Genomic DNA, 72089 nt, shown 5'->3' with positions numbered 1-72089 from the left:
CTTTACAAAGCTTTTTAGCTTCCCCAGTGGTGTCTTAAGGTTAATACGAATTGAATTAAAATGTTGCATGCAATGGAAAAAGGTTTCTTACTGAGTTTCTTTCTACCATCTCTCTTACCCTGCTGTGTTTTGCTCGCTCTTTTGCACTACATGAGTGCAATGCAGTCTTTAGGTTGCTTTGCATTCTGATACTAAAAACATATAGGCTGCTGCCAATACTGAAAGAAGATTCTGGAGAGAATGGATTCCATGTCTTTATTCTCACACAGGTGTAGGACTTGCAAAGCACCATGCATGCAAAACATGGACTTCATAGACTGCAGAACGGCCACCACTTCCATTAGGGAATTGCATGCATATGCAGGACTCATCTAGCTAGAATGAGCATGTTCAAAAGAGTCTGCACACTGATGTGCAACCACAGCTCCTTGAAAGCTACCACATCATGGACATTTTTAGGGTGTAGGACAAGAAACATCTCATAGATCTTTACAGTATTAAATATTGATGACAGATTTCAACTTGTACAGCTAAAAAGAATTCACTTATAAAAGAACTTCAAATGCTGATATTTCACAAAGGAGTGGAGGGAATAGTCCAACATCAAAAATTTTTGCAAAAGAACAACAAAGGTTTGATCCTCTAATAGAATTAAAACATTAGTCAGTTAGGAGGGTTTGTCCAAGTTTTAAAATGCATATATAGTCAACAGTTAGGTGAAGAATATTCTACAAGTAGGCTTTTAAACTGCATTTCATTCTCTATTTCCCACGAGATCACAGCTCTTCCAAGTGATAGGAGTGATAAGACTTACCTGAGTATGCTAATTCCTTGAGTTAGGTATTGTCTGGCTTTGAAGAAGTTGTGGGGGAAGGGAGATTTAGTTTATGTTTCCAATATTAGAGACACAAGAATTTGAGACACATTTCTTTCTAGCACGAACAAGTCTGAATACACATGGCTCTGAAGGAAAACTGTTTTGTTCTACAAGTTGTAACCCAACTCTACTTGCCATCTCTCTGCAGTACAATAGGTTAGAACATTGCACCTTTGTAGATGCCTGTAGGTACATATGCACATCATTAAACCTGGAGGAAAACGTTATTTTCAGCTGAGAATTTTATCTCATCTGTGGGACAGAGGAACAAAGAGAGGCAGGCACAGAGGCGCTCTTAACTCACCTCTTCACAATTACCTTCCCAGTTCTTCTGTTCTCACAACATTTACATAGCTATCACTTTTTCAGAAAGGCTTGTACATTTTCAGAAACGGCATGGAGATGACACCCTGAAAATGGAAGCATCATCATCACTGTTTGCATGGGATATTAAAGGTGCCAATGGATGAAGAAAACGGAAATATCTCATGAAAGCTTTTGAACCATTGAAAAAAACAGGTTAACACAAGGTACGTGCAATAACCAGTGTGCCCATTGCTCAAGGAGCTAATGTGGGAAGGAGACCCTCACAGGGAGAGTATGGATAATCATGATTCTATTGTTTTCAGCATTGACAACAAACGAGGAAAAGTTAATGGTAACACAGTCAGTTTTATTCAGTGCTCTTCTTAAATGCTACTATTTCAGTGTCTGTTATCCAAATAAAAATTCTGCATGAATTCAGCCCTGGTTCAGCATCTGCAGCTGCAAAACTCAAATAAATTACTGGGAAGGGGCAGATACTGACAGGATTTCAGTCTAGACTCCTCACTCTATATCCATTTGCTGCTATTAGCCATGACTGGGTGTAATAGCTCTGTGTACATTAGCACTGGGATAATTTTCCCTATTTTGCTAAATATCGGATGAGTGTATTCATACATACTGTATAAAGAAAACACCATAAATAACAAAACAAAGAGGCTAACAAGTCTCTTTGCAGCATACTCAATTTTTTCAAAAAGTGGCTCAGAAAAAAAAGTCAAAGTAGATAGGATTTCTTAAAATACATATTCCTTTAAAAACAAACAGGTTTGAAACACAGAGTACTATTAGAAAAAAGTTGTTTTACAAACGTATGTACATTTCCACTGCACGCACACAGCAACAGAAACCTAACTCAGTCAGCAGATAATCTTGTTTAAGTGAATACATGTGCTGTGTGACAATCCATATTTTATTAAGTTGCCCAACACTCCTGAACCTCGATAAGGAAATGGACTTGCTCTGAGGGCAACACAGATATCTGCTGCAGAGATTATTCTTACTGTATACGTCGACGCTTGTTAAGAAGCAATGAGGAAAGGCAATACGTAAACAAAGGGAAACAGAAGCAACACTGAAAGTGATATTGAACTAGAGAGTACTCTTTTGTGAAAAGAAATAAAGAATTAGATTATCTGGAGAGCGAGAAACCACCACCAAAACGTGGGGAGAGACGAAAGGTGCGAGAGTGATGGGCAGGGAACAGCCAGGGTGTGCGGCGGCAGGGAGAGTCAGGTTGCACTCAGAGGAGGCAAAGAGATCTGAGGGTAAAAAGCCAATTAATGGATTAAAGGGTAAGTATCCAAGTTCTGAAACAGAGGGGTGATAATATAGGCAGCTAGGGAGAGGATTAGAATAAAGAAGTGATAACAGTATTCAGCTGAGAGGGAAGGCAGTCAAGAACTGAATGGGAAAAGAAGGTAAGACAATGAAAACAAAAACCTGTCATTTAATCAAGGGCTGTGATGATGAGAGCCCAGACACGCACACACACACACAGAAAAAGAAACAACACACACACAGTTTGGTTTCAGCTCCAAGTGTCCTGAAATCATTATTGGAGGGCAGAGACAGATGGAATATTTGGCCATGATTACATGAAATCAAGTGGATAACAATGAGTTTGGAGCAATTACCACACGCAACTCCTCAGTGCTGTCTCTGAACTGCTTGCCACTTGGAGTTTGCTTGTCCCAAGTGTATAAAGCTGAGCATTTGCAACAAAAGATACAATGCCTGCTTATGAAATGGCATGAGGAGCTATGAGCTATGCATTTCTTTTCTAGGGTTTCACAGTACCAAAGTATAAAATAGTACTTCTAAAAGCAAGCACAGTTTCTCAGATATTTATTACCCTACTGTGCTTTGACAATGTCTCTAACACTGTCCCAAGCATACTTTGAACTGAGTCCTTTCTGATGAAAATAGAAGAGATGGGTGGAGGATAATTATTTTTTCTCTTCTCTTTCACTCCCTTTTTGCTTCTCACAGTTTACACCTTCCTGACCCGACAATATCTTGTTTTCTCCTTCTAATTTACTACTGTTTTCCTGTATGCTAGATGTATACCACACAGATAATAGTTTCTTCATATTTTTTCCAATTGAAAACTTAAAAGGACTTTGGGATAGTAAAAAGGTAGCAATCCTTTTAAATGACAGTAGAATTATTTTAATACAATCTGAATGAGATAAAAATTAAGGTCTTTTTACCATAAGCAAACTTAAGCAATCATGACAGAGTGTAATTAAAAAATTAAAACTGTATTCATTTCTAAAGGGAAGAACATTTAATAAAAAATGTGCTCCCCTTGACTTTAAAATTTTACATCCTTATAAGCTTAAGCCATTCTTAAAATCCATATTCCTCAATGAACGGGGGGAAACAGTTTTTCTAGATATGATTCATGCAACTGACTCCAGAATGATAAAAAATGGCAAACTGCCATCAAGGTTTTGTTATTTTTTTTCTTAAGATACTGACATCTACCTTCCAATGAAGATAAAAGAGGTGACCCAAGGTCAAAAGTTGGCCACAACTGTCAGACAAAAAAAATCTAGATACAAAAGCTTAGGTCTGGATGCTGGAAATAGACATGGATTAATATCACCTGAATATCAGCAGGTGCCACAGTCTCAGGCTATTAAGTGACCTTTACACATTTTTTGGAGAAGGCAGAATTCCATCACCCAGAACAGCTAGGCTGAGAGCAGATCAGGAATTTACATGGAAGTGAAACAACAGCATAACGAATTGTCAAAACTGGGATGCTCATTTCCCAAGCAAATCACCTGAAAATTGTGCTATATATCAGCTGATGTTTCACCAAGTCTGTTGGACTGTTCCAATTTTACAAGTACAGTTGTAGCTACACTGTCATCTTGAGAAGTGTTTTAATGTAAGCCAACAGATTTTACACCAAAGCATATAGGAACCACAGAACAAGCCATTAACACAACACTGTATTGAGGAGAGGAAAGACACAGAGGCAAGGGGGTGAAAAATAAAAGGAGGAGTAAAGAAACAAGGATGAACTGTTGGTAGGGTAGCTTCTTAAACTGCTGCATAGAGATATGGCACAAAGGTCTGAGTGCATCCTGCTATTTTTTAAGCCAGAGAAAGATTGACACAAAACTCAATATTATTTTTGTCAAATAAATGAATTGAATGTGTGCTTGGATTCACAAAATGAAAAGACCACAACTGCATTTCAGTGCCTAACAAGTTCATTCACTGTCAATTAGAATTTACAAAGGACAAAATTATTTATCTTTCCTTCTAAAATGTCTTTAATTTCATATCAGTTCTGTATGATTGGTCCTCATTGTCTCTGGAAGTAAAAACTGGCACACATCATCACAGATAATTTTCTGTTCTTGATCTCTTATAGACAGAGATACTTCTCTTTTACTATGCATTACTGATCTTCAAATTATTTTCCATGTGGCCACAACTTTCAATTGACACTTTCAGTCTCCCCCCTCGATTTCATCAGGACACATCAAGAATCAAGAATCTTCTTCAGGATTCTTCCCTCACTACACCCCAGTTCCTTTCCCACTTATTTATCATACCACATAGATTCTTCCATAACATACAGCTCTTTAGTAAGGAGCAAATATCCTTCATTATCCATTTTTTTTTTTTTTTTTTTTTTTAAGTTTCACCCTGGAAAAAGGAATGAGATTCTGAAAAAGGTTCTGCACAGTCTACTTCCTCAGGCAAGCTAGAATCTTTCTAATGATTCTCTTTGATTGTAATATTATGAAAAGCTTGAAAAGTTCTGAGTTTAGTATTAGACAACATCTGGGCATGAAAAAATCTCACTAAATTAAAATGTCTAGATACTTAATTTTACCTAAATCCCAGGATATATGTTAAAATTCTTCTTTTCCTGGATTGGGAGAATACTTGCTTCCCAATTTGGAATTTGCCTTGTGGTTGTAGTACACTGTAATACACTGGAAAGCTAAAGAGACCCTAAAAAAGATTAATGGAAATTTTTGCTATAGTAAAATGTGTTAATGTTAATAAAAATGGGTTACTTCATGTCTCATGTTCAGAATAGTTTGTAGTAAGATCCATCTAAACGCAGAAATCGATCAGAGATTTAATCAGATATATTCCCTTAAATTATGAAATAGTCACAGTTTTCTCTGTCTTCAACTGATCTGAAAGATTTAAAATGCATAGTTAGAAGAATGTTAAAATAATATTTTAAGTGCAATTGATAAGAACATTTCAGTCAATATATTGTGATTTTGCAGACAACACAAAGAAATAGGCAGTTTCACAAAAGCTAGCATTTTGATAATACATATGAAGAAAAAATAAATAAGACAGTTCTCTGGACATATTTTCAGTAATATCACTTTCAAGCATTAAAGAAGAGCAAAAAACATGCACTTAATAAGTTTATCAGTCAGAAATTGCTGTTACCAAAAAAGTCAGAAGTTTTTGGAGTTAAAATGATGTGTTTGTGACACTCTGGGTGTGACTCAACCGAAGTGAGTTCAGCTGCAGATGGAGACTTCCAGGGCCTGTTCAGCAACTGTGTGACAAGAACAACTAAACAGGAGTGGATTAGCAGAACTGAAGTTCTGAATTGAAATGCCAAGAATTATCCCAGCAAGCACACAATTAGTATTTTACGTAAGAATCTTGTTAGAATACTTGTAAGAATCTCCACTCAGTCAATAGCACTTCCCCAACATATTTTTTTTCTGTGTTTAAGCTAATAATGGGTAGAATATCCTCTCTCAACTATTAGTCTAGCCTAAATTTCAAAATGTTGAGGGTCCAAAGATACATAACATAAGTACCTTCAAATCATTTACAGGAAAGGGCCTTGAGTCATCTGATGCTATCATCAAAAATCAAAACTATCAGAATGCCTGATGATTGATCCCTGGCAGATGGCTTACAAGTGTGCTAGAAAGGACAAATGCCATAGGACTTTCCTGGAGATTACACTAAGCATTTAAATAACTACATGTGCAACTGAGTTTGTTCTGGAAAATCTCTCATGAAAAGAACACAGAAAAAAATAATCAGATAAAGTTTATACAAAAATTAATATAGCAGGCTCTTATTGTGAAGGAATTTAAATCATTATTGCTTAAGAATTAAAATCGTGCTTTGGAATCATCTATTTCTTTCCATTGCCTCAGAATCATCTTGGTAGACTAGACTTGTAACTTAGACATTTCAGTAAAGTTGATATAGTTGAGATCTTAGCTTCCAAGGAAGTCCATATACTTCCACTGTAAAATATGTGTCTACGAAGCCTGAAAATCAGCTGAGTTGTAGGTGAAAAAAGTTTTATTTTTTTCTGTCTAAGAAAATGGATACTTCTATGCACTATGCCGGCACAAAAAGAAATTTTTAAAATACAATAAAATATAGGCAGCTAGCAAGGGTTGCCAATGCAGTCTTGAATTGACGGTAATCTTTCAACATATATCTGAATTTTAGATAAAAATATTATTGCTCATTCTTGAGATCCATCTTGTTTAATCAGAAAAAAAATTATCAGAACTGCTTGATGAAATATGCAGGTGACAATGGTGGGAGATATTTTTCAATACAAAGAACAGTAATATTATGCAAGATTACCACAAACATTATCAGAAGGCTGGAGCACTTCTACAGAGAAAGGCTAAAGTAGCTGGGCTTGTTTAGCTCAGTAAAGAGAAGGCTCCAGGGAGGCTTCATTGCAGTCTTCCAGTACTTGAAGGAAATTTATAAGCAGGAGGGAGACCAAATTCTTAAATGGAGTGAGAGAACAAGGGGGAATGGCTTTAAACTAAAAGAGGGGAAATTTAGGTTAGATTTTTAGATTAGAAAAAATTCTTTACTCAGAGAGTGGTGAGGCACTGGCACAGACTGCCCAGAGAAGATGTGGATGTTTCATCCCTGGAGGGATTCAAGGCCAGATCGGATGGGGGACTGAACAGCCTGATCTAATGGCTGGCAATCCTGCCCACAGCAGGGGAATTGGAACTAGAGGATCTTTAATGTCCTTTCCAACCTAAGCCATTCTATGATTTTATGGTAATATTAAGGATGGAGAACAGCAGACTGTACTCCAAATCTTGTTACCAACCAAAGGAAAATTATCTTTCTTACTAGCTCTGATATCTTATTTGCCAATAATTAGTGAATGGTATAAAGAGCTGAAGGTATAAATTTCAAGACAAAAAAAAAGAAAACTACATAATAGGACTCCAGGAGAGAACCAAACTAGTAAGCAAAATGACGTTTTAACAGAAATAATAAAAGTGTGGGCAAATCTGCCAGAGTAACTTCCCACAGCTAACTGTGACAGAAAGGACAGATAAAATTGGTGACAATTCAGAAGAAACGACTAGGGTTCCACATCGCATAAGCAGCTCCTAACACGAAGTACCAAATATTATAGAAAAAGATCATCCAACAATGAAGTTTTATTTTATAGATTAGCAGGAACTAATTTCATGAGATAATGGTCCCATTCTTTCCATTGTTTTTTGTCTTTTCATCAGTCTGTATCACAACCAGAAGGAAATTCAAAAGTAGGTTTCATGACCTTATCTGTACTCCCCTTAAGGATGGAAGTTCAAAAAGTGAGATGAAGAACCGTATTCATGAGGTTGTACACGGAAGCTCAAACCCTTCCCCTAGTCACAGCTGTAGTATAAAGACACACTTTTTGGCCAAAAGAAAAGGCAGAGCTGAGCAAGAGTCAAATGATCAACGCTACTGAGATCTGAGGTAGACACAACAGATTTACCTGTATTGTTTCACTTGAGAGGACTTAGGTCCTTAAGCTTTTTCTAAAATTAGCTTCTTTTTGACACAGTAAAGACTTCTAGCATGACCATTTGATAAGAGCACAACTTTCTACTGTTTATGAGGAGGAATTAAATTCATCAAAGAAGCCATGAGAAGGACAGAAAAGCAAACAGTAATAATATTAATAATAATTCTTAGAAAAACAAAAAGACATTGGTAAAACATTATTATAAGCGATCCAAAACAGCTTTAAAGGATAAAGGCAAGACCAAAAAAGAGTATGATGTTGTTCGTATACAAGCTGCATTTACCATATGTTCCCCCGTTTACAATTTATTTCGTCCATTAGAAAGTCATTGATATATGTGCACCAAATGGATACTGCTAAAAGTAAAAGGCTTGTTCATATTCAATAAGTAGATATATGTAAAAAACCACTCATGGGAAAATTAACTATTTGACTGTCATTGCAATCCTATCTACAGTTATACAGAAAGACAATTTATATAGACACGTAAATATTGCTAGAAATCCTGCTCTGGCTGGTAGTGGTGCTAAGACAAAAGAGGTATAATTCCTACCAGCAATGGGAATGATATTCAGATTGATAAAGCATCTTAAACTCAGTGGGAGACAATTTCTGCTAAATCAGATATTGACTTAAAAGATCAGAAAGGCTGCATACTGTCCAAACAAATAAGGAAGTCCTTAAATTCCCTCATTTGGAAAAAGAGAACAGTCAATAAATAGAGAAACAAATTGGATGAAGTTCAAAGAGATGTCATTACAACAGGAAAAGAGCAGAGAAAGGTCTTCCTATAATTATGGGCAATATTTTGTGCTGTTAAACTAAGCTCTGTATGTGTAAAGCAAAACAAGCAAAAAAAAAAAAAAAAAAAAAAAAGCAGAAAAAGAGAGATCTGAATTTTAAAATATTTTAAAATTACTATTTCCACTACCAACGTCTCTTTACATAACAGAACAGAAACCAAATTCATCTTGGAAGTCACTCTTGGATTCATAGGTCTGAAAGGTGTCACATAAGTACTTTGCAGATACAAAAGATTTTTATTCTTTTGAATATCTGAAGGGGCAGTTCTCAGTTAGTTAGCCACAGAGTCTGTTAATCTAAAAGAAAGGTTTGGATGGAATTTCTGTATTTGCTTCTCAATAAATTCCAATTAGTTTTAAAAGCTTCAACATATGATGGGCAATGCAGCTATACGACTATCCGTTAGCTTCTGTCAAAATTATTTTCCATAATTACTACTTAGTAAGCCGGGGGTCAGATTTTCCTTTCACTTATACCAGTGAAATGAGACTTGACTACAGTTTCTTTGCAATCTCCAAAAAAAGAATTTTGCTCCCAGTCTTTTTATTAAGTGCTATATTAAAAGAAAAATAGACAGCATGTCAGATCATATCAATGTAACTACCGCTGACAGAGCAATAGTCATTTACACAAAATCAGAATTTAGCTTACTATCACAGATTAATTATGAATTTTTAGGTAATACAGTCTAGAAGGGAATAGAATCTCTTCTACTTTTACTTCTATCATCATAAACAGGATTTCTTTTCCATCTTTCTACTGTAACTTTAAATAGTCCACCTTTATAGCTAAATGTGAAATATTGGTTCTTTCAAATATCCCTGCAAATGTCATGGTATTATGCAGGTGAAAGTCCTATACTCAATACAGTTTAAATTTATTTATATAAATTAATATATATATACACACGTGTACATATTTGAGCACACATTTCCACAATAACTTTACACTTGCGTAGAATGTTTTCTTTAACTGTGTCAAAATATACTGTTTTACGTGCTCCACCATACAACTCTACACTTAACTTCTCTGTGTATTTTTGGGTGGACCTAACAGATAGACCTGATGTATTAGGGCTACAAATGTGTTGTTTCCTTCTGATCTGTTAAACTTTCATTCAATACAATAACACATCTGTATTTGATCCATAAAGTATTTTATTTCTTTTTTAAAGATTTTGAAATTGAATTCATTGTTCTGACAAAATCTGCTTATCCCATTCAGCCACAGCTCACAAACACATGCTATGTTCATGCAGATACAGAATCATCTTGGCATGGGATGGCCAAGGGAAGTCAGCAGTAGACAAACGCAGATAAGCATGCTGTCTGTACAGTTTCATGAGATTACATTAATGATAACAGACTGCACTAACAAAGCCTGGTGAGCTACACCTGGTGAGCAGTGATCAGTATCCCTTTAACAGCCCCATCTTCTCTATTTGGCTATTTCCACAACATTTGCAGGAATCTCCAATATTTAAGGCTCCTAGTCCTCCTGGGTAGGCAGATGATTCGGTAGTGGGCTAATGGAAAACATCTTTCGGAAACAAAGCTAAAAAAAACAAACAAACAATCATTTTGCAGCCTGTGCACATTGCATTTCTCTCTGTTTTTACTTTTCCATTGCCCGCTGGAGAAAATTAACAAGAAGGGTTCAGGAAAAATCAGGATAAATTAGTCCTGCATCAGCACAACAAGGAAAAACACTTAATTGTAGGTATAGATCTCAACTGATCCTTTGCAACTGCGAATCATCACATCATCATTGCCCCACATTTTTAATTTTTTCCTACCCTATTCTTGCTCTTTCTGCCAGACACTGAGAGCCATATATCTAACGCTGTCTGTCTTGTGCTCCACTGGTACAAACTATCCCACCCTACCTAATGACTCTGGAAACCACTTCATCTTTCTCAACTGCATGACAGCAGACAAAAGAGCAGCTGCCCACCCAGGACACTCACAGCTCATGCCAATATCAGTTCTAAGGAGCTCCTTAAACACAAAGCACTTAGGATGACCCACTACTGAAGACAAAAGGCAAATACACTCAGGCAGCCCTCAGATGTACAACAAACAACCGCTCAGCACTTGAAATATCAACTCCTTCAGCATCAGTACTTAAAAAGACGCAGCATGCATGATTGCAAACAAAAACATAATATCTCTTCTATGCATCATGACAGGCACTTACTCTCCTATATGTATATATGCCCACCTGTAGGAATGGGTGGAAAGAGGTGGGAAGTGTCTTTCCTTTTTTATTTTTTCCCCCACTTCTGTCACATGTAAAGGCAAAAAAAAAAAAAAAAAAAAATCTGAAAAAGCCTTAGTTCTTTCAACAAGAAATCAAGATTGAGCTCAGGTTTAGCACATCTCAGGACTCAAGCATGCTCAGCCTTGCAGTGCTTTGAAAATTAAGTTCTATCAGGTTCACACATTACCATTAGCCATAGTTTAAAGATAGGCAGGGATGAGTTTTTTTTTTTTTCCCAGAGCAAGGTGAAAAGAAAAAGCCAAACATGATGGTTGCAGAAAGACTGTATTCCACAACAAGTCCTTAAGACTCCCATGTGCTACATCAGCAGCAGTACATCCTCAATTTTTATTGTAATCTTGTGGCTTTTTATTTGTAACTTATATGAAAAGAATCACATTGATTGGGGCAGATTTAACTCAGTAAAACCTATTCTACTGAGATTGTCTGTGCTAGGTGATTTTATCAAGTTCTCTTTTGGTTTCATTTTCTTCCTCATCCCTATCCCCAGGGGAGATTGCAGCCCAGCTTGCAGAGCAAATTGCCCTAAATTGAGTTCTTTCTCTGCCATATCCAGGCCTGCCTTTGGCTCCTTAGCTTGAAAACTTTATGCATTCTTATTTTTCTCCACCTTCTTTAACACCCCCCTTCTCTTTCCAATTAAAATGGAGAAGTTTGCACCGATACCTGCTCCCAATTAAGTGCATACTGCATTACCAGCCACAGTCTCCAGATCTCCTTTACCCTTCATTAGCCCTATTCCTCTGAGGTTTCCTGGCTGTCTGCCAGGGACTTATGGCAAGAATTCAAAATCTTGTACACTTTATCCCCTCAAAATCATTCTTGAATTTAAGCAGCCTGCTCCTTGGACCCAGCAAGAGAAATGATAGTAACTGATTCAAAAGAGAAGAGAGAAAAGAAAGAAAATGATTTATTTAAAAGGTTAAAAACCTCTCATAAAAGAAGCTAAGCTAAAAGAGGTTAAACTTCCGGGCTAATTAGCTTCCATTTCCTTTAAAAAAATCTTTCTGGAAGACAACAAATGACAGGAAGGTGTTCCTGTTTTATTTAAGAGTATTCATACCTACAGAAATCACATCATTCTCTTAACACCTCAGGCATGTTCACTACCACTCACTCAAAATACACACCCAGCACAGAAAAACAAACAAACAAACAAACAAGACAACAAAAACCAGCAACAACAACAGCAAAACAGGCAGCCAGAACAGTTGGGCTGCTGGGGATTTTCTGGCCTCTTTTTTTTTTTTTTTTTAAATCACCATCTGATTTTCCAACAAATGTGAGCACTGCAGTACCGTGGCATCAGCCACTCTCATCTGACACTTAAAATAATGAACATCATGTCAAGCTGTCATCAGCAATAGCCATTTTGGCAAGTCTGAAACAGCAGAGGGAGGTACTGTATCCTTGAATTACTGCTTAAAACTATTTAAACTTTCCTCATAGATCATGCAAGTTTGCTGTATTTATCAAACAATAACACTTTCAAATAGTGCATAACCTAGTGTCTGAAGGCAGTTGTGTGGAAGCTTGCTCTGCGTTGTGACTCGATATCAAGCAGCCGTTTAGCCCTCTTACAACAAAATTCTGATCTTGTGAATGGTTTGATGCACAGTGACTGCTTGTCTCAGATGCTCACCCCAAGCCAGTCAGGTCTCCTTTCATATGGACCCTAGCAGTGGCTTTTATCTTTTAAGATCCTGTAGTATTTCTGACAACACTGTAGTAGTCTTCACAGGCGTTTCACAAGAGATTTTTTGCATCCTGAATACCTTCAGATCTGTGGCACTGAATTCCTGCCTTCTATCAGATAGCCATTTTCCACAAGCTATAACATCCCAGGTTACGCTGTATTAGTAACAGGAGGCAAGGTTTGTGCAGGAGAGAGGGGAGTTAACACCGCCTTCAAGTGACTTGCAGTCTGCAGTTTTCATTTTCTCCATCTCTTAATTTCTCAGCCAATATATCCTGATGCATGGTGACTCCTTCCTAATGAAGGTAATCTCTTTGGAAAATTATTTTAAAGTGAAAAAGGAAAACCACCTCCTATTTGTTGAAGATGCTTCTGATCTTGCATTTCCCCTGTTATTAAATCTTTCTTTGCAAATTACTGCTTCTCATTCCCTTCTACAGAAGGGAACAGAAAAGGGCATTTTAACTACAAGAGCCAATTGTAAAGCTGGCAAGCAATGCAATATCTACACCTAATAAATCTTTCTGCAAGATCTTACTGCATTTGCTCATGTCATGTCCACAAGTGAGTGACAACTGTCTCTCACCTCTTCCCTTGCAGATAGGTAACAACATCAGAAGAGACACATGTAATTATTAGAGCCAACGATAGGAAAAAGTAGCCACAATGCAAAGAAATGCAGTGCACATAAAGTGCTCTAAAATAACCAAATATGTTCCATCCAGTAAATAAAATGCTTTCAGAATTGACATCACATATTAAATAATTCATGGATAAATAGTACAGATACATTCTACTATACTACTTTCTGGGGATTTGTGTGACCTATAAGCACCAGCAAGTTATGAATGTCACATGAGGTGATTAAACACTCCTGTTTTCTTCACTGATCACACTAATTTAAAGATCAGCCTTCAAACAAATTGAGGTCAAGATTCAGATCTAGAGGTCTCTGTTTTACTCCATCAACATACCATGACTATCCAAGAAAAAAAAAGTCCTCAAAAATGATCTGACCATCTGGTATTTTTACATTTCATACTATCCATCAACAACCATGATCAGGAGAAGGAATAAATTTCAGTTGCTCATCTAGCTGCCAAGATAATTGTTAGGCCTCTCCTTTAGTGGCTGAAAATAAAAATCTCTTTTCAGGTTCCTTAAAAGGGGAAATGAGCAACTTGAGAAGGAACCACTGATGTTGGAAGTCACCTAAAATTACTATACTTGACAAGCAATTGCCTACAAGAGGCTAGTCTCCTATCTACAAGGGCTGCTCCGAAAGTAATGCCTCCTATTTTTTTATGTTGGCCCACAACATTGGAGGCAGATATTGGTATGTAGTAGTAGAGATTGAACCTTCTATCGGGATTCCAGTTACGTTTTGTTGCCATGTGACAGATGACAGCAGAGGAGCAGTATGACATGGAAGTGTGTATGAAGCAAAGGTGTGGAACTGAATTCCATTGGCATTCACTGATGTTTGCTGAATATTTCTGGAGACCAACCAGTGGATGTGAGCACAGTGAGATGGTCAGTGGCACGTTTCAGCAGTGGTGATAGCAGTGTGAAGAACAAGCCACATTCCAGACAGCCATGTGGACTTTTTATGAGTGGCACGCAGCTTCTTGTTCACTGCTGGTGAAAATGTGTTGCTATGCAAGAAATACTACTTTGCTGAGAACTTGCTCTATTAAATAGTGTTATTGTGCTCTTTGTACTGTGTACTGTACTGCACTACTCCGTGGTAGCTTCCATGCAAATAAATGGCAGGCATTACTTTCCAATTGAAATATATATATATATCCCCAAGCCTCCTATCTTAGGTACTGAAGAAGTGCCTCTGCCTATGGTGGTGTACCAGAGCCTTGAATTTTCTGGCTGTGTCCCCTCTGGTCAGATTTGTGGTGTGTCTCTTTGAAAAGAATTAATTTCAATTTCCTTTTCAAATAGTGACAATTTTAACCCTATGACTGGGGAGCATCACTTCCAAGCAGAACAGCCTTGCATCTGACAGCATCAGACAGGTTTTGAACAACATACATTTGAGCCCTCTCAGCTACAAGAGAATTGTATAAAAACAAGTTTTAAGATAAAAAAGAAAAAAATATTTAAATATAGACATTCTATGAAAGAGTTAATGATCTGACCATGATATTAAGTCAATATCCACATTTTGATATGAATCTTCCGCAGTTACCATGTATGAGGCCCACACTGACACTGCCAACTGAATTTCTTGGAATTATACATTAAAAACAATCTGTTTCTGGATGTCATCTGGCTTGCACCTGGTGTATGTTCCCACCTGTTCAGATCAAGACTGCTATGGTCCTAAAAAACCTATGTGTGCAATTCTGTGCACACAGGGAATTATACATTAGTGAGAAACCTACATCTTCCTACTTAATTGTACTGTTAGACAACAATGCTGTCAATGTTTTAGACTTGAGTATCCAAATTTCTAGTAGCTGCTTTTTTGGATCTGGCCCTGAATTTATTGCACATTTAGTTCTGTTTTGTTTTTGTTTTCTTTTGTTTTTTGTTTTTGTTTCTGTTTCTGTCTTAGATAAATTCACTCTGCAGCCCGAATTTAAATTTGACAAATGAAATCTTTATCATACAGATGTGTTCCTTGGTGTCTAACTTTTATTTTCATGAATGAATGAAAACCATCTAACTCAGGTAAAAATAGTTTTTGACACATATTTTGATATGCGAAACACAGCCTGCAGAACACTGCAGATAGATTAAAAAAATAGATAAAGGAGGGAATACCGCCCTGTGTTTCCACTGGTTATTGAGAGAAGAATTTACTTTATTTTTTTCACCTTGGGCAAAATGAGCAAACTTTTCCTTAATTTGTGAAAATCATCACAAGTCTTTCAATTCATGCCCAATACAGTTATCTTTAGGACTAGAAAAATATACCATACACAAACCAAATTCAAAGTAGGGTCATTTATCTTCCATCTCAGAGACTTCTGAAGTTCTATTTTGAGATGCTGATCTTCAAAAGCTAGATGAATATATTTACAATACTGTTTTTAAAAACAGCAAAACTAGTCTCTCTGCAAATTTCAGCCACAATGCACTTTCCAGTGTTAATTGGACCACATGCTTGGTTTGTTATTCCTCTGTCTGCAAAAGGCCCTGAATATGTTCTTAGAGACACCTCTCAAATGTTAAGCAATTAAACTGAGCTTATTATTCCCATAGTTTGTTGGCAACCTCAAAAGGGACAATGAATTACACCTACCCTACTCTTATCAGATCCCATTGACATCAGAAAGGAATAATTATTCATTGATTATGGCAGAGTAAAACTCCAGCACCATAGGAGCATTTCATCCAACTGTTTTAAAACAATCTCTCTTCCCCTGCCAAATGCTTCCTTTTTGCAGCTGCAGACAGATCAGTTAGAATATTGTCAAACTATGGAAAAAAAAACTGAAATAGTTGCAGTGCATTAGAAATGTTAAGATAAAATCACTAAGAAGAAAGTGTCGAATGCAGAACTGAAAGTAAAGTGGCAAATATTACAAATTAATTTTGTAATATCCAAAGGATATTTAAGAAAACATGTTGACTTAATCTGCATCATGAAGTTGTATTGACAATGTATTAATTATAAACCAGTGCTCCAATTACTTTTTCATGCTAGAACTCACAGCATTGTACCTCCCAACACAGCTAGTATTTAAAGAAGAATCTAGAGAAGGAAAAGCTTTCTTCTCCTTAAAATAGTCTATTATTGGGAACACCTTACAGTATCTCAGTATTTCCAGTAAAGTATTTCCTATGCTAGCTAATGGTTAATTTCTCTCTGATGACTTCAAGAAATGGAAACAGAAGTACAATTCTTTGTCCAAAGGAAATTAGTGACAATGAATGCAGTTCAATAAAGTCATTTCTGTGTATCTTGAATTCATATGAACTTCCTTGGAAGTCTGAAGGTAGAATTCATTTTCTAGTTTGACAACTAATTGTTGTTATTATTAGGACTATTCTCAACTTCCTCAGGGGAAAAAAAAAAATTGTACAACAGTATGAAGTATGATATTTTTGCTACAATTGGTATGCTGTTGTCAGAAAGAAAAGGCATGCAGAGGATAACTTGTTCAAGGTCATACACTGAGTCTGCAACACAGACAGGATTAGAATTTCAAGTTCTTGAATCTCTGTACCTCTAACCACTTTCCTCATAATTTTAATAAATCATACACTTTATGTCATAAAAGATATCAAGAATACTCTTATATGTCATGAAGTGCTAAAATCTATGACAAATAAAGCACAACAAAGTAGCACCACATGAATACATAATAAATTATGTCATTACAGTATTAAAAAACCTTTCAAATTCTACACTTAATACCCTCAGCCAGGTATAGAAACCTTGCTGCTCCTTGGCTCTTTCCCTGAAGGAACCACCAGAGCCATACTATCTCCCAGTGAGCCCTATTCCAAAGTGAAGGATGACACAAATGGTCCTTCACGCATGGGGACCAGGCAAAGAAACTGTGCTGGCCTAAGAACCTTCAGCTTTGCTCAGCTTGTAAAACTGCAGACCAGGGTAGGTGGTGTGTCCCTACTTCATCTAACACCTTGGTTGACTTCCTTCAGAGTTCTAAAAGTAGTTTTATACACAAGTCCTCTGCAATCAAGCAGAGTTAAAGGGCAGATGTCCTTTAGTGGCTTTTTTGAATAACCCCATGAAAAGGCTATAGACCTTAAGTATGCTCAGTGTTGTTAAAAACATTTTCATCTATTCTTCTGATTACTGCATGAAATTTAATGCCTCATGGCTTTTTTACTACTAAGAGTCTGCGACACTTACTCCACTTTCAATTACACCAACATAAATCAGGTGTAATTCCACTAAAATTAGTGAATTTTGCTGGTGTAAAAACAGGAGGCAGTGCATAATGACTTCAGAGTATGTTTTATGTGTGAATCTTCCTGACAATAAGTACATCTGAATTTATATTATAATAAGATCTCATCATGAAAACATAATATGTTAGGATTTGAAGACTGTCTGATGTACTCGCAGTCTTCTGTTTACTGTCTCATTCACATCTAAAATTATTTTATTCATATGAGATTTGAGTAAACAAAATAAATAAGTCCAGAATCAGTACTGGTCTGGATACCTCCTTTAAAAATCTTTAAATAATATTAAATAATTTGCAAGATTTCCCAGTAGACGGGAAGTTAAAAAATATTTAAATAAAGTGGAAGAGCTATCATAACCTCCCAAACATTAGGCAATTTTCGGATGCATCATCTAGAATCATTTTCAACCCAAGTAACCATAATGAATGAGCTGCAGTGGTCTCTGAAGTCACATGCAGCTTAGGAAGACTGGTACGTTCATATAAAATGCCAAGGAAGAGAACTCAGATATGTCAGCATAATTGTTTTTCCCTGAGAGTTTCTTCATAATGCTAGTTCAAACTGCATAAAGATTATGTGATGTGTTCATTGGGGGAGAAAAGGGCTCAGGGCTATCCATAGTTTATCAAACCATCTCTGTAAACATCTCTAAATATGAGCACTGTTTCAAATCAAAAAACATAGCACAAATATATTTGCTATGACATGACTTCAGACTATGGTAGAGCAGCAGGAGTAAAATGAAAAACTTTGCATAACTCCCTGCAGAGCTCATTCCAGAGATGCCCCATGGTGTTACAAAAGCTTATCAAAATTCAGAAGACAGGAAACTCTCCCTTGATCAGTTTTTACCATACCACCAGATCTTGCTGAAACATTGGCAAAAATAACAGGATCACAACAAGTACAATAATCTAGCTATCAATAAAAGTTCAAACATCCATTGATGCCACTGGAAAATCAACTGTCCATGAAAGAAAACAGAAAGAAAATTTACTGAACAAAGTTGGCTAAATGAGTTTTCTTACTTCACTTGTTACTTCGCAATGTATCATTTGTAGTTAAGAAGAGATGAACAGCAATAAAATATTTACAATTACACATCAATCATATAACAATAGTTATATATCACACTCTTAGAAACTGCATGTCCTAACTTTTGCTCCCCAGATAGTAATACCACTTTATTTGCTTTTATAACAGTACATACATGATGGCAAAGAGTGACGAATCACTCATATCTTCCATACTTCAGTAAAATGACCATCCCTCTCCAGGGAATTGAAATTATGGTCGCACATTTTAGTTCATGCATCAACAGCAATTACATTTTAATGTTTCTCAAGGTCTCCAACAAAAGGTTTTGCTGCTGATGTTGTTTTTGTTTGTATGTTTGTTTGACAAGACCTACTTTATATAGGTGATTCAAAACAGGTAAGCAGGTCATGAAATGGCTGATACAACATAAACCTTCAGGGGAGTTTTAAGAAACTCATGGACAGAATGAACATTTATACTAGCCTCTAGTCTTTTACTATACCTCGTCTTTTGTGTAGTATGACTCACAATAAGATGAGCAAACAGTTTATTTATTTCTATTTTACTACTGAAGAAAATGTGTTGCAAAGAATACATTTTCACATTCTAGAAAATAAAATCAATATATAATGAAACTTATGAGGAACTCAAAACAGTGTTTATCCAGCATATCAATGGCTATGAGATCTTGATATCTAACTGTGTAAAACTAAGTTCAGTCCCAAAGCAATGCCAAGAAAATAGATGAGTCTGTAGAATCACAGAATCACAGAATCACAGAATTGTAGGGGTTGGAAGGGACCTCCAGAGATCATCGAGTCCAACCCCCCTGCCAAAGCAGGTTCCCTACAGTAGGTAGCACAGGTAGGCATCCAGGCAGGTCTTGAACATCTCCAGAGAAGGAGACTCCAGCACCTCCCTGGGCAGCCTGTTCCAGTGCTCCGTCACCTCACTGTAAAGAAGTTCTTGCGCACATTTGTGCGGAACTTCCTGTGCTGCAGTTTCCAGCCGTTTCCCCTTGTCCTGTCTCCACTCACCACTGAAAACAGTCTGGCCTCGCCATTCTGCCCCCCACTCCTTAGATATTTATAGACCTGGATCAGGTCCCCTCTCAGTCTCCTTTTCTCAAGGCTGAACAGACCCAGTTCACTCAGCCTTTCCTCATAGGAGAGATGCTCCAGGCCCTTCACCATCTTCGTGGCCCTCCGCTGGACTCTTTCCAAGAGATCCTTGTCTTTTTGTACTGGGAAGCCCAGAACTGGACGCAGTACTCCAGATGAGGTCTTACCAGGGCAGAGTAGAGGGGGAGGATCACCTCCTTCGACCTGCTGGACACGCTCTTTTTAATGCATCCCAGAATGCCATTGGCCTTTTTGGCCACAAGGGCACACTGCTGGCTCATGGCCAACCTGTCATCCACCAGGACACCCAGGTCCCTTTCCACAGAGCTCCTCTCCAGCAGGTCATCCCCCAACCTGTACTGGTGCATGGAATTATTCCTCCCCAGATGCAAGACTCTACACTTGCTTTTGTTAAACCTCATCTGGTTTCTTACTGCCCAGCTCTCCAGCCTATCCAGGTCTTGCTGAATGGCAACACAGCCTTCAGGCGTGTCAGCCAATCCTCCCAACTTCGTATCATCAGCAAACTTGCTGAGGGTGGCCATTATCCCCTCATCAAGGTCACTGATGAAGATGTTGAACAAGACCGGACCCAGCACAGACCCCTGAGGAACACCGCTGCTTACAGGCCTCCAACCGGACTCTGCACCACCAACAACGACCCTCTGTGCTCTGTCAGTCAGCCAGTTCTCAACCCACCTCACTGTCCACTCATCTATCCCACACTTCCTCAGCTTTGTTATAAGGATGTCGTGGGGGACAGTATCAAATGCCTTGCTGAAATCAAGGTAGACTACATCCACTGCTCTCCCCCCATCCACCCAGCCAGAGACAACATCATAGAAGGCTACCAGGTTGGTCAAGCACGACCTCCCCCTTGTGAACCCGTGCTGACTACTCCTGATAACCTTCTCTTCTTCCGGTTGTCTGGAGATGACATCCAATACAAGCTGTTCCATCACCTTTCCAGGGACAGAGGTGAGGCTGACTGGCCTATAATTGCCTGGGTAATCTTTCTGCTTGCACTTCCTTCACCTTATAATTATAATTAGATATGCTTGGGAAGGCTGGATTTGATGAAGTCTTTCCTTCCTACAGATAGCAAGCTCTGCTAGGGCTGAACAATACTCAGTATGGTTATGGATGGTGAAGCAAAATGGCATGGTTAGCCAGCATACTTAAAATTACTCCCTTCAGAAAATGGGAATCTCTTAGTATTCACAAAAGAATGAACCTGGGAACACTACACTCCTAACTTAGGAGCATCCATATTGATGGCAGAAAGGCGCTGCTGAAAGAGAACTTGTGTAACAAATATCTTTGCTAAATCTATTTTTGTTTTTTTTTGGTAAGGGTTTAAAACTCTTTGTAGTTTAGGTGAAGTGATGTAGCAAGCTTCTATGTTATTTCCAACCTTTCCCAAAGTGAAATATGACAGTACACTCCAAATTACATACAAATATTGAGACACAAAACCTTACAGTAACAACATTTCAGATAGAATAATTTTGGAACTGTACTTATTTTAAAGGTTCAGCTTTATGAACAGCAAAATCTTGAGAAAGATTGCTATGTTGTGCAAACTAATAACTTGTAAGTAATAATGGAATACCATAATATGTAGTACTTGCAGACCCTTGTTGAGCACCCTATTGTAAACAGAAACTGCAAAAAAAAAGCAGAAGAACAAATAAATGGAGAAACGAACTTCTCTCATACACAATTTGAAATAGTTCTAAAGAACACAATACTTATTACTAAGTTAAAAGTGTGCTATGAAGGTCCAGTTTTTGACAAGTCACTGAATCGAAACAATAGAGAAAGAGAATCAACCTGTTTCACTCTGCATTTGCAATCAATGTCAATCACCCATATCAAAGAAGACTATCAGAAAATAACCCCAATTACTAACAGCAGATTTTAATACATTTCCTGTGCTCGGTAATGTTCAGCTGGCTCAGATAAAAGAGGGTAACTATGAAACTACATTGCAAAGATTTAAGCACTACCTTCTTTTCTGAGGAAGATGTATTAAATTGGAGGATAGCTAAAGAAAATGCAAAGGGTCTGTAGTTTATCCACATGTTGTCAATCTTGGCTGATCATGTTTTCTGACTAAGCTTAGACTGCTACTAATATCTAGCGAGGGAAAGATGGAAGGAGAAACTCAAAGACTATTTTTTCATGCCAGGAATTTCAGTGGACCAGGAATGATTTTCCAGCTCTATAGTCAACTGGCACAATGTGATTTGCATCCATATGGATCCTCTAACTTATCTCCAAACTCAGACTGGCCACATCCAGATTACCTATTGAGAACAGACTTTGACTCATACTACAGTCAACCTAAAGTCTCTCTCTGCAAGAGACCTTGACCCTTCTACAGTTGAAGCAAATTTTGACAGAGACCATGCTCATGATTTAACAGCAGAAATGATCAGAGAGCAGCTTTCTGGCCCAAGACCCAGCCACGTTCAATTTCCTAGGATACATGTAGCAATATATATAAGATCAGAATTAAGCCAGTACTGTAAGCAGAATTGCAAAACAGCAGGGATCACTTCATTAAGAATAATTTTTATGGAATTGTACAGAACCTTAAAGTATAAGTAAAAATGATACTTTATAATGCAGAAAAGATGCCTAAGGCACAACAGCACAAAATCAAAGCCACTTTGGAAGAGACCACAGACTTGTATGGACTATGAAAAATAGCACAGTATCTGCCAGACGAAATAAGATGAAAGACATGTGATGGTTCATATCACTGCATTAAAGCTTGCAGGCCGCAATCAACAATGCACAACACAGGCAGGGAGGCTAAATACAACATGATTTCCAAGGATGAATTTTTCAGAGTTGTATTGCCCATCACTGCACCAGAAGATAAATAGACTGTCACTCCGAAAGTAAATGGGACATTTATTAACTTTAAGCTGAGCATTAGAGCACTGAGACAGTAGAATGTCAAATATAGAGTTATTTAACATTAGAAGAAAAGAAAAAAGTAGTTGAATTCAATTAAAGACGTATACAAAAAAAAAAAAAAAAAAAGATGTGAAGGTAGATAGTAAACTGCTGAAGGAAAACTGGCAGAAGTCTCATCTTCATCAAGACTGTGGTATTATTAAAGGGTCAAAGAATCAGAACAGACACAGAAAAGTCTGAAGATTTCTTGGGTATTGAGAAGCTCTGAAACACAGATAGTAGCTAAAAACCCAGCAGCTTCATAATTCAGGCAAAAAAGCTCTATGTAGGCAGAAGGAACCAGATCAGCTAAAAGAATTGGTGGCAAGTAATCTTCAGCAAACTTAAATATATGTAATAGCAAAATGCCTATTATAATGATGATGATGATGGTGATGATGATGATGATGATGATGACACTAATGAGAAGTGGCTAGAAAATTCATGACTGGCCTTGTTTTGAACCAAAATTTAAACTCACTAAAGTGCAAAAGTAGGAACTTGAATAAATACAGTAATAAATGCAAACAAAGTAAGTTGGTTACAAATGATCCAAAAGAATGAACTGACAAAATTCTCACAAAGCAGTGTGGTCAAAATTGTAGATTGATGTATTGCATAGTTCAGCCACTGTCAAAAAAAATTTCGGTTAAGTCCATGGCACAGAAAGATTCATGTCTTTTTTAAAATAGAAGATCGGTATCAATGGTAAACAACCTACAAGAGAGGAAAAATTAGCTAAGAAACTACCACCCTGAAAATACAACAGTTACAATAAATCTGACTTATAAACATTGCTCCATTGCAGAAAAAGTGTAAGCTGCAGCAGTTCAGAACAAGAACCCCAAAAGACAATTTTTAGTACAGAACAAGAACCCCAAAAGACAATCGCTAGCAGAGCAGACTAGCTGGAACAGCACATTTCAAGTCTTAAAACAAAATCAAGGCAAGAATTTGAATTTGTACAAGGGAATTGAAGTTATCAGAATAGTGAGTTGACAATGTTAATTTAAAAAGTATCTTAAAAAGACTAACTAAAAGACAAGAAAAAGAAAAAAAAAGACAAAGAACTAAAAAAACCTAAGAGGCAGCTGGAGATGTTTGATATTGCTCCTGAATGGTGCCATTGGAGAATTCATTGAAGCTTTATCACTTGTGCAAAAACACAAGCTATGTCAGTCAAGAGAGACCTGTGTAGTGGAACAGAATAAATTGTCCTCTGGAGTAAAGTAGTACTCAATTTATTTAAACTGACTGGAAGCATGTATATATTCATTCTAGACTATTATTTAAATTTTTCTGAGATAGTATTATTAGAATGTACTGCAGTTAAACATGTGATCATGCAAATGTATTTTTGCCAGACATCTGACAGTGCCTAGCACTGGACCACACTTTACTAGGGAGAACCTGAAAAAAAAATGCAGTGAAGCATGTGTTTACAAACATAGTAAACTTTAAAAAGCAACTGTAAATATTCTTGATTCAAAGGAAAGAACATATTTAATTTAGGCCTCAATATATCTACCTATCCCCTTCAGTTTCCATCATCTCAAAAAATCAATGTTTACATTTTTTTGAAGAGTTAACCACATCTAGCCAAAATTTACCTTGTTATGGAAAAAGTAAGCAAGTCAGTACAGGCCCTGTCCTATGTTTCTTAAAGAAATGCAGCCATACCCCACTCACAGCAAATGACAACGCAATGTCTCTTGCACACACCAGTAGATAAGAGGCTGCTGCTACCTATCTGTAATGCTGTGGATCAAACAGAATGATAGAAACGATATTGTGAATACCTGCTTAGTCTTGCTTGATTTTGCTCCTTTTTCTCGCATACCTGTTCCAAGGTCCATTATTGCTCCACTTTTAAGCTACATGTTAGGCTAAAGCACTGAGGTAAAATTTGTTTTAACATGGTCAGAGAGGCTGAATCTGGGCAGCTGCTCCAATTCTGTCATCATTTGCACTTATGCTTGTCTTATGGGAAGTCTTAGTTTAGGCATGCCACATGCACATTTTTTAATCCTTCATATTTCTTCTCACTTCAAACCACCCTGCTGGTGGGTATCAGAACAGACCTGGGTATCAGAAGCCATAAAGACAGGTGGGCTAAGAAAAAAATTTATCTTAAGCTTTGGTTTACAGAAGAGCAAGACCAAATGGAGCAGGGAATGGGCAACCACAACCCAGAGGCTGTTGGTGAACTCTTGTGCCTAAGCTTAAAATGCTGCAATATAAGAGAAGACTGATGACAACCAACATACCAAGCAGCCTATTAAGTACAATCTTCTGTGAGGCAAAGTGTTTCAGTTTGGAATCTAGCTGCAGAAAAGGGAAGAAGAACAAATATTCAGTTCATGTGTACAAGTCTAAGTCAGTAGGCTGTTACGAAAAAGATAGATAGCAATGCTGCTACTATAATTCTTTTAAGTTAAAACAATCAATGATTGCTCCCTCTTCATGTTTATGCTCTGAACATACCTATGAGATCTAACTCTGCAGAGAATTTGAATTTGTAGTGCTGAATTTTCATGACGTTTAGATCAGAAATATCTGCCTTTTTGCTTAAAGAGGAGTGAGAATACATGCATGGAACATGTGACTTGGAAATAGGTCATGCCTCTGACTGCGAAGGTTATCATAAAAAAGAAGTTAAACCTTCAGAAAGCATAATGACTGACCAGTTGAACTTGGCACTTTTCGAATGAAGCGGAAAAGAAATCTCTCTCAACGAAATGTACCTGAAGGATTGCAGTCTTCTGCACAAATATGCCTAAATTTTTGGCAATCCAGAAATAGAAGTTAAGCCTCATGCCACTTTATTTCTCTCTACAAATATGTGAACATGAAGTTAATTCTGTCTATATACTGGATGCTGTTGGGGATTGTAGCAACTAGTGAATTATGAATGCTATGGAAAGTGGCTACCTGCATGCCCAAGAGACAGCTGAGTGATCCAAGCATCAGTACCGAAAAGAAACCCAAACACAAACGCTCACACAGCTTAATCCTTCTCTCCAGATTATCAAAGTAATGCTATAATCCAAAGAATGATACCTGAAGTCAATTCTATCCATATGTTCATACATATGAATTTCTTTCTGTTGTAAAGATTCTCTGATACTTATGTGTGGATATTATTATGGCCTCCTTATTATGTAATTATACTGTGTATGCTCAGCAGCTAAATTAGTGCAGCTAAAGGGTAAACTGGACATGTATGAAATTATATTCATACAATTCTATAAAACACATCCAGCATTCAAGATAACTTAGAATGGGAATCAAGGATGAAAGCAAAAAACTCAGCTCATCTGCACAGTTGAGAACTAAAGAGGCTTCATTACACATAGTCACTGAAAAAAGATTACATTTTTCTTTTTAGAATTGATAAATAAATCATCTTGTTTTGATCAATCACTTTTTTTTTCCTCAGCATAAGAGAAAACCTGAAATATTCAAACTTTGTTCAGATAATATATATATATCCTGCTTTGGGGTTATTTAGTGCCTTTAAGCTTCACTTCACTTGAAATGAAGAATGTCCACTTGAAACAGAACATACAAATGCTTTATTTGCTTAGTGTTAGAAGTGGCATTATTGCTACTACATTCTTGACATTTTCATATTAAATTTTTCAAAAATAAATGTCTGATTTCTTTTTTACATGTTTACAGTTTTGTTTTGTTTTGTTTTAATTGAAGCTACTGTGCTCATTCTGCCTTACAAAAATCATTTCACTCATACAAAAATAATCTATTTTTTGAGCAAAGTACTAACTGTGAAAAACGTGTTGCTTGGCTCTTCCAAAGTAGTAGAAAAAGTACCATTCCACTGGTACTACAAGATTGCCTTTGTCGTATTCTAGCTGTTAACAATAAAATGACTTTTTGCATCGAAAGTCCTAAGGGAGCTATTGCAGTGAAGAACCAAAACAGCAGATGTTACCCAGTATAAGTACTGGTAAGTATCAACTGAAAAATAACACACAAAAGAGAATACAAGCACTTAAGCATTAGGTGATACAAATAAGCCAAAAGTGTATGCTATTTTCAAGAAAATATGGTACCCAAAGGCACTAATTGACTCTATGGACTAAATGATGTAGTTAGCAGTGTAAAAACAAAGCCTTTATCAACATAGAGAAGTGCAAAAGAGCATCAAAACTCACTAGCTCTTTTTTCTCCCACTAAATAACAGTAAAATTGATTTAAAAACTTATTTAAAAAATAAAATTCTAGTCTGAAGCCATTCATGCTGCTATTAAAAAAATAGTGAAGACAAAGTGAAGTTTTAAATGAGAAAGACACAACATTCCCCCTATGATACTGGAAAGGTTTTATCTGAATAACCATCATATAAAAGTCATTTTTAACAGCTCCAAATGGACATTGTAACACAAACTTTTCCACAGTACAATTATCTCAATTCCAGGTAACTTACACAAAAAATAACCAAGTATGCAAAGAGCTTCCAAGGATTATGCTGAGAAATAACTCTGATTTTTCTTCATAATCCTTTTCCATTGAGAAATTCTGCTGGGTGTGTGTGAGCACTGATGGTTAGTCACCAGAACATGTAGGAGTAGAAAAAGCAATGTTTTGCTTTTGCAAAAATCTATTGATGCAGGTGTGGAAACACTTTAAAAGAAAACAGGGGATCTGGGGAAGTCAGGGGTGAGACTACAGCATTTTTATTTGCGTGGTTCTGTCTTTTGTACCTTTCTCCTAAGAGGGCTACTTGTGGGTCTGGATGGTAGACTAAGAGCTACAAAGTGTGGTGGGTAGTAAGGGCTGATAACCAGAGCAGGCTGGTACCTGGGTTAAGTGCTGATTAAGGAAAAATGAACCTAATTGTTTAAGTTGTTCAAAGAGTTCATTAGAGGTCATTCTCAGTAGACTCAATTTCATTCTCATTGAATGTTATGAGCATAAGAATAGAATACAACAACATGATGGAGGGAAAGAAAGAAAGAAAGAAAGAAAGAAAGAAAGAAAGAAAGAAAGAAAGAAAGAAAGAAAGAAAGAAAGAAAGAAAGAAAGAAAGAAAGAAAGAAAGAAAGAAAGAAAGAAAGAAAGAAAGAAAGAAAGAAAGAAAGAAAGAAAGAAAGAAAGAAAGAAAGAAAGAAAGAAAGAAAGAAAGAAAGAAAGAAAGAAAGAAAGAAAGAAAGAAAGAAAGAAAGAAAGAAAGAAAGAAAGAAAGAAAGAAAGAAAGAAAAGAAAAAGGAGAAGGATTGTTGTTTCTTTTTTCATGTCTTTAGTTTCCTCTCCCTCCCCTACCTTATATACAATGGTAAGAACTGCCCTACAGGCCTGCATCTATGTTCTAAATAAGAGCTATGGTACGTGACAAAACGTGAATGACAAATTAGGAACATGGGAAATCAGACAGATGAAGATTGGCCTTTTTTCCATTTGCCTATTCAGTAATTCCATCTTTTAAATACACAATATTGAGTAACTCACAGGGACTTCAGAGTACGTATGAGAATGATTTTCCAACAGCGACAGACAAGATTCAGAATGAAAAATTTCACTGCCAGGCAAGAAAAATTTGCAATAATTTTCTGTAATACAAGCAGACTTTTTAGTACTTTTATTGCAGAGGCAATTCTAAATAACAGAGCTTGTCTTATAATAGCATTTCTATAATAATGGTGTTTTATAACAGAAGTGCTATTATTACAGAAATGGTATTATAATAGTAGCATTATTATTGTAGAGTCTTTTCCATAACAGGAGTGCTAAATAAGCCCGTTTGTATTACAGAAAATGATTGCAAACTTCTTCCATGGTGCTGAAAATGCCTAAGCCTTTATGTCTAATGTGATCCAGATTTCAAGAAGGATCATAAAAATCTCAAAAATTCTTTCAGATGGAATCCATGCTGCAGACTAATTGAAGACCCTGGAAAGGCTCAGCAAATGGTCACTTCTGTCACTAGATTTGAAGATCTAACTCTAAACCCAGACCAAAAGTAGTTCAGCATAGAAGAAAGCAGAACACATCTTTAGGAAGAGTGAAATATTTTCAGTACTGAATTAAAGGGCTAAAATGTCTGAATATCATCTAAGGTGATAAAAAGATGTAATATTCAATAACAGTTATGCAGCAAAAATACTTTGGAAGAAATCTTATGGCCGTATCAGCAGTATTCATATAAATTTCACTCATCATTCAATAAAGTATATATTACTTTGCCATATACCTAGGGAGTGTTCATCCAAAGAATTTAACTTTATATATAGGAAATGAATAAGTAAATTTTAGTGTATAAAATTCAACTTCTTTTTATTGATGTTACCTGGTAATACTTCAAAGCTGAAATTCTAGTGCAGTGTAGAAGACAGAAAGAATTTAAGTTCCAAAGATACTGATCTTTTTAACATTAAAATAAAATCCTATATACTTCTAGGTTGATACAATCAGATTATATCATCTGGTTAGGATAGAGTCTATGAAACAGTAAAGTAAGAAAATTCAATAAACTCATATCCTCTGCAGGCATTTTTACATTTTTTAGACTGTCATGAGAGCTTTAGATGGTTTTTTGTATGAAACAAACTTCTTTTGTTATTGATTTCAGACAGAAAATAGTTCTGTTGGGCCTTTTTTTGCAGCCTGCATTGCTATACAGAACAGTTTTCTCTACAGTAACAATACTGGCTCATAATCACAAGCAAAATTATCTTTTGAGATTGAAAGATAATGTACAGCACAGAAAGACAGTTTAAAATGCATACGTAGGAAGTAATTCTAACACAATAAAATAGAAATAAAAATTACTGATTAGCTTTTTAAATTAAGTTGGTGACATGCACATTCCAACATGTGGTGCACACATATAACCCATGCAGACAATAGAGATTATCTATTCATTCTGAAAATAATGGCACAAGATTTGTAAAAATGGTTTTGCAACCACAAAGTTAACCCTAACTTTGCTGCTTCCCCTGTGTTTAGGATGAGAATATTTAATCATGGGAGCAAATATTTGTACTGTTGAGTCCTTTGCCTCTGTCAGGGCTTAATTCTACACACACAGCAGCTGAGGATCACTCGGATGCTCTGATAGGGACATTGCAAATACTGCTTTTCCTCCAGAGCTCAGAAGAATGTTTTCTCTCCTGACAGTTGGGTTCCGGGTCTCTCTGAGTTTTAATTCTTCTCACTCACTAGTCAATTTATCAGTGAAGTTCATCATATTCTGCTATTTCTCTGGTTGCTCCTATGCACCTTTTATTTCCCAATCTGCCTCATGCTTCTGTACCAGTTACAAAGCTAATACAGCAGCTATTTAACTTCTCAGTCAAATCACTGCAAAGTCCTGCCAAAATACCACCCCTGTTGTACCTGTACCAAAATACTATGATGATAATGCATTAATGGAGGCATTCTCAAAGATAAAAGTTGTAATTGATATCAAATACGGCCTTCCCATGCACCTTGTTTTCCTGACTTTAACACTTTGCATGTTCTTTGGGGTATGAAATGGGTTTTTCATTGGAAAGAATATATATTGATTTGTTAAGAGGTGACAAAAAGAAATCAGAATGAGTACTAGAATGCTGCATTATTCCTAAATAGCCTATTGGCAAAACCTTATGCAGGGAAGTCTCTGAAGTAGACTCCGAAGAAGAGCTCATGCCATGCTCTCTCTGTCTTGTTTTCCATAGCACCAAAATCATTAGTATCCCTTCCAGACATTTCCTTCAATGTTCCTTCAAAACAGCGTTCTCAGATATTTCATTTTGTTTTGGCAACTCTGTATATTACCTGCACCCCACTCCATGTGTAGCTTAAGCCACTGCTTTATTATGCTCTCATAATTTTTTAAACTATTGACATATGCATATTTAAATTGGGAAATGAAAGTAAATGCCTAAGTATTTTCACAGTCTGTTGATGTACTACTAACTAGGAAAACAATATGCTCTCCCTGCAGACTTCCTACACCTCATCAGCAAATACGATTCAAAATGAGATCATGGTACGGTGACCTCATTCTGAATGTTACCTTATGCTTTTGGCAGCCAGAAGAAAACACCCCTAGCTCTTGTGCTGCGTTTCGATCTCTTTCAATTTCTCCAGGGGTTTGAATATCTGCTGAAAAGCTCTCCGCAGCTCTGAATACACCAGAAGAGGAAAGGGAAGCAAATGTATGGGGGTGGGAAGGGGGAGAGGAGTGTGAAAAGTGGGGATTAGTTGATGAAAAAATGTCAAGCTGCCTGCAGTGGAGGCAAGAAGGGGTCGAGGGTAATAAAGCCAATTAGCAGAGGAGAGGATAAGAAGCTATATTTGAAATAAAGGAGTGATAATTTTAAGCAGCAAGGGAGAGATAAGAATACAGAAGTGCTAATGGTATGCAGTTTGGGAAGAAGATGGTAAAGTAGTGCACTGAGAAAAGAAAAATGAAAAAAAATACAAACCTTAACATTTCTCCTAGATGTTTCAAGTCAATTTTCTGTACTAATATCCACATTGAATGATGCAAGACTACATAGATATCATGATTCCCCTGCTTCCTTTGCTTGAAGTATGATTCTTGCACATATGAATGTTGCTTGCTCATTTCCAAGCAGCCTCTTTCCTTTGTCTTTTATAATAAACTGATCTAATAGAATTCTTCTTCTTGGCTAATCTCCTATATTGCATGGTCTTACAAATATTCAGTGTCTAATATTACTTTAAAATAACCCTGTTTTCTAAGTACATCCTATAATTACTCATTTTATTTTGTAGGCTATTTGCTGGTACATTACTAACTTGTTTCCATATTTTACACAGCTTGCTACTTGATAATAACCGTGCAGAAAGGGCATGATGCAAAATTTAGGCTTAATTTAGATTCTGCTTATATTGTTCTTTAACATGTAAGATATCCCAATCTCGAGTGGTTACTAAAGTAATTTTCACTCGCCACACTGCAACAAAATCCAGCATTTTAATACCTACCTGTATTTTTACAGTTATTGGTCTTTAATCACATATCTTGAACAATATATTTGGAACTTAAATAAATTTGCTTCCAATTCTGCTGTACTGCTATTCAGATATAATTAGTTTGAATGCAAACAACCAAGGATTCAATGCACATGCTACCCATTATTGGATATACAGCAAGGTTGAATTCTGTTTCTGAAATTAAAACACAGACTGACTTCAATAGAAACAACATTCACTCCAGCATCTCATGCTCGCTATACAAGCAAACATCAGATTTGTCATTCTTTGCCAGGGAAGTCTAAAAAAACATCTCAAATTGAAATAACTATAAAGGTGTTGTGAACAAATTGATCAGTTGGATGGTAATGAGTCACCATGACTATGAAGCAACAACCTATAGTTTAAAAAAAAAACAACAACGTATTAAACTGCTGGTCTATTAACTGGGGAATGTAAATGACCCAATCTGCCTTAGCACAAAGAAAACAGAGATAGTATATATAATAGCAATTCATTAAAACATCCCTAGAGGTGACGTGGGAACCAAAGACCAGAAAGTCTGACTTCTTCACCAGACACCGGGAGAAATTGAAATGATGGGTATGTTAGTAAACACATGGAACACCAGCAAACAGAGTTTTTTAAAAGAGAATCAAGCTTTATACATCTATTAGAGGTCTTTGAAACAAATGATAGAAGTGATTTCCTGGATATATATTCCTCACCAATTCATTTGTCATATTTTACATTTTTACATACCTTAGATTCATACCACATGTTGCAACTGTTAGAAATTCCAGTGAATAGTGCTAGTGAAGAAGAGGTAGCAAAAAAACCAGAGCTTCTTGCACCTAAACCAACAGATTTGGTCACCCAACATAAAAAGGAGAGTCTGTCCAGTGATAAATGTATCGATATTCATAGTAAAACTACACATGTCTGTTATTATAGTAGCCACAAATTCCTGAACTAATGTTTCAGAGCTGTAACATCTAATAATCAGAAGCCATCGTAGATTTATTAAAAAAAAAGAAAAAAAAGAAAAAAAAAGCATCTTCTAAAGTTTAAAACTCAACTTTTAATACTAAGTTTGCAAGACTAACTGGTTTAGTGAGCACATGCTATAAATTTATAGACATCTCTTACAATGCAAGAAAATTAAAAGGGAATGAAGCTGTAAGTGAAAAGGTTGTTATAGATGGGTGTCTTCTAAGTGAAATATGTGATAGAAGTGATTAGCATTAACTGATCTTCTCGAAGAAAGTACAAGTATAATTCATTATAATGGCTTAGAAGTGCAATTAGTGAACTATAGTGTAAATGACACTGCTGTTCATAGACCTACCCATAAGAGTAATTATATTTTGAAAACTACTTAGTGAAAAATTGACTGAATAGGTCCTATGGGCATAGATAATTGAGATAAAAATATGTAAACAAATGTCCATTAATAAGTGTTATGACAAATTTATATATTTACCAGTTTAGTTATAAAGGAAATATATACAGAGAATGATAATTTTCTGGTGATTCATTTTGAAGACACATTCAAATTAAACAAATATTTAAAAATATTTAATCCCTTTGGAAACAAAAATATATGATTGTTCTTACATTTCATGCTAAGAGTCATTGTAATTTTCCCCTCACTACGTCCACTATGCACCAAAAATGGCGAGGCTCAGAAAGAAAAACTCTACTATTATCAATTATTTAATTTCAAGAATCTTCTAGATGTGTAGGTTGTGTGAAACATGCTAGGTCAGAACAAAACCTGCAGGGATTCCTGGGGCTAAGAAAAAAAAACAATTGAATAGAATGTATTTTTTTCCTGTAAAAGAAATCTACACATATTATTCTAAGAACCATTCTCAGATTCAAGTTTGAATGCAGAAACTTTAGTGATATCAGAAAAACCCAGTCAGGAATTCAGTGCTCTATCCCAGGTATGCCACAAAAGGCCAATTTTGCCTACGTTGCTGAGACGCTTTTTGAAGATTGTTCTAAATAAATCCTATTTGAAACTATACCTGATTTTTTTTTAATCACATAGACTATATGTTTGATTAGATACTAGTATAAAATATGCTACTTATATTACAAAATAGTAAATTTTGATATTAATTGATTTTGTAATTTACTGATATAACCTTTTTTTGGCCTAATTCTTTTTCATTAATAAATACTAATTCCTTCTCCTGTGGGAGGCCCAAAATCTTTTCTTTGATGATGGTTTTGTTTTGATTTTGCTTAAAGACTGCTTTTTCTGAAGACTTCAGTGAATTAACAAATATGTGCAAATTTTTTATTCTAAAGATAAATGTTTAATTGACTTTTGCAAGCACTGCAATCACAGTATGGTGTACTATTTTCCATCAAATTTATCTATGTAATTGATAGAAATACAGAGTTTTCAGCTACAACTTAACTTACTTGACTACTTAACACAGGAAACAGGAACTATCAAGTATCATTTCATGTGTTTGACTCTAAGAGTTAACTCTGAGAATGAATTTTAGATGTGGTAAGATATGAGACTGATCAAGACAAAAACTGATGCTGGGTATCACTGTGAATGTTTCAGTTTAGGCCCATAGGAGTTCTAGAGCAAATTGTTCCTGTTAATCTAAATCCTTCATCAATCAGATGTAAATTACAGCATGCATGACTGGCTGCCTTCCCCATTCTGGAGTTCCCTGTAGAGAACAAGAGGGCCAACAATTACTGAGGCTCAACTAAACTTAAGTCTCTTTTTTGCTCTCTTGAGGATAAATCCCAACGCATTAGAAGAGACAAAACTCACTTGAAACCCATACCAGGAGGTCTCTACAAAATCAGAAACGATGAGTCAAGCCAACATCTTCTAGAATAATATAAGTTGCTTTTCTAGAATGGGGACTGGGAAAGGGAAACTTATTGATACAGTAAACAAAATTAAGTTTTCCTACTCCCAGTACTTCTTAAGTCATCTGTCCTAACTTTCCTTCCACTGCTTACTCAGAGAAATCTCTCTAATCTGGACACTCACACGTTAAATTCCTTCCAAATAGGAGGCAATGCAACACAAGACTTACTTCCAGCGCTCATATGAACCTTGCTGTCAAAGACTTCCAAAAGTAACAGAAGGGATAAACCCAAATCTTTAGCAACAAATTTAAAATTGAGCTGTTGAGTGACCTACCACTGAATACCTGAACTACCACGCAGGAGAACATTATCACTAATTGAATTGCAGCCACTGAGGAAAAGCTGAAATTCTTGCTGTGCTTGTGATCTTCACTCACCTAATTATAGATAGAGCTAATGTATGAACACAACCTACGATCTCTAAAAGCAAATCAGAAATGTCAAGCTTTGGGAAGTAGAATCAGAATAAAATTAGAATATTTGAGAAAAGGTGCAATTTAATGAAGGTTTTCTCAAACTTTCTAGAAAATCTTGACCTCCTTTTGTCTCACCTTTTGTCTACCTTCATGAAAATTTCTGAGTCAGCAATGGTTTGATCTTTACATGGTAAAGGCTCATAAAGACTCGCTGAAAGGATTTACATTAACTTATCCATCACAGATTGCTGCATAATTATAGGTAGTTAGCAGTTAGACAGCTGACTGAAATAGTTGTACCTTGTAATTATCTCACCTATTACCACCTTCTCACTCCCAAAATGAATGTTTCTGCGACCTATTTCAGAAACGTCAACCTCTTGTGGTTTAATAGGTGCAGCTCCAGACTGAGATGTAGCAGACTTGGGAAAATTTACTACTTCCATCTTGCAAATCATTTGACCTTTTCATGTGTTTATTTCCTTGTCCACTCCTTGCTGGTCTTGCCTATAATGAGCTTTCACTGAAATGAATTCTTATACATGTTGCTACAATATGAGCTTAGCACTATTGTCTCTCAAAACATATTATTATTAACTTATTAATAGAAATGCTTCATAAATATTTAATTCTGTTAAATTATTGTACATAAGCACAACAATTTTTTTGTTATGGAAAGTTTTAGAAAGGTAGAAAACACTTTCTCTCTTTGTCTTCACCCTTCTAAATTCTACTCATTCTTACCTTAATTTACTGCAATATAACATTACCACCTGGAAAAAAGATTGGGAGCTGCAATTTCAGTTGTTAGGTCTTTATACCAAAGGTCTGGCATGAAGCCTCCAGTTTTTAATGACAACTTATGCTGAGCCACCAAGAATCATGAACTGCAGAAACTGAATATTTTAAGTTCCTTGAGTAAGAAACAAATGTAGATACCCCAAATCTGTATCTTTGTAATTAAGTCCGAATACTACAGTCCTTTATCTTTGTCAGCTGTCTAGGTGATTTGCAATGATTACTGAAATCCACTTTAGTGAGTGGGCCAACATCTACAAGATTTAATTTCTGTTCTAACCGTTGTCACAGCAGAAGGACAATGTAAGATATGCATTACCTGAAAAGAAAATATATATGAAAAATGCTAGTAATGCAAAGCTGAAAAGATTTAATGGTTGCTTTCTATATTGACCCTTTTCTGGGCTAGTCCATGATCTTTCATCTCCTGAACCCAGAGTACTGGATACTTCCCAGATTTTCCTGAATAAAATCTCTGCCTTTTTCTTTGGATAAAATCTCTGCCCTTCACAACTGTGTCTTTTTTGACTCAAAGCATTAATTGCTTCCTAAGCTTGTGAGTCTTCATTTGTTTGAGCTGGTAAGAGCTATTTTTCTGCTAGAATAATTCCCAGGGTTCCAATAGGTTCCAATCATTTATTGATTCCTCTTATGTTTTTTTTGAATAGGAAATGTGTTAAAGGACTCCATATTTCTCAGTCATTTTCTTCATCTCTGAGACTTTCCCCTTTGCTTATTTTTGTTTCTCAAACTTAGTTAAGTTCTGGAAAAAAAAAAAAAAGGATGACACTTTCCATCGTTTTCATGATTTCTACTGAACCTAAAACGAAACAAAGCCTTAGACAAGTTGTTTCTTTGAAGGAACATCATATTAAAAAAAAAAAAGAAAAAGAAAAAAAAAAAGAAAAAAAAAGAATGTTTCAAGCATCAATCCTTCAGAAATTATCCAAACTCTGAGATTTTTATTATCAGTTATAAAAATTGGGTTATTAAAGAATAGTTCACTGTTACTCCATTTTTTTTATGATGTTCAAAACTATTTATTTGCCAACAACAAAGTAGCCAATTGTATGCCTTGGTTCCATATAGATAACTTCTGAATTTATTTGAACAAAACTCCTTCATGACACACAACATTTGCTAAACTGCGTGGAAAATCACCCAAAGGACTTATGATGCATGCAACCTAAGTATGTTTCCATTCAAGGGAGAGATTTTGATACTTTTATTTACTAGTACTTGTTTTGATGTGGCTGAGATTTTAAGAATTTTAAAACTGTTTAATTTACACTTCAAATCTTGTTACAAGATTTTCCTCTTAAATTTTTAAAATTCTTGAAACTACCACTTTTATTCATACGTGTTACCTCAGACTCTTTGTATCTTACTTAAAATTCTACTAATTGCTTCTGTTTATGATCCATTCTCAAATGAATATTGCATTTTCGAAAGCCACTCTGTTGTAATCAATTTTTATTTGCTCTTGATTTAATAGCATATTGTGCAAGATAAATAAAATACTAAAGATACAATCAAAGAAAAAATAAAATACATGGCTTTATATGAAAAAAAAATCTACTACCAATTTTTCATTAAGAAATATTGCTATTAAAATTATGCTCATTTCCATTAAGGAATTCCATAAGAAGTCACAGGTTAATTTATCACTGAGAGTCATAACTTACATAAAGAATTTGTGCACAGTTATCACAAACTTACAAAAGTTTCGCACATACTCCCTCATCTTTTTCAAACTCTTCTCCTGCCATGGGAGAAGCATCAAGCCAAAAGCAAGTCCATATAGGCCTGAAGTGACTCAACTACTCTTGACTCAGGAAGCTGGATGTAAGCCAGCTCTAATCTGAAAGCAATCTATGTAGGTAACTCTGAAAGTAACGCATCCTATTTATTTTCATAGAAACTACAACAGATACACACAGCACAATAACACTGCTTGATAGAAAACATTCTCAGCTGCAGAACAGTGTTTTTCGACATAGTTACCACCATTAGCTGCACATTTTCACCAGCAACAAACAAGGGCCCTGCATGCCCTGCTTGAGCACGACACACCTTTGCTTCATATGTACTTCGATATCAGGTGCCACTCTGTCAGTCTGCCCCTCTGCTGCCATCCGTCACATGACAACAACATGTAACGGAGTACTGGCAGGAAGAGTGGTTCAACCATAGCCCATTCAGTCATGGACTATGCTTCAATCTCTACTGCCACACCACCAACATCTGCCTCTGATGTCATGGGCCAACATCATACAATTGGAGGCATTACTTTTGGAGCAGCCCTTGTAATCACACATATACAGCATTGTATGCAGATGTATAAGCCCTGTTTCACAATGTTGATGTTCCCCATGGTGTCCGCCAGATGCTTTGCTATCGTTATTTTACTTGGAAGGCACTCAGGTACAGCAGTGACAAACAGCAATACAAAACCCTGCGAGGATGGGTGAAAGAGGAGGAGACAGAAAAACAGTAGGAGACAGAAATTAGAATAGTCATTTTTATCAATCTATCTTAGTTTGAAAATTTCTGAACAATGGATTTAAACTACAGTCAGCAATTCACAAGGATGAGATTCCTCACATTAGCCTCCTGGTGCACGGTGCCAAAAGGTCAAAAACACTGAACACGATTTAAATGTGTAAGTTGAGATTCTATACAGAAACCACACATCCTCAAGTGGTGTGATAAATGACCACAAGCTCTTTTAACACTAGTTTCTGTCACAAAGCGAAAACTTCACTAACACCAATTTTCTGATTATACTTTGCTATTCCACTAGTTAAAAATGCAGGGGAGAAAACTGCCTCTTTTTACCCCCTGAATACTCACTATTCTGCTCTCAAGAAATCTTTATATATTTGTCTTTGGACATCTAAGTTTGTTTTCTTCTTTGGAGTTACAAGTTACAAAACTGAGAAATAAGTCACAATATTATTTCATTAATTGTAGAAAATTCTTTCTTAAAGTACTTCTTCACACACATTTATAAAGAATATACCCCACATTTTAACTGTTTAACTGTCCTTAACATGGAGTCTGAGCATAAAATTGGCACAAATAAAAAGAGAGTCACACTTTTTTCTTTGTAACTGCTAAGAATGTTTTAAATCTTTTTATGGAGTGACAAAATAGAACAGAATTTTTATAATTTATGGTTCACAGGATGCAACGATTGATACCATATAGAAATTTAATCAGTCTTGCAGAGCTCACAGACATCTCACAGTAGGAGGTTCTTTTGACATTTCATGGAGAAATAGGCAAGATGAGGTACAATATGTGTGCATATTTCAGTACACTATGCATTTTCTTAAGATTTTATCCTTTTATGAGTTGTTGCCATCTTGAGGGGAGCATTCCTTTTCAATGCTCTAAATGTATGAAGGATTGAGGTTCCACCTCTGGTTGAAGCAAAACAGTGTTTAGAAATACCTGCAGCAGTTGCCAAATTTTTTCCAGATACAAACTTTTAAAAAAAAAACAAACAAACACATCTTTAGGTACTTGAAATCTGTCAGGTATACAGCACATGGCTGTAGTCACATAATCTGCCTACAGCCCTGATGTCATGGGGAGTTATGACCAGGAACATTTTGCCACTGAGCCTATCAAAGCTGTCAGAAGAAAAAGTAAACTCACAGCCTTGGTCTTTTACCCACCCATAAATACTAAAATCCAAGCAACTAGGAAGTGATCCCAACAAGGGGAGTATAAAATGATTGTTTTCATGTTACATTTTAATATTCTTAGTTGCTTTATGTTGTTTTATGTGATAAAAAGACAATGACATAATCTCACTTCATCTAGCAGTATTCCATTATTCTTAATTGAAATAAGCTTGTTTCTGTAATAAGTTTATATGTCAGAGTGTCATGATTACATTTATTACTATTCAAAAAATCTACTTATTCATCTTCTGATATTAGTGCTAGTTGATCCAAACATCTGAAGTCTTAGTTACATTACCTGTGACTATGGCTGTTACTCCATAGCTTCTTATTGAAAACATAAGTAACTACATAAAAATTTTTATAACTATTATTTGAAACATTACTAAACATTTTGTATTGCTGTTGTCGATATTTCCTTTTACTATTATCTACCTTTTTTTCTCATAACTCAAAAGTTGTTGTTCAAATGTATGAAGCACAGTATTCATTGTTTTGGTGAAATCCAAGTTCAGAGACCTTCACCTTGAGGATAAATATTGCAAAACACTCAAATAGCTCAAAATTAAATATCTGGTCAGATGCAAGCAGCTTAATAAAATTCTCACTATATCATGAGGTGAAAGTCTTTGTAACTTTTTTTTGTATATCTCTTTCCATTAAAAGTGGAAAGTGTAATCATCTTGTCTTAAAATAAATGTAGAATAAAGAGTACTAGTCCAGTGGAGAGGCCAACTCCAGAAAGGCTTCTTAATTAAAGATGAACTACTGGCTGCTTCCTTCCTTCCCAAAGCAGGAAGGACAGTGATATTCATAAGCCATTTGGAAGGATAATCTCCACAGTTAAAAGATCAGATAAAAATCCTTTGATATTAATTTATTTATTTATTTATTTGTACACAGATTTAGCTCAATTAATAGCTGAGCTATTTCATAATAAATTTCAAATGCCTAAAGCAGAGATTAGACAGGGTCAGACAAAACAGACAAATGGGAGCAAGAGATTAAAAGAATCATCCCAAAGTGAACATCCAGTTCTGTGAAGCAGAATCCAGAGACAGTAAAACAGTACTAAATTAACATACAGCACTTCCTTATTATACATTCATTCAAGATTAATGCACAAAATCAAGAATAACAATTTGAGATTAGAACTCTAGATAAGTAATAGAGAAGAAAGAGTGACTCAGATTTCAAAACCAAAAGTACTGATACTTCTGTATATTCATGGATTAGAGGACTTTGTCCTTTTATATCTTCCCAAATAACATAACATAATTTGACAATCAAGAAATTCCATTCCAAAAGAAATCTGAAACATGACCACCATTTTTTAAAATTTTATTTCAATGTAATTCAAAAAAATGGTAACAAGCAGTCTATTTAAAATAAAAAGAATCAGATCAAGTCAAGATAAGGTATGCCATGGTGAGATATTAACTCATGTAAAAAATTCTCCGTGGCCTACAAAATCCTATCTATGAATTCCAAACATTTTTATTTACCACCGTTAAACCTGGAAGATGCAATTTGGGTTTACATGTCAGTATTTGTCAGCAAAGCACCAAACTTTATCTGGAGAAATAGAGCATGAAATCACTTTCTCACCCTGCTTCTGAGCATCATACCTAACAACGCTGAAACTTTAAAAAACAACAACAACAAATCTACACCACTACTAACATGGTGTAAAAATAAATTGTCAGATTATTTTCTCAACTCAAAATCAAGAATTACACACAGTTCTGTTGGCATCTGGAAATCTGATCACTTTGTTGCGATCACTGTACCACTACCTTTACCTTTCATTTTCTATAATTACAAGCAAATGCTAAAAGAACTTCTAAAAATGAGACTTAAAATGCATGTTTGAATACTATAGTTATGACAATATAGTAACAAATAGACATATTTCAGTTGTCTTGGGATGCCTAGACAATTATTAGTGAGAAGCGCCATTAAACATTAAAGATTTACATCTAGATTCTAAGAAAATAGGGCTAAGGAAAACTAATGTAGTGAGTTCCCTCACTACAAGAAAGACATTAAGGTCCTGGAACGTGTCCAGAGAAGGGCAATGAAACTGGAGAGGGGTCTGGAGCACAAGTCTTATGAGGAGCGGCTGAGGGAGCTGGGATTATTCAGTCTGGAGGAGGCTCAGGGGAGACCTCATGGCACTCTACAACTTCCTTAAGGGAGGTTGTGATATAAAAGGGTCTGACCTCTTCTCCCAGGCAAATAGTAGGACCCGAGGAAACGGCCAGAAGTTGTACCAGAGGAGATTTAGGTTGGACATCAGGAGAAACTTTTTCTCTCAGAGGGTGCTCAGGCACTGGAATGGCTGCCCAGGGAGGTGGTGGTGTCTCCGTCCCTGGCAGTGTTCAAGAGGCGTCTGGATGAGGAGCTACGAGATATGGTTTAGTGCTTGTGGTAGTAATAGGAATGGGAGGGTGGTTGGACTAGATGATCTTGCAGGTCGTTTCCAACCTTGCAATTTTGTGATTCTGTGATTCTGTAATATTCCTAGAAAGTTCATTGGGATGTTCATGTAGCCTTCCCAAATAAGAGCACAGTACTATTCCAGCTTTAATATCAACAGACCTCATTCAAACTACACATCCTTCACTTCATTTAGTACTTCATTCTTAATGGGGCACAGCATGAGAATACGATGATAATGTGCTGTATATCGTACCAGAGTTTTACTTATGAAAAGAGTTATTCGCATAGACACACAGAACCATAGAATTATAGAATGGCTTGGGTTGGAAGGGACCTTAAAGACCATCTAGTTCCAACCCCTCTGTCATGGCCAGAGTTGCCAATCACTAGATCAGGTGTTAGATTGGTACTAAATTAGGTTGCCCAGAGACCCATCCAACCTGGCTTTGAACACCTCCAGGGATGGGGCATTCATAGCTTCTCTGGTCAGCCTATTCCAGTACCTCACCATCCTGAAGGGGTTTTGTTTTAAGACATGAGTATATGTTAAAGTAAATATGAGCAGATTCATTTATGCATTTGTCTCACATCTGGATTCATAATTATAAAAATATATTACAAAAAAGTGAAAAGCAATGTTTTGGATCAACTCGTTCAAAGATTACTTGAAATTTGATTTTGTTTCTTTTTTTTTCTACCATAACCCTATTACAACTTATAATACTGTATTTTCACTTTTACCTCAATCCAACCTTCTCCAATTTTATTTCAGCCTCAAGTCACATTTCTTCTTCAGTCTCGCATTTGTAGGGAAATAGGGAAGGAAATTCCTAGATACTCTTTCTCTTCCCAGGCTGTGAAGCAGATAAAATAATCCTTTAGAAAATATGAGACTGAAATCTCAAAGGCATCTTTGATGTTAGTCTGCAAATAGAGGTGAAGGATGAGTGAGAGTGACCTTACTGATAAGGTGCATGTGTACTTTGAGAAAAACTATCTTAACTTGTTCCCTTAAATGAACTCAGTGAAGAAATATAAAAACCCAAAGAAATCTAGCACATTTAAAAGGTGATCTAAACTCTATGTAGAATAGAAGCTGCTTAAAGCTTTTCACAGTTCTAGGACTTCTCTTCAAGGAAAATCCCAGACACGGGTTCTTATCATTCTATTAGAAAATACTGCAATTAGAAGTGTAAATTAGGCATGTGATGGAGGGATGGAAACGAAGAAAAATCAGTTAAGGCTTATTCATCTGTAGCTGCTTACTCAGGCCTACTTTGGTTGGCACAGCTGATTAACAGAATGATTTATCAGTCAAATGACAACTCTGTTCTTGACTGCCGCTTTCTGTTCAAGCTTCCACTGTCCTGTTTTTATTCTTTAATCCTTTGTTCCTTCTCTGCTTACCCTACTCTATTATTTTTGTTACTATTGAAGGGAAAAAAAGAAATTAGGTTTCAATCTCTACTTCATGTTTCCCGCAACCTAGAGGGAAATCCTTGTCAAAAAAAGGATAGAGATCTGATACTGTGGTTAGTTGATAATTCTTGTCATCTGCTCCAGAGATGGAAGCCATAATTGCAAAATGCCTGTAGCCTAGCACAAGGCTATAAAAGTGTAGGTCTTCTCTGATGTTTTTTTCTTTTTCTTTTTTTTTATCCTTGAACAGACTGCACTAAGATTCTTAGGTTGGACACATCTTGAGTATTTAATGTATGTTTAAAGAGAGGAAGCTCTCTCACTGTTGTAAACAGAGCTAAAATGTTGGTGAGGATTTGAAAGCTGAGTTGTTCATAAATTCTTGCAAATCCCTCAAGTAACATGGACACTGCAAATTTTAAAGGAAGTGAAAAGATAAACATTAAAAGAGTCAATAAGAAAAAAACAGGGCTCTACGCATTGCACAATTAGTTGCACCACGCTTCTTACAAGGCAATAACAGTAGGCACTGCAAATATAAGATAGAACATTGCAGATAACCAACCTATATTCAGTTTACCATCATCTGTAAAGGCAAACAATATCTAGAAAGTGGTTCTGAGTATGCCTTTAGGGAATGTGTATTTTTTGAACTACTTAATCACTGGATGTCATCACTGCTCCACTCCAGTGCATATGAAATAGCAGTTCTCTGGCACTTGAAAATCTTTGGCAGAGGGATGTTCCAGTAAAACATCTTAACAGAAATATAACTTCAGCCCGAGATAGATTAGCAGGAGTTAACTCCAAGGTAAAATGGATAGTTTATCGGTATAGCTTTTGTAGTATGGATGAATTTCCTTCATTATCAGCATTATTTTCCTGAATATAATCTGATTTTTTCCTTTCTCCCTTTTAGTAATACCTTGAGCGAATGCCTCTGTGGGCAAAGTAAACTTGATAGACACCTATCACAGGAGTAAAAGCTATTTAAGCTCTCTGCCAATATACATCAGCCCTACAAGTCTTGCCAGTATAGCGTGTTATGGGAAAGAAAGACAACACTTTTTTTTCCAGATGTTAGTCTTTTTGTCAAATGTACAAACAGAAGTAGGACACCAAAGCATGAATTTTCACTACTGACCCTAAGGCAGAATATGAACCCAGGTCTCCAGAGGGGAAAGGTTAATGCACTAACCAACTGCACCACCAAGTCCCCTTCACTTTCCAATTATCACAAAACCTCTTCTACTGCTGTGACATTGTCTCTGCCACACAGGTCAAAAAGAGAGTTACTGTCAAAACTGATTCATCTATCGGTTGGCTGAGGAATGCTATTGAATAAAATGACTGGTGCTTTTCCTGAGTATGGTTGCAGTAACACAGATTTACTTTCAGGCTTTTTTTTTACGTGCAATCATGACTGCTTGTTCATTCCTACACTATCATGTCATAACAGACTTAGAGACATCTTGTAAGGGGAAAAACTCTCTATAGTACTTCTTTCATAATGAAGTTGAAGTTTATAGTTATTATAAAACAAAGAACCCTGTTCAAATGGTGTCATTTCCAATACATAACACGAAGTATGACAGGCCTGCTCTTAAATACGTAGCTGTATTACAAATGTGTTCTAAATATATATTTACTTTCTTTTAGCATGCATTTTAATTAAGAACAAAGTAAGCTGAATATGAATTCAGAAAACACATGCTTAAAACTGAAAATACCACAACAGATTTCTTCCTCTCTAACTTTCCGGTATTCTACACCTTATAAAAATAGATGCATTATCAAGTGACCCTCCCTAATGACTCACAAGTGTAGCTGATTTGTACAAAATCCTCAACATCTATGCCCTGATTAAAATTATATGTTCTAAGTTGGCAGATTTACTCTAATGTTGAATTTTCCCAAATATTGTATCAATAATAAACCATTTCTCTTCCTCAAAAGAGTTAATTATTTTAATTCTGAAGATTAAACAACTCTAAGTTTTAACCCGTGAAGCTTTTTTGCTCTCATTTTGAGGTTTTGAGATTTTTTTGTTTGTTTTTGCCTCAAACTGTTTTACATGCTTACTAAATATTTGTGAAGTCTTTGAGCTCAATGTTATGAATCACATAGTACCAAATTAGATATTTAACAGATTAATCAAAATATTCAGTTTATATCATTATCTAAAGTCATTTTGATCTTTAAAGACTTTCCCTTCTCCTAAACTTCCATACACTTTCCAGCTCCTATGTTCTTGCAAGGCCAGTAAAAAAATATTCTTATGCAATTTCAGAGTGTTTTAATACAGTGGCTCATTCTGACTCTTTTGTAAGTGAGGTCTCTGAGTCAGAGCCCTCTGCTAAAATTTGCCTCTAACTTCAAAAAAATTCCACCTAAAGCTCTGCCAACTTCATTGATCCTACTGCAGTTGCATCAGTGCTGGGTCATCACTGCCAATCTTTGCAGTTGCTTCATGCAGATGCACTGCGTATAAAATAACTGTTATTATTTAATGGGGTTTCTGTTCTTAAAGGATTTTTTTAAACAAATACTGAAGTTTTTCAGATATTTGTCATGAAGACTATTATTACATTGCACAACCTTACCTTCATAGGAGATTCTAAATTTCAACAAAATCTTAGTATTTGTTTTTCAGACATTCAACTGATAAAAAATGGACCATTAATAAAAGTAAACAAGTACTAGAATGCCTATGAATTTTTACTTCATTGAAAATCACAGTATACTATTGAATTTTAACAGATTTACTAGAAAAATTCTAAACGGAATTTTTCAATAAATGAGACTGAAAGAATTTTCCCTTTCCTTACTGAGCTTATCTATCAAAAACTCTGAGCAAAAGAAGAAAGATCATGATTTATTATTACTATCAGAGAATAAAAATAAAAGTTTGTTCTTGTATTCCTGATATAATTTACTACAAGAAAGAGTCTAACACACGATGTCAGAAGTTAGTTGTCTATTGTACTAATTGCTCTGAACCAAAATTACTTTTACGTTATTTCTCCACAGTTATTTTCCTACACTTTATATTTAACTCTCAGCCATTTACTTCCATTTAATAGACAGATATTATGTAATGCTCGTATGTCAATCTTTAAATTACAGTGTTTTTAAAAGAACCTTAATTTTATGTATATGTTATTTTACATATATTGATCAAAACGTGACAAGAAACACTGATTCATTAAAAAAAAAGGAATGATTACATAGACTAAAATACCATAGCAAATAACCTAAGATGCCATTTCATTAAAAAGAATTTTAAAATTCCCTACCTTACACTTTAAAATAGATATCACTAATGTTTTTGTCTGTGATAAAGTATATTGTAATTAGCTACTACCATGTAGTAAAATGATTTTTAAAAATAGTTCCAAGAGTTACTTTTTTTTAATCAGATAAAATATGTAGATAATATGTTGCTTTGATTGCCTATAATGTTTAGTCTTCATCAGCTGCAAAAAGATTTTTCTGTGATTTAAAATACCTAGAATTTCAGCTAACTACATGGAGTTTCTTTGGAAGAAGGAAAACATTTTAAAAATAGCAATTATCACCCTAATTGCAAATAGCTGAAAGTTTTTGAATTTTTCATGGCCTGACTGTGGGCTTGATTTGTAACATCAGTTTTGATTGCATTTCTCTGTGAATCTTCTTGTTGATATTCAGATTTTTTGTGTGTTTATTATTATTATTATTGTTATTATTACTGTCAGCATTGTTAGAAGGTCTCATCTAACAAGTGGGGAAACAATAGGTTAAAAGAGACAGGAAGGGTAAAGGTAAAACTCAAGAATTAAAGATGCGTGTGAATCTTAGACATGGATAACACACCTGCTTTTAAAATGCCTGTAGAGTGTATTACAGAGAATACTTCTAAGTAGATTTTAAAAATAAACTACTATTAAAAATATTTTAGATAGAATTAATCTATACTAAAATATATGGGACTGCTCACCCTGGAAAAGAGAAGGCTGAGAGGTGATCTTATCAATGCTTATAAATATCTAAAGGGCATAACATAAATGCATAGGGCCAGGCGCTTTTCAACAGTGCCCAACAACAGAATAAGGGCTAGTGGGCACAAACTGGAACACAGGAAGTTCCATACAAACACAAGGAAAGACTTCTTTATTCTGAAGGTGACAGAATTCTGGAACAGGCTGCCCAGAGATGTTGTGGAATATCCTTCTCTGCAGACATTTGCCTGGATGAGGAAGGAAGGGATGCCATTCACACTGACCTCAACAGACTTGAAAGATGGGCCCGGGTGAACCTAATGAGTTTCAACACAGCAAAGTGCAAGATTTTGCATTTAGGCCAGTGGAATCCCAGGCATTTATACAGACTGGAGGAGCAGACCTTGAGAGCAGCCCTGCAGAGAAGAACCTGGGGGTCCTGATGTACGAAAAACTTAACATGAGCCAGCAGTGTGCTCTTGCAGCTCAGAAAGCAAATGGTATCCTGAGTCCATCAGAAGAGGGACAGTCACCTCCAGGTGGAGGACAGGGAGGTGATTGTTCCTCTCTACTCTGGTATTGTGAGGCCCCATCTGGAGTACTGTGTCCAGGTCTGGAGCCTCCAGTGCAAGAAACACAGAGAGCTGTTGGAGAGGGTCCAGAGGAGAACCACAAAGATGATCAGGGGACTGGAGCACCTCCCTTATGAAGACAGACTGAGGGAGCTGGGCTTGTTCAGACTGGAGAAAAGAGGGCTGCGGGGCGACCTCATTGCAGCCTTTCAGTACCTAAAAGGAGACTATAAACAGGAGGACAGTCAATTCTTTGAAAGGGTAGATAACAGCAGGACAAGGGGAAATGGTCTTAAATTGAAGGAAGGAAGATTTAGGTTAGATGTCAGGGGCAAGTTCTTTACAGAGAGTGGTGAGGTGCTGGAACAGGCTGCCCAGAGAGGTTGTGGATGCTCCATCCCTAGAGGTGTTCTAGGCCAGGTTGGATGGGGTCCCAGGTAGGCTGGTCTAGTTTTAAATGGGGAAGCTGGTGGCTCTGCCTGTGGCAGGGAGGTTGGAGATTCATGATCCCTGAGGTCCCTTCCAATCCAGGCCATTCTGTGATTCCGTGATGCTTTCCTGTGCAACCTACTGATGGGAACTTGCTTTCTGCTTTAGCAGTTGCTTCAGAGGTCTCTTCCAACCCCTACAGTTCTGTGATTCGGTGATTAAATTGTCCCACTAGATTCCTTTAAAATGCTATTCTATTTCATTTCTCTTCAGAAGCTAAACTACAGAATAACCAATCAGCAGCTGCTTTCCTCCCATCTTCTCCTGATTCAAACAAAGAGAGTTTTTCTTCGGGCTGAAAGGAATACTCATAGTCCTAAAAATATATTATATATCTATACATAACTCTTCTTCAATCAAGTTTTCAGTAATTCTAATCATATTTCTGAGAATAATAGAATCATAGAAATTAAGAGAATTAAGAGAAGCAGGTTTGTGAAAGCTTTCATACTATTTTTGAAATGACCACTGTATTACTAGTGGCAGGTAATTAGGAAAACGTTTTCTTACTTAGCTTTCTGTGAAAAAGTTTGTGCTTTTGTACTTTTTATTATAAGATAGGTTAATAACCAATTATTTACTACTGATGGAGTGCTATGTGCTATATTGTATACACATGCTAAAATCTTTACTTGTGGTAGACTTAAGTTATTGCTTAACACCGATATACAACATCAACAGAAACCATTGAAGAAGTAGAGCCAAAACATGGATGACCCCATTATTTACTTCCATCCATGGGCATCATGACAAATAGTGGACAACACAGATATGAATCAGTTATTAAGCATAACGAGTGTTCAAAATATTGATATTCAAAATAAAATTAATATATTAATACACATATGCTATGTATGTTTATGTATTTTACACCTGGACATTAAAATCTTTCCAATATTTCAGTATTTTATAACCATGACAAGACTTAAGTAAAATCATGAAATGACTATGGGCATTTCAAAGACAAAGATGAAAATGTTTCCAGCTGCAAGACCTGATGAGTCATCTTTTATGACTGGCTAGATTCTAAAACATTTCCTTTCATTTTCCCCTTTTAAATTCTATTTTTTCAAGCACAGTCACATTTTTATATACTTGCCCTTCAGACACTGCAGGATAGTGTGATGGAATAAGAGAGAAATGACATCTCCCAAAAAGTGAAGTTTCAGAGTCAGGTTATTAATTTTCCTTCTTTCATTTGAGTGTAAAAAAAGGTGAGGAAACTTCTTTTTTTTTTAATCACATCAGCTTTAATTTTGAAGACTCTTTGCAATGGATTGAATTTGTTTATTCTCATCTTCAAAGACAGGACCTTAAAAATTTTTAAGTATGCATTTGTAAACTTAAATGATATGTTTTCTACGTGTCTTGCATGCTGTATTTATGTAAAAAACACAACCAAGAAAAAGACAAGGATGGGGGGAATATCCTGCCTGTTTTGAAAATAAGACCATTATAAGCCAGATACGGTAATTACAATCTTCAGGTCTATGAAACACATTGAACATATGGCAATTTACATTTAACTTAATTACATGTAGAATTAATTAATTGGTAGGTTTACCTGTAGTTTTACTACCTGTAGTGAAACTAACATTTGCTTGCCTTTAAAAAAATGAAACAAAACAAACAAGAAAAATATGTTAAATGTTATCATTAGAGCACAATAGAAATATGCTTAACAGGAAAAAGCATATTACAAAATCCTAGATACGTGAACTTCTTACTGCTACATATATTTCTTTAAAATTTAAAGGAGCAATTTAAGACAGATAATTAGTTTTACAAACTAGTGGTGGATGTTTATGGAAGGACTTTCAAGGATAAACTGTTTTTTCAACTTTCACTCTGAAACATCTGAAAATACGTAAGTTCAAATTGAACTCCTGTCAGATGCCCAGAACATAAGCTGTTATTGCCTGTCTTCAGTTTACTTTGGCAGAAATTAAAGACCAAAAGACCAGAAAAAAACCCACCACATTTATGCTGCCTAACCTCATAGCATTTATGTGTAAGTGGCAAGCCATCCTACAAAAAGACCTTATATATCTGTACCAATATCACCAGCCACAACTACTTAATGAAAGAGAAGTAACATGTTTAAGTATCACCAAACTGGATAATTCTATACACGCTCATGAACAGATTGCTACTTGTCCATATTTTTTAGAAAATAGAAACAATAACAAAGTCATCTTTTCACAGCAAAATTTTCACTCCAAATAACATTTTCTTCTGCTTTATTTATTTGTTAAAAAGCTTATAAACTTTATACAAAAGCATTTTGTTATCACACACAATTTGCCTTTCCTACTCTCCTCAACCTGAAATCTTTTCCTCTTATTCTGTTTTCAGAATTATATGAGACTACTGTTGGCTACAGGAACATACAATACCTAGTAAAAAGGAGTCCAGCTGGCAGTGCAAGGCTTATACTAGACAATGAGAAGAGCAGTAACACCAATACCTCAAAAGAGTCCTCCCCCGAAATGGCTAACTCCTGTTTTCCCAGAAAAAAAAAAGTGCTCTGTATCAGATTTAATAATGTGAAAAATTGTGGACAACTATAGATAATTAATTCACCACCCAATTATAAAACTGGGCAACTTGCCAATTCCCCTGCAGACCAAACCAGTGCTATGGTCTTCTTGGTTCTCTTCACAAAGTAGATCTTAGTAACAATGTCTCTCACACGTGCAGGAAGGCAACCAAAATCATTTAATTTTAATAATATCCAATCTGCCTGTCAAATCAAATTATTGTCTCAATGACAAGTAATAAAGACAGCTTTAACACACTGTGAATCGGGAGTCATAACTGATCCCTTGAACTTTTTTCCAATGCTATGAAGCTTGTGCTTCAAAGATAAATATCCAAACTTGGTTTTGGGATGCTCAGGCACAGCCACTTCAGTGTCCTGTGATGTCAAACTATAAGGCCAGCTCACATCAGTTTTCTCAGAATTCCAAACTAATATATTTTATTAATCTGATAAAGCCACATGCTTTAAAATAAAAATCTGTAAGTAAATTTGTAATAAAATTAATAACAGCATGGATGCTGTCTCAGATTCAGGAGGGCAGACATCCCCTCATATAGCCCAAATAGGAAACGTTCTCATCATTTTTTAAATCCTACAAAAAAATTCCTTTACGTTTCACGATTTAGTTCATTTCAAAATCATTTGCATGACATATCAGAGGTAGCTACATATGTTTTTTAAAATGTCCATTTAAAGAAAGGGAATTTCATGTCTAAGCTTCTGAAAAAAAAGGTAAGTCGCTGCTTTTTTCCCATGTTATCTTTTCAGAAGTTGTTTGTTTTCCTGAAATTCTAAAAATTCAGGAGTACTTTTATTCTGTAAAGAACATGTCTTCTCAGGCATGAATATGAAAGACACAGAACTTAGTATTCTGTATTACTGAGCAGCATCTCTCCATCACAGAAGGAGATAGATACACTGCTTGTCAAAAGTCAACAATAATACAGTTAAAATCTGAGCCCTATAGTATGAGAAAAACTTGCTGTCTGGTTTGTTATACATTTATAAATATATACAGCCCTAGGTAAATTATTTCTTTGCTCATCTTTAGTGCAGAATAGTGTAGATTCTGTACAGTCTCCCCTATAAAAAAATAAGAGTATGCAATGTTTTTTTTTGTAAATAGTTCAGAATAAGATGAATCTTAAAAATGCAGCGCAGACTTATTTAGATGGGATTACAAATCAAGTAGGGAAAGATACTTTTCTAGTTAAATTACCAAGTAGAGATACCTCTCATCTCTGTAACCTCCCACAGGCACAGTGGACCATTCATAAGAAGAGCTGTCAAGACTGCTCTTATCTTAAATAAAGAAAGTAATGCAAGTTAAAAATTTATACCAGTAAACATATTTAGATAAAATAAAAACAGTGAGATTTACAGACTGTGAGGCACCTTAAGTGGGAGTTTGATTGAACACTTGTATGTAAATCGAAAACATAAAATGACTTACATAAACATATACTTTTATCACTAATATATCCAAGTTATTCAGCATTCTACTTCTACACATTGCCAGAACCACACCAGGTTAAGTCAGAATTGAGGGGGTCAGTACTTATACCAGCTGAAATAGTCAGACTAAGTTGTTTTCTGACATATGCTCACCAAAGCATGGAAGATCCCTTTCTGCATGTTGCACAGAGAGCTTTAGCACCTGGCTCACAGATTCACACCCAAGTTCTCCATATTTTAAACTCTGAGTATACAAAACAGGGACTTATATGATCTAAGATTTAAATGCCTCCAAGTCTGTGAAAACTATATAGAATGAACACATGAAAAAATATTCAAAACAAATTCAACACAGCACCCCTGCAAAATTTTGTTTAAAGTAGCCAACTGTGAATATGTTTGTCTTTCATTCTTTAATGACAGCTCTTAATTTCTAAACTTATTTATCAATGTGCCATTATCAAATATCCTATATTCATAGACAATAAGAACAGGACTTAAGTGTAATGGGAACTGCATATTTACAGGATATGAGTTAACTCATAAGAAAAAAACACCTATTACTGACACTGTTCCCCAACACCTCCTCAAAACACCACTACCAACTGGCAGACATAGGCAAACAAGTTCAAACAGATTTCACATTGCTAATATTGAACTAGTTTATCCCACAAATGCACAGTGTCCCCTGCTGTGATGAAAGGAGACATGCCCAACACATTAAAGTTATGTGGAACAAAGGAAAAGATTTTAGGAAAAGACACAACTGTTATTAAAATACAATACAAAAACCTCAATTCTTATCAATGAAAACTTTATATTGATATGTAATTGCACCCTCGATTCAATAATGAGAAAAAAAAAATAATAATAATTCAGATTCACTCACAAAATAAAAATCTGCTACTTGGCTACAAGCTATGCACCGCTGCCAAACAGAAAAACAAGCAAAAATGGAAATACTTTCAGCTCTTTCTGTTTAATTAAAGTTTGATGTAAACTCTAATACTAAATACAGTGGCTAAGGTGATACGTTTCAAGATCAGCTGATAGTATATATCAACCAAACATCACTAGCAAACATTGTATGGGAAGATACAGGAGAGAGTAATTTTAGATTTCAAAATATGGTCTTAACAAAATAATTGGAAAAATCTATATTTTTTAATTCAATAAAGTGAAAAGCTCAGATATTTCCATACTGTAATTTTGGAATATTCCAAATGCTTTTCTTTTGATTTTGCATTATTTAGTACAAATTAAATTATCACCAGAAGTGGTTTCACTTTTGTTTCTTTTTAAAGCAACACTTCCAAAAAAACTTCACTTCTGTGAATTTTAATGATGTCAAGACTTTCTTTTTAAAATTAAATTAGGGATCTGCTACTACTGACATATACTAATGCCACTTCTAATTTAAAGGCATGAATTATTTCTATTGAAAGATCATTTTTATGGAGAATTGCAAATCAATTTCTACCACCAGCTCTTCTTATCTTGAGAGTAAATTTTAACTGTGTATGTTAATGATATTAATATTGTCTTTCTTCAAAAAGTTCCTAATTTTCACAGAAAATGAAGAAAATTACTTAGCCATAAAGAGCCATCAGTAACAATTTTAAATTTAAAAAATACTCGTTCCATTTCATTATTTCTCCTTTTTTATTTCAAGTGATAAAAAAAAAAAAAACTTGAAAAATCAGTGTTTACCACCTCTATAGAAATCATGCCTTTTAATTTCCACATGCTAGACCATCTGAAAGTATCTAACCCAAATCTTTCAACTTACTAACAACTGACTTTTGTCTGTTTTTTCCTGTCCTCTGAAACATCACTGTTCTTTCGAAGAAAATAACTGACACTGGTTACTATTCTCATTATTAAATACCCTAGTGCTACAAAACTGGACAGCCGTGCAGCATGCCTATGAGAAGTTAAATAAGAAATTTTTACTTTGAAAACTAATTAATCAAATAAACTATTTGCCATCAAGTCTCTATACAGATGCCCAAGAAATTAGACAAGTTAGGTAAAAGCTGGAGATAAGAAATTATAGCCATTTTCATTGTCGATTTGCTTTTTTAGGTTTTGTGTTATTTGTTACCATTGCACAATTTCAGGGCTAAGCAGCGTTGTCAGGTCTGATTTTTGGTTTTGTTGCAACAAAACCACTGCACCCATGAGTAACTTTCCTACTCTGTTCCCTGAAAGGATTGCCTTAGTGCTCCCTGTGATCCCAGTGGCAACATTATGGCCTACACAAGGAGAGATGTCCTTCGCTCAAGCACTTTTTCCTATCATCTCATGGAAGCAGTAGACACAGATTCAGCAAACTCACGTTTAAGCTAGTAAATTATTTTAATGAAAGAAAGATTTGACATGATCGACATGCTCAGTCTGGTTGTGGAATGGATCAAGGCCATATAAAAAATAGACTTTTTTCAAAGAAACCTTCTTATAAATGCTGTTACCTAAATATACTCTTCAGAAACCATGGCTGACAAGGCTTCCCCTTTGCAGAAGCAACAATTTCATTATCACTAGCAGCTGTGTTTTTGTATGAATGAGAAAATGAGCTTTAAAATGCAACATAAACTAAGCGTGGGAAGATCGTGTCAGATCAAACTGATTACTTAATTTCAGCATGATAACTGATATGCTTGACAAAAAATCTCTGGATTTCATCAAAGTACTTCATACACACTAAAAGAATAGTTAAATTGGAAAACATGCAGCCTCACAATGAAACTGAAAGATGAACAAGGAATGATTAAGAAAGATATTCCAACAAGTTTCTTTGAAATGTTGAACATCAGGCTGCCAAAAGGTAAATTTTGGCAGAAAAGTATTTATAAATTGGCAGTGAACAAAATCAGGATGGAAATGCAAAAAGAGCTTCTAACAGAAAGCCCAGAAAGATGTTTCTATAAAAAAAAAGTTTTCAGATGGAGCTTGCCATGCTTATGATAGTAACACAAGAGACTCAATGATCAAAAAAAGTTACTGTTGCTCTTGCCTTTCAAGTTTTCTTAACCATCAAATTATTTTATCTAATTCCATTATCGTAACCATCTCTCCTCATCATCTACCATTCTATTTGTACTCCAGGTATTCTTGTACAGTTATCACCTGAACTATCTGATCTGTATTAAACAAACTAAAATCCTCAGGAGTTATTACTCATGATTTAAGTTATAAGGTCCCCTGCCCTCAATGGCCTCAGTGTAAGCCATTTTCAGTGAAACAATAATCTTTACTTACCTTTTTATATTTATTTACTACTACTTATTTATATTACTTCTAATTTCACTGCTATGTTTTTCTCCTTCTTTCCTCATTATTAGTTTTCTTCACTAATTCTTCACCTTTTTCTCAAGATATCCTTTTTTCTTTTCTTTTTTTCTTTCAGTTCATACTCATTTTTTTCACTTTAGCAAAGATGAGGAATGCTAACAGGAATTATTCTTTTACATACTTTGACACATTTACTGTTCAACTTTGCTAAATCATAGACAAGCACAGCACAGATTTGGGAAAACTAAGCAAAACTGAAATATATTTAACACACCAATGTAGTGTAGCAAAAAGTTAGGGGTAAGTATATTCTGGTATTGTTGTCCTTTTCATTTATATATTCTATGTTTATATGAAGCCTGTTATGCTTTACTGTATGGATAAGATGGCAAAATGTGTATAATCAAAACCTAAACCAAATGTCTTTCTTCTTCTGTGTACAAGTCTTCTTCAGGCAGCTGTTCTGCATATGATCTAAAAATTAAAAAAATAGCCTTACCTTTTAGGTGGATCTGTGATAAGCTTCTCTCTGCTGGAAATCGTTCTCATATATATCATGCACAAGCCTTACAGGCTGAGAGACCAGTACCTAATAAAAAATTCAAAGTCACAGCACGTAATAGGTAATGAAGTGCTGGTTCTAGGCAGAAGCACAGGAACTTCAGGTGTTTGCTTAATATTCACTAAGCATATTCCTAAATAGTCCGTGCACATTTAAAAAAATTTCTTTCACATAATGCTGCACTTTTTTAGAGCCTATAAAAGACACTTGTTCAATAATATCCACTAAGTAGCTGGGCCTGGGGAAAAGGTATCATTTGCACAAAAGAATTAGAAAGACATTTAGTAGAAAATGACATATCTTTGAATCCAGCAATCCAGTAAGACACTATAAGAAGTTAATGTTTGCATTACTTATATTTCACTTATAGGAAAAAAAAGAATTTGAGTTATGAACTTAAACATATTTCAAACCTAAATAGCAGGAACAAATAAACTGGATGACACAGAATGATCATATGCAGCATAGTAAAAGAGCTTTTGAATTAGCAAAATAACTTACATGAATAAAATAAAGTGCATCTTTCGTTTTTAACAATGAAGATTATTTTTCTCTTCCTACATTTCTAGTCACTTGATTTTGTCGAATTTTTGCTGCCCGCCTTTTGTGTACTGACAACTTTCAAAAATAATAAGCACAGATTAAAATATAGATGAAGAAACAGTTGAAAGTATATAATGGGAAAGTCACAGTATGAAAGAAATTGAGGTGAGTTGAGATTATCAGCTCTCAAGATCAATAAAATCTAAAAGTACGCCTCATAATTTAAAAATGGCCATTCATTTTTATAAAAATAGACACATTTCCTTGGCTTATATAAACAGACAGTCCAGACATACTTTTGTGGAAAAGAGCTAGCTGAAAAAGTTATTTTTAAATATTGAAACAATAAATAGAAAAATATAGGCTTAATCTGCCATTCTGACTCCATGAATACATTTTCTTCCTTTGTGAGAAAGCCTCTAGCATCAGGTAGTGCACTTAGCTGTCACTGTAAACCCTGTGGCAGACTGCAGTCCTAGAATACTTTTAGAGCAAAGTGTAGTGGACAGCTTCTTCCATTATGATCTAAATAAGGTTCAGTATAACGGCATAATTCTCTTCTCCTCACACAAAGTTCAGAGAATCATGAACCATTTGCCTCCCCCCATAAAAAACTTCTCATTGTTTTCTTGCCTTCTTACATAAACAACAAATTTAAGGAAATGCATAAATACAGTGTGAGTATGCGTATGTAAGCCTTGGAGTAGAGAAAACACCATGGGAACAGAAGACAAAAATAGAATTGATTGAGCTGGTCACTCTTAAACTGCTGGATCACCTTTCAATGTCCAGCATTACCTCTCACTTCTTCTCAAAGCAGAATGAAAGAATTGCCTGTTTTTTCATAAAGGATAGGACCTTGAAAGACATATAATGCTGATTCTGCTTCAAGATCACATAAATATGAAGTTCTCAGAGTTTGGGGTAAAGTTGAGCAACACTTTCAGAGACGTGGATTTTGAAAAATGATTATGTTCCTCCAGCTAACTATAGCAACATTCTCAGTTAAGATAAACCTGATGTACATACATGTAAGATACATACAGAAGAAACGTCACAAGGGAAAAAAAAACAAACACATGAGTACCAGAAACATCTCCATGAGGAAGCAAACTTGGGCCTGGCACAAGAAATACACCCAAACCAGCTCAGAGTCAAGTAGAGCACTATTGTAAGTCTATTTTTGCATGCCCGTTTAAATTCTGTAAGCCTCCATAAATGCAGTTATCATTACCATTGTTGCCTTATCATTCTCGGTGATTGCTCTCTTTCAGTCAAGTACAAAGGCAGGCTGAATATAAATGTTTTGTCATAAAACTGCTATTCAAACAATAAAAAGGGTTATAATAGTACTAAAAAAATCACCCCCAGGGCTGCAGCACAGACTGGTAGTATGCATATTCAGGCAGCACAAAGAAGTTCCAGTCACATACTTCTACCCATAGGACCCTTCCACTGCATCTGTACTTAATATCAGCATGTTGCCCAAAGTGATCCAGATATTATCAGGTAGTCAAGATATACAGAGTGCTTTGCAGTCGGAATTAATAAAAGGAATCCAGTTTAACAGCATTGCATATACGTATTTAATTCAGCAAATATCAACACATTTAGCTTAAGGATTTATCTTCAACTTTAAAAGAAGGAAAACTCTTTTAATTATGCTTTCTTCCTTTCTCTGAAAATGCTATTGTTGATCCCAGTTCCAGCCATGTAGTGCCACCCAGGGGCCAACTGCAACATGGTTTAATATTGCCATCTTGGCAAATAGTCTCAATAAAGCATTATGCAATACTTCCCAGACTTCTCCACAGGCCAGGGTATTCTTGTTAAAATGTCTTAGATGCTGTGGCTTCCTTTTTTGTAAAGACTGGAGAGGTAGGGTCAGGTCAGGTAGGCAAGGGTGAAAAAACATGTAACAAGCAAGGCACTGCCAAAACAAAACCAACTAATTACTCCCATAGAGTGACAGCATAGCTATCTGACTCAAAAATAAGAAGTAAAAAAAATATTAAAAAAAAAAAGGAAAAAAAAAAAAGAAAAATAAATAAATAAAAACACACAGGTAGAATTTAAAACAAAAGGTTTATCAGGACCGAAAGCCCACTGCCCTGGGTAAATGTGCTTCCTTGCAACAATAAAGACAAATAAAGTACTAAAAAAGGATAAAGCAGGAGATTACAGACCTAGCTGTGGTTTGATAAATGGCACTCTACTCCACTCTGCTTATTGTGTACTTCATACCTCGCTCTTGAATATGGAAGAGAATTTTATTAAAGATTTAGCCACGGTGGTGGTGGTGACTGGCTCACAGTAATTTTCCTACAAAGTAGTTTAATCTATCACAGGGCAGACAGTGCACCTTCTTACCATGTATCATATCTGTCTATTGAGTAAGTGCTATCCAAATCCAATTTCTTTTCATTTTTGGAACTCGTGATGCATATTCAAGATACATTTTCCTTTTGTCTGTAGCCTAAATTAGGTGCTGTATAAAGTTTAAAAAAAAAAAAAAAGATAATGAAAAGACTGGACTCTGGAGACTAAATTTCTCTGTGGGCATTTTTTTCTTTCTCCTTTTTTCTCTTTTTTTTAAGGTTCAGCAGAGTACTAATGATGCAAAACAATGGGCATGTACAGTTGTCACTGCACTCACAACACTGTGACACTGTGCACACCCACGCCTCTGTGCTCTGAATCTTTGCCTCAGCAGTTACAAGTGGAACTTGCAAAACCTCTGCAGTGAAGCACTGCCTTTCTTTAATATTTCAATGCTTGTATTGTGTGTTTTTGTTAAAAGGATGATCAAAATCATCTAGCTTCATTTTACTGAAGTTTAGGAAAAATGTTGTTTTACGTAAGCTCATATAGTATCCAAGAATTTAGAAATTACCTCCCTCTCCCTGCTGACCAGGGCTATGCTCCATTCTTACATCCCCCAGCTTGTACTGATAGCAGGGTTTGACATGACCCGGGTGCGAGTCATTGCACTTGGCTTTGTTGAACCTCATGAGGTTGAAATGGCGCACTGCTTGAGCCTGTCTAGATCATCTCTCTGGATGACATCTCATCCCTCAGGCGTGTCGACTGCATCACACAGCGTGATGTCATCCGCAAACTGAGAGTGCACTCAATCCCTCTGTCGGTGTCACTGATGAAGATGTTAAAAGCACTAAAACCACCGCTGACCCCTGAAGGACACCACTCACCACTGATCTCCATCCAGTCACTGAGCCATTGATCGCCACTCTCTGGGTCTGTACTCACAATCAGTTCCTCATCTACTGAACAGCCAGATCCATACCTTTCCAATCTGGAGAGAAGGATGTTATATGAGACCATGACTTTACTGAAGTCCAGATAGATGACATCATTGGCTCTTTCCTGGTCCATTAATGTAGTTACACTATCCATGAAATAGTTTCTTCACTGATACCATCATAGGTCATATTTTCTGTCTAGTGAACAATATACACAAATTCAGTGAAAAAGCATACAGCTTAACTCCTTAATTTTCTACTGTTTCATTTTTTTCCCATGGTACTAATTTTACAGACTCTATTTCTTTGTCCTGATGTAAATTACTTGATGTTCTATTTCTTTCAAGCTGACAGTTTAGTCATCTTTGAGTGTTATGCCCACTACCGCTCCTATGACGGGTATTCTCTGAGGTAGCAGCTCTTACATAGAGATGCCCTGAGAGAACTTGAAAATACTCGCTGCAGTTGAAAATTGATGGAGATCAATTTGTGCATTTTTTTTCTGTAAATGGCAGGCTTTTTCTGGACTTTTACATTTGACTTCTTTTGGCCTTCTATTCTCCTCTGCATAAAGTCATTTTTGCAGAGCTGCAGATCCTCTATTATATCATCAGTATGAGGGCACTGCCTATTCTCTGAGCTTCTTTCTGGTCTTATTTTCCATTTACTTAGCAAAATAAATTATTTTTTAATACTGTCAGAACCACCTTTCCAAAATTTTTTGCCACAGGTGCCAGATCTATCTGGGCTTCAAACGAAGGACTAATTAGATCTCTAAGCTGCAACATTTAAATCCACTTTTAAATATCTCCCAAATACTTTGAATTTCATCATGGTTTCTTTGCTTAGAAAAGCATTTGTTTTAGATTTATATGGAATGGAATACTGTTCAAATTTCCCTAATACAATGAGTTTTTTCATCTGATTTAACCAAGAGCTACTGAAAGCATCAAGTCTTTGGTCAGCTTGAACATATGAAATTAACTACTTTTTTCATGCAGCAGGATCTCCACACTCAGCCCTCTGTGTGTTTTAAAGGCTGAGACCTGGGACTCTTCAGCCTGGAGAAAACTGAGAGGTGATCTTATCAGTGCTTATAAATATCTAAAGGGCCACAACACAAATGGATGGGGCCAGGCTCTTTTCAACAGTGCCCAGCAACAGTGGACACAAACTGGAACACAGGAAGTTCCATACAAACACAAAGAAAAATTTCTTTATTCTGAAGGTGACAGAATTCTGGAACAGGCTGCCCAGAGATGTTGTGGAGTCTCTTTCTTTGGAGATATTTACCTGGACATTTTCCTCTGCAACCTCCTATAGGGAACCTCCTGCTTTAGCAGGGGCTTGGACTACATGATCTATAGAGATCTCTTCCAACTTCTGTGGTTCTGTGATTCTGTGACTGTGACTGTCATCCTATTCAAAGAAATAAAACTACTTCTAAAAGTCTTTAGTTATTCTTTGCTTGGAGTTACTGGGTGGAAGTGCTGTTTAAATGTTATTTTGTTGATTTACATCCCTGAGAATTTGTAATGACTGGAGCTCTTTTTCTATGTTTTCTCAGTTGGTTGTGTATTTTATCTCATTTTACTTTTAGTATAGTATTTTCTTGGGGAATCATTCTGATTTATGGAGTTTGACAGATACAAGCATTATAGCATCTAAACTGCAGTTGTTCTCCACTACTTACTATTAAGTATAACACACTGTACTAACCAAGTAGATCATCATGGACTTTCACAGATAAAGTTTGCCACAGATGGGAGAAAAACATTGGAGATGATAGCAGAGCCAAGATACCCAAGAAAAGACCTTACAACCATATTGTTCAGGTAGGCAACAATGTAAGCAAAGGCGAGAAGAACTAGAGGTATTAGTTTACTTAGTTGAAAATTAAGAGCATCAAGAAAGATGGCTCCTCAACTTCTATGCCAGAAAAAGAAACCTTACTGAAGTATGATACTAACCCCATGATGAAGACAATGCATATTTAAAGAAGATATTTTGAACCTGAAGAGAAACAAATACTTAAGAAACAAATAAATGAGCACCACAACTCTGTAATTACAAATAGGAAAAATAATCTGGGGAGAAAATGACACCAGGACCTTGAGACAGACTATGGACTAAATTCCTAAGGTCAGATAATTTGTTGACAAAAGCAAGATGTACAGATGTTCTGTCCTATTATATTACTTCAGTTCTAGCTGAAATATTTCAGCACAAATTAGTGCTAAGTAAAAGTTAGTGGTACTTTTCCAAAGTAGTACTAAGAATCTGTTTCTACTGCATTTGAGATTAAAAGACAAACAAACAAACAAAACACATATTCACCTAGTTTAACAATTCAGGATTTTTAAATTTAGGTTTGATATTAGAGTTTTTAATTGTAGAATATTTATACCATTACTTTCCTCTCTGTTTTAAACCACTATATGGGTTTTAGTCCTGATTCTTAATTAGAGGAATACACATTCCTCTTGTTTTCAAAGACTGGGTCTTAGAGAAAAAGTTACATTACTTCTTACCTTGTAGAAAATGATATGAGCTAGAGCAATAGGAAACTGAATACTTCAGCAATAATTTAAAAATAAGCCTTAAGATGAAAAAATCTCAATATTATACATCAGTTAAAATCACAGAATCCTAGAATGATTTGGGTTGGAAGTGACCTTTAAGATCATGTAGTTCCAACCCCCCTGCTATATGCAGGGACACCTCCCATTAGACCAGTCTGCTCAAAGCCCCATCCAGCCTGGCCTTGATTGCTTCTAGGGAGGAGGCATTCATAACCCCTCTGGGCAACCTGTTCCAGTGTCTCATCACCCTCACAGTAAAAAATTTCCTTCTGAATTCTAGTCTAAATCTACCCTCTTCCTGTTTAAAGCCATTTCCCCTCATCCTGTCTCTACACACCCTTGTAAAAAGTCCCTCCACTGCCTTCCTTCATGAAGCATACAGATGTAGTACTTACGGACATGGTTTAATGGGCAGTATTAGTGATAGGTGGACAGTAGGACGAGATAATCTTAGAGGTCTTTTCCAACCTTAATGATTCTATGATATGCAAATACTATGTATAATGCATACATTTGGTCACAGTTCCTCACCATAAGACTGAGTGAAAGCTAGGAAGGAATTTAAAAAGAAGATACGCTGAGTTGCTTAAATTATTGTTGTAAACTTATTATTATAAGTTGCTTAAATTATTAAAGTTTTTTGAGATTTTTAACATACATTTTTTCTCTATAAAGGCAATACCACTCAGTTACACAAGTAGATTCAGCTATTACAGTTATAAACACAGTAAAGAAAACCATGCAAATAATTTTTTCCTCCTGGAAAAAAAAGCAATCAAATCTAGGAGTTATTCACAAATTCAGGTAGGTTGTTCTATTTTCCTTAAGCTCATTACAAAAGCGAATAAGGAAATTACCTCTTCTACCTATATACGTATTCAATACCAGCTCTATCTAGAAACAGCATGGTTTCATTAGTATCTGTCACAACATTAGTATTATATTAGAAATGGCTTAAAGCCAATATCCCAAGTACAACAGCCCTAAAACCTGAGAAAGGCCAGATACAGGCTCTGCATCAGAAAGCATCTTTGCATTTTATTAACTGATAATTTTTGTTGAAAAAATTTATTTTCTTTAGCTATCTTGGATTTTTCATATAAAACATGGCTAACAATGCATTTTTCTAGGTTATATTACTGAAGACATAATGATATTCATAAAGTCAAAAAAAAAAGAAAAAGAAAAAAGGATCACTGAATTATATTATTACTCAATATAAATATTTGCCCAGAAGTGTTTCTCTAATCAATATTTAAAGTGAGTCAAGGAAGTCTAATAGCTAAATCTTGCTCTCATTACACGTCATCATCCTTTATCTGATATCTTCTGAAGCTGTAGACCCCTTGAAGGTTGGGAGAAAGCAAACAATTAATTTCACAAAATTTTCATGAGAAAAAACTCATTTGAAAAAATACAAAACTGGATTAACGTTTTCATGCAGTCAGAATCGCACTGATATAATGCAATAATTTCTTTAATAATGCAATACGCTTTGATCCTATTATATGTTTCAGAAATAATTACATCCTGTCAAAACACCAAAGAAAATGAAAATACAAATGGTTCACAAACAAAATAATTGTGAATCATGAGCTGCATATGAGTATCTGTTGAAGATGAGGACTGTAATTAAAGCGCATGTGTATGAGAATGTGCATGCACACTCCAAGCACGCACTATGGTGCCTATCAGAATTGCCTCCTGATCTGGTATCTGTGATTTCTGATAATTATAAGAGAACTGTGTGAAAATCCTAGTTAAATCTGCATTTGTGCTACAGTTTTCAGTATACAGATAAATAAAATGTAGTGATATTTTCTGCCAGTTATCTCCTATTTTGTCAAATACTCCCATATGAACATAATATTGAACCTTTTGGCAGCATGAATCGCTGATGACTGTGGGCACTGAAGAACTAGATGACATACACTTAAATAATTAAATCAGTTATTAGTTTTAATGTACTGATCATTTACAATGACTGCTCAGCAATGGGAAATAAAAGTACTAAGTATTACCCCAGACACTAACCTAAAGAACTCTGCCCAAATGGTTTACTCTGAAAGCAGAAAACCAACTCAAAGAGAAAGCCAAGGAAACAAGGCTACTAATGCCATAGTGTGGTGGTTTCATTCCAGTAGGTAGCTAAGCTCCACCACCCTGCTCTCCAATTCCCCTCCTTCAAAAGGACATAAGGAAATACGATTTAAAAAAAGCTTCTGGGTTGAGATATGGCCGGGCAGATCGCTCACCAATTACTGTCACGGGCAAAAAAGACTTGGCCTAAGGGAAATGAAGATAATTTATTGCCAACAATTAACAAGATAGAGAAGTGAGAATGAACTGCAAAGTAGAAACAGCTCCCTCCTCACCCACCCTCTTCTACCTCCTCCTCCAAGAGGAGAACAGAGAATGGAGGCTGCACTGCCTGTAACGCTTCGCCCCTGCAGCTCCTCCGCAGTCACTCTGCCCCTGCTCCACGCGGGTCCCTCTCACAACATCCTTCCCAACTGACGCCACGTGCCCTTCCCACACGCTGCAGCTCTGCCCGCACCGCCCCAACACGGCTTCGTAGCGCCGGGCACCGCTCCACTCGGGTCCCCACGGCCGCAGCTCCCCCGGCCCTCCCGCCCCACCGCGTGCGCTGCGGAGGGAACGGCCCGCTCCTCCGTGGGCCTCTCCCGGGCCGCAGGGAGCCGCTGCCGCGTGCCCGGAGCTCCTCCCGCGCCGAACTCGGCGCCCGCGGGGCCGTTCTCTCCCATGTCGGCTCCCCTCTCCCGGCTGCTGTCGCACGGCGGTTCGTCCCTTCCTTCCGTCCGCTCTCGCAGAGCGCACCCGGCGTCGCTCACGGCTCAGCTCTGGCAGCGGCGGTCCCTCTGGAGCAGCTGGAGCTGGCTCTGCTCACACATGGGCAGCGCTGCTCACTGAGCACAACCCTGCAGCCCCCACTACCGAAATGTTACCACATAAACTAAATATGTAGGATTTAGTCAGTATGCTCTAAATACCAGCTGCATATTTATTATGCCAGGGTTATGAACTGCAAATTACGCTATGAATGTGCAATGGTTAGTTTCAAATTCTGAAAGTTGCTTTGAGGAATAGATGCCTAATTTCCATAGGAACTATGTATCCAAATCAAGTTTTCCAGTCAACTTCCAATACATCAATTGAATTTCTAGGTGAAGCAGAAATATTTTTGAATTCATCCAAATGCACAGCCTGCAATTCACTTCACTCATTGGTAGATGAAGTTATTATAATTTTTTTAAAATTCAATGCAAAAAAATTACCTGCATTACCTCTGAAACACTTAAATACATCCTTTTAAAATGTTTAATACTTTAAAGTTTTAGCTAATATGGTATTTTCCACGTAAAGCTTGATCTGCTGTGGTGAATTATCAAAGATAGTACAGTCCTCTCAGATCAGCAAGAATTAAATGAGCATTCACAGTCTCAAGAGCCTTTTGTTGTGAAACTGGGAAAAACACTGGCATGCAGATATACTTGCTCCATGGCTTTCTCTACTATTGTACTTGTGTCTTGAGTGACTACAATAGTGAAGGGATTAACAAGATGATGAGACAGTAGAGAGTCAGGAAAATAAAATAATTACGAAAAAAAGATGATCTAAAGCAAAACTAAGTTCAACAGAAGCAACTACATGTCGGCCATACAGAGAATTTTATTAGTATGCTCCATTCTTAGCATTGGTAAATTATGACAAGTGTGTTTTAGGAAAGCATATTCAGAAAACATTTCAAGAATCTTTAAGTAAATTATTACATGGAAGTGAGGAGAAGTTGAAGTGAGATCATTAGACTGGAAAATATGTAGGAACTGCTGCTAGCTACAGCTTATTTTCACAGTGTTAGAGAGAAGTTTCACCCAAATCTAGTAGTTTTTTACCTATGTCCTGGTTTAACAATGCACAAATCCTTTCCTACCTATGGTTTGCTTTTGGGTGCTCCCATGGAATGAGCTTTGAGAATCTAGATTCAATGCACGTGTAGATTCCTTTATGCCCATCACTGACTTCACTATTTGAATTCCTTGCCAAAATTTCCCTGCCAATGCAGTTAATACTTTCTTGTTCATATACTTTTTCTGCACATCATTACATTGAAGTCTGAAAGAACAAAAGGTCTATGAGAATATGTCCTGCAAAGATATAGGTGTGTAGATCACTTTGAGACTAGTGGCTCCTATTTATTTCAATGGAAGCTAGAACAGATATAAAGAGCTCAATAACACCATTTGATAGAGCAAATTCTCAGTTACAAAGCACCTTTTTCAACATAGTCGTCACCATTAGCTATGCATTTTTGCCAGCAATGAACAAGAGCTTGCGTATCATGCTCGTAATAATCTGCACCAGGTGACTCCTGACCAATTGGAGTGCTGCTGAAATGCACTACCCACCATCTCACTCTGCTCACATCTACTGTTTGGTCTCCATAAACGTTCAGCATGCATCAGTGAATGTCAATGGATGCGGGTTGTTCCACGTGGGGAAATTCAATTGCACCTGTTCACTTTATACACACTTCCATGTCTGATACCATTTTGTCAGAGCGCCCCTCTGCTGCCATCTGTCACATGGCAAAAAAAAGGTAATGGAATATTGGCATGAGGGTTCTGCATCTACTGCCATACCACCAACATTCACCTCAGATGCTGTGGGCCAACACATTAAAATAGGAGCAGCCCTTGTATAATCGCAAACCTCAGCCTGAGTTTTAGCCTTCTTGACGTGGATCCCTGTTCTGTTTTGGACTATAGAAAAAAATGAGAAAGAAATCAATACTGAACTTAATTATCATGTAACAAAAATTCTTAAATTCTTCAAGCTAACACCACTCATAATTATCTAAATTTGTACATCACAATTATTAGTCATGTTTATGCCATTATCCAACTTGATTCTGGAGGATGTTAAGTCAGACCACAGATGTCAAACACAAAAAATTTCAGCTGTCTGAAACTGGAATGTAAAGCAAAGGAAATAAGAGATTTCATGAAGATAATATGCTTGTAATACACTAAAGAATACCTTTTCTTTCATGGCACTGTTAAGTACTACAGCCCACTACTCACTCTTAGTATAGGCTGGGAAGGATTAAGAGTTTATATAAGGTATAAACATATTATTAATGCCAAGAACAAAGGAAGTGGAATAAGTTAACATGAATTTCCAGTGCTCTTTTTAAATTTGGATAAAATTCCAGGATCTCACTCATATCACAGAGGATACAATAGCAAAAGCAGCATGTGGGACAAGCCACAGAGAAATTACAAGTAGCAAAGGAGCAAAAAGGTATCCCCTTGGCCTATTAATTAGCAACTAGCAAAGCTGTACCACAGAATCACTGCTCCAGCATTCCTCCTCTAGAGGTTGCTGCTTGTCTGCCTCATTATCATCTGGATGGAAAACAACACTCTTTCCTGGGAGTTCTCTGCAACAGTCTTATTGATTAAGTTCCCACAGTGTTAAATCATTCTGTAGCCTTCACTCCATTCTGCCTACCTTCCCACCCTTGAATAATAAAAGCTTTGGTGGATTTATGGGGGTGGTGCAGTAGATGTGGAGCATTTGATAAATACCACAGCATAATATGGTTTCTATTTATGCAACGCCTTTAGCTTCAGAACATTTCACATGCCAAGACAATATTTAAAAAAGCAAATTTAAACTAATGTGACTTTGTTCTTGAAGGTGTACTGCTTCTGTTACCCTTAGGAATCTGCCAAGCACATCTAAATGTGTCCTTTCCTGGCTGCAGTGAATTTGAAGTAAACAGGCAAACAAACTAGAAAAGGCAATGATGACTCCCTGTTCATCATCCTTCAAGTAGGAGCAACCCAAGAAGCTCAAAATAAATTTGTTACTCACCCCCTCTCTCACCCCATCCCAGGCATACATCTGAAATATGCCAATTTATGTAACAAAAAATTAAAACTAGTATTCAGTTTAATTTTTTATTACAAATAACAATGAATTTTCTCTCTCGTAAAAGACCACATCCACAATCATAGATTCTTACGTCACAGAACCAACAATAAAGATGTAGTCTAATGATGACTATAGGCTTCGCCATATTATTTTGAAACTGGGTGCAAGTCAAGGTATTTTTTGAACTGGTCATGAATTAAGGAGATGCTAAGCAGGGGTTAAGTTTCCTTAGAAGACCCAGGAAAGAGAAAATGCAGCTTATTCAAATGGGCTCTGAGGGGCAAGTGGGCTTACAAAAAAAAAAAAAAAAAAAAAAAAACTCAGAAAAAGTGTTCAGAAAGTAGAGAATATATATATATATATGGAAGAAGAGGGTCAAAAATGACTGAAGGCATCACTTAAGAAAAGGCTAAGATAAGTGTGGCAACACAGTCCTTTTTGTGTATGAATCAGATATGAATGACATGGGACAATAAAACAACAGAATGCTTCTGTAACATGCTTGTATATCTGGCTTATACAAAGAAATCTGTGATTTGTTCATGGTGGGTTGTAACGATATCAATGAACTATTCACCTCCAATTCAGAGCTGTGTTGGCCCACTCAGAAACTCAGACGCAGTCTAGACAATGTCTTCCTCTGGAAAATGGGTAGAAAATTCATCAGACAACTGCTGTATAACAAACTTTACAGAACAAATATGGCTAATCATGGACTGGTAGCCTTCTAGAAGCACCTGACGCTCTGGTATCAGCCACTCATTCAGACAATGGAAAGTCACAGCCCAAGAAGAATAGCTCCCCAGTTCAAGCTCTGGGTAGCTGTCACTGGTTGTTTAGGAGTGTTGCTTAGACTGGGAGACATCTCATGTTATGACTGAGAACACGAGAGCTCAGAACCTTCCTCAAAGTGGTTCATCAGTAGATACAATTCATTGTTCATGATACTGTGCCTTGTCTACACAGCAAATGGCTTTTCCTTTCTCTTTTGCTTAGAATGCTTGCATTCCTCTCAGGCTTATTATGCTAGTATGTTTAGGTATAATAAAATTCATCAGCCTTAGTTGTGGTCTTCTGCCTTTTTATCATTTAGAAGCCAAAGAACCTTGTTGTCCTTTGACAATAAGTGTGTTTTAGAAAGACTCTCAGAAAAAGATGAGACTAGACATGACTTTTGGCAAAAGATTTATTTCATTTCCTAGGGATTTTCAAGCGAAATCTCTTCCATTTTATGAGCCAAAAAATAAAAATAAAAACGCCCAAAAAACAAACAAGCAAAAGAAAACCTCACAAGATCTGTCACAATATCCAGTAACTGTGACTCTAAAAAGAAACTTGCAATTTGAATTCTTTGTTTTATAGAAACATCAACAAGAATTTATTAGCTTAAACTCAAAATAGAACATTTTGTACTCAGATCTGTATTTGAGAAAGCAACATAAAGGGAGGGACCAGAGTTGAAGGTTCTTATTGTCTTTTTCATGTCACTGATCATTAGTCTAACAATTTCACTGATCAGTTTTATTCTGACCGTAGTTGTGCACCATACAATTTCTAGTACCTTACTATCAGCAGCAAGTAGATTGGCAAATACCACAGCATTCCTTCTCTTTCCTGCAATAATTTTTAAGCAAGCCAAAATGTTGCCACAAATGTGCCTCTTTGGCATGTTCAGCCAAACATGGGAAAGCCTGTGCTTGCTGTTCACGCAGCAGACTGCCTTGTAGCATTAGGTGCGTCCTCACCACAAGCCAGCAGGACCTGAGTTTGCAGCGAGGACATTCTTCGCCTTCTGTAACCAAAGGGATATTTTTGCTTTCTGCACTTCCTTCTGCTTAGATATACCATTAATTCATTAGTGAGAGGAAATATGTTCCCAGTATAAGAGGAAGAAAAAATTATGATACTGTAAGTTACCACACATTTGTACTTTTGATTCAACAGGTGAAGGGTGGTACCTCAGGAAAAAGATTAAAAACAACTAAGCTCAAATAAGTTCAATTTTAAAATTGGAAATCTGAGGTCACTACTATGGTCTAACCACAACAAAGCATATGGCAGGGATAGGTATTATTTCTAATATACCAGTTTATTCAGTTTAACTTGATTTTTTTAACAGTTCTTGATTAGTTTGAATTCTTTTCCTTTTTGGTTTGGTTTTTTTTTTTGTGGGTTTTTTTTTTTTTTTTTTTTTTTTTTTTTTTGGTTGGTTGGTTGGTTGGAAGTTTTTTTGCTTTGTCTCAATATTTTTTGGTATGGTAACCACCTAATTTGTTGTTAAATTTTATCCAAGATAAACAGGTTTACATCCTTTTTGCATCTTGATATTGTCCCCTTCATTTTGATGCAAAAGTTAAGAAGTTACTAAATAGAGTTAGTGAAAGCAGAACTTTTGTGTTTATGAATTTAGCTTCAAAAACAAAAGGGGGTAAGCTCTCTACTTCTTAGTGCTAAGCATACTTATGCATTCCATTTGTATTTACAAAAAATCGTTGAAATTTATCCATCAGATATATTTCAATTATTCTGAGGCACATTTTTGCATATTCACACCCGTCATCCGTTTGCAAGTTCCTTGTTTCATGAAGTAACATTAGTGTAAAACAGTTCTTAAGGTTTTAATAGTAATGAGGTATTTTCTTGACGAGTATGTATTTTCGCATTTCAAGTGCTTTCAAAAAGACAAGATCTCTGGATCAGAAACTATATGTCAGTATGTATTTGCCTTGGGATTTATAATAAGCAAAAAGTTCTGTTTCTGCTGGACATGATTACAACTTTTAGTAAAAGACTGAATTTACCAAGGGACTATCCAATAATTAAGATGTGAGAAAAGGCCATCATTAAAAAAATAGGATTTCAGGCTTCTGTTTTAGAAATAAAAATGGAAATAAAAAGCTTCTCTTACCCAATAGAACTGAACATAATATTTAACACATTTGACCATTATATTTTCTTAAATAGTGCTCTCCTGGCTCCCAAATAAATTAAACAGGAAAGTTAAAAATACGTTTTCAAATAGAATGCATTAATTGATCTTCATCCCTGTAATTTTATCCATCCAAAAGTTAAATATTCAGGATAAGCTGTTTCCAAGACCTAGAGCAGTCAGTGGAGAGAAATATGCTGGTGTCTGAAGAATTCTAGAATTTTTGTGCTGTCTGTAGAATATGACTATGATCTACTGCAAATGAGTTGTTTGCTCCTCTCTTTTTCTGGAGAATTTACATGTACAAAGTTAAATTTGGGTTGGGTTGCCCCTTTTTCTTCATCATTTGTTTGCTTTTTTTAAATTTTGATCTGCTTTTCTGTTGGAGTCAGTGACATGGATTGTCTTCTGAGGATGACTCTTATTCTTTCCATTACCTGTCTATGTGGCTTAGATAAAATGTTTAAATTCAGTAAGTCTCTTTTAGTCACT

Source organism: Tympanuchus pallidicinctus, unplaced genomic scaffold, assembly GCF_026119805.1.
Source record: "Tympanuchus pallidicinctus isolate F22 unplaced genomic scaffold, pur_lepc_1.0 scaffold1, whole genome shotgun sequence".
Classification (NCBI taxonomy): domain Eukaryota; kingdom Metazoa; phylum Chordata; class Aves; order Galliformes; family Phasianidae; genus Tympanuchus; species Tympanuchus pallidicinctus.
Note: the sequence above shows the minus strand (reverse complement) of the source record.